Here is a 72,089-nt window from a genome sequence, read left to right on the forward strand (position 1 = left end):
AAATGTGTCTTTAACACCAATGTACATTTCTCTCTTAGAATAGAGAATATAGAATGTATATTTGAATATAATCTAATAGATTTGTATGGAGTTGTCAACACATAGATTAAACTCAGGGAACGTTTTAAGATAGCAAGATTGAATGAATACAGTTTCTTGGGACATTTTGTCTGAAGGAAGTGAACTGATATCCCACCATGCATGCAGATATCAAATGCAGGCGTCAAACCATTGGTGCTAGCGTGTCTGTGACTTGTTTAATTTGTTTATTATTTTCATAATAGGCAAACTGAAGCAAGAAATCGCGATTTTGCTATCTTTAAAGTGTGGAATGTGCAGTTTCTTATCAGTTTCTGCGTGGGTGTAGCAAACAGATACTGTGCATAAACGGTAACTTGACACGGCCTGTATTCACTTCCAGCATGGTTCTTGTTCGCTAAATTATTTTAATTGTGAAACAAAATAATATCCATGCACATTTATGTTTATTATTTTCATAATAGGCAAACTGAAGCAAGAACTCGCGATTTTGCTATCTTTAAAGTGTGGAATGTGCAGTTTCTTATCAGTTTCTGCGTGGGTGTAGCAAACAGATACTGTGCATAAACGGTAACTTGACACGGCCTGTATTCACTTCCAGCATGGTTCTTGTTCGCTAAATCATTTTAATTGTGAAACAAATAATATCCATGCACATTTAACCATATTGGTATTATTTTGAAATGGACAAACTCGAGTAGTTTTGTCAATATTAATGCGACTATTCTTGGGCTGTCAAAGCTTAAGGATGCGTGCGTCACCACGAAGATTGTCCTATCGCATTAAGGCTTCGACGAGTCTCTAATTTATATGCCAATTGTGTTGTTTTGTGACTATAAAGATGATGGCTGATTCAAAATTAAATGAAAAGTCTAACAGATTGTTAACAGTGATAATTCTCGTCATAACTTGAATTGCAAAAGGACAAGTGTACATGTTATGTTATGTTATGTTATGTTATGTTATGTTATGTTATGTAGACTTATTATAAACAACAAGGTATACAGTAAATAATGTTTTTCCTACGGTTAAAGGTCTCATGTAAAAAGTTTGCAGTGTCAATGGGAAATTTTGTCATTAAGTGTTGTGGTTCATTGTGTATGTTCATATGACTGAAGTCTGTCTAGTAAATTTTCCTTAGGTCCATGTATATATTACAATAAAACGAAAACTGTATTTTATCCTCTGGTGAATTTTGGTAAAAGTCACATTCCTGTCTTCGACTTCAAGGTCACAAAATCTACCTGTTTTTATTTTAACAAAAATGTGTGTATAACAAAAATAAACAGCGGAGGATAAATTATGCAAATTGGTCATGCTTCTCTATCAAACATTACATGTTGACCTTTTTTTCTCGTAGTCATGTTTTCAATTATATGGCCCGAATTTATTGTCAGCGCTTGTTACTATGCCAACAGTGAAGATTAAAATGGATGAAACGGATATTGTAATCCATACATCCGCTCAATTTAATACCTCGGGAATTTTATTTTATGGTGACATTTCCGCCGACGTGTCGTTATCATTGCTTCGAACGTTGTCGCATTAATACAGGTCATAGACGCCATAGAATGCGATAAACAGTTCGAAGAAGTCATTTGACAAAGCGCAATAAACATGGGTTTCTGTCTTTTAAAATCTAAATTCATTTAGTTATCAACACAGGGAGTTTCAAAAGGACATGAAAATACAATGCAGCTTAGATTATCCAGCCTGGAACTGGTCATGAGACATATTCTAAATCACAAGTTTATGACAAAATAAAATGGCTGAGTCACTAATTAATCAACAATCACTTTAAATACGATTCCCTCCACGAATCTGGTCAGTCGTTTTTGATAAAATCACACATTTAGACCGCCATAATTTGAATCTCAACGACCGAGTCAACATGTCATTACCAATTCTTCATCTACACATCCCTAGGGCTATTTCCACAGAATTTCAAACCAATTAGTTGTGTGGTTTAGTGTTTAACCAAAATGACATTCCTATCTTGTTTAACAATCCAGAATGCAGTCATGCATGCCTTCGACAGTTCCTAACCTACATGTGGTAAGTAACTTTCTTACAACATTTAAACTCATCTACCAAATCATCTGGCAAACATCCTAGGTACATCCCTACCTATTATCAAATCAATCTGCCAAGTACTTTTTAAATGTAAGTTTTTAACCAAAATCAGAGTTTTGGCCCATGTTGCACATCTCTGATGCAATTATTTTGATTTTTAAATTAAATGCCCTAAGTAACATCCCCATCATAGATTTTAAGTCATTCATGTTTGCATGTGTGCACACACACACACACACACACGCACACGCACACGCGCGCACGTACGCACACACACACACACACACACACCTACACCTACACACCTACCTTGATGAGCTAGTTGCATGAAGCAGACAGGTTATTATATTATGAGTTTATAACTTATCCAGTGCAGGTATCCATCTGAAAACATCCACACACAATCCAAAAAAGTGTTGATATACTGTAATTGTGTTTATTTTCTAGCAAGTCAAACACAGGTTGTACAAAAATAAATAATATTTTGAACTATTGTCACTACTGAGGCAGTGTAAAGCCTAAACAGGTATTCTTTATATACTGATTTCAGTTATTATTAAATCCTGGTACTGATTGTGAAATCATTTCTTCTCCAAAAACCAAATATTATACACATATTCCGTGGCCTGGTTATTCCTTTAAGCTCTGTGGTCGTGTGCATCTTTAGTGCGTATGTGATTTGTCATGGTTATAAACAAGATGTATCGACCAATAGAAATCTTCATAGCTCAGCTGCTACATACAATTTTCTTTTTCATGAAGACAACATGTTACTGAAAGCTGTTGAACAATGGCTAAGGTTCGACCCTCTCCCCCAATACACTGACAAGCCTAACAGAGCATGTTTGCAACACTTATCAAACTACTGTATGGGCCTGGAGTTACAATTATTTTTATTTTAATTCAATCCAGCCAAACTTATCCATGAAGATCTCTCTTCTCAACATCTAAACTATAAACACTTTTTAAATGTGTTCTGTATAATTTATAGAAAATGATATAACAGAACAATGATTAATTCTGATATGCAAATTCTGAAAGCTCTATCTTCATTTCTGGATAGAACAATGAAATAATCTTAGACTAGTAAAGTGTGTTATCTGGACAGGAATATCTATACAGTCATTATAGAGGGACAGTGTCACAACTCTGATGTTCACAAAAACTAAGGCACAATACGAAAATAAATAGTATATGAAAATGATTGTGGATTCATAGTATCAAATAAAATTTCTACTCACAGAGTCAACAAAGTTTAATATTGGAAGCAAATTACAAATTTTCACCGACACCTCATCCACTACATAAGGCCCAATCTAAAATGGGATGCCATCAAAATTGTCGGTTGTTGGACCTGCAAACAATGACATCGAATTCTAGCTTTATCACTCTAGCTCATATCAAGTGTTTCTTCTGAAACTAGTGATATTGTAGTAAACCCCTGATGATGCTGACAAGATGTCAATCAAAATTTGGGATTTGTTTCAAAGAAATTTGTTGATGCTTGTGAGTAGCAAGTTTCATTTGATAATAAATAGTATGTTTTTATCTGCTGTATACCCGTTGTCTTCAACATAATCATCTGATGCCAGCTGTTTCACTATGTTTCTCCTTCTTCCAAAAATTCTGTCAATGTTGCTGCGTCAATAGGAATGGTCAGGTACTGGACGCCATCAATGGCCTTTAAAAATGAAGGACAACATTTACGTAATTAGTTATACAGAGATAGAAACAGAATAAATAGACCTTTGGCCATTTCTAAGATACATCGCATGTCTCCCCATACAATGCCATGTAGTCTGTATGTGCATGGGAGTTTGCACAACTCCTCAGGGGGATGGTTTTCACCGGACTGTACCCTGGTTTATCAGTGAAATCCTTCTCTGTCACCGATGGCATGTAGTATGTATTCTATAAAATCACTCATATTTATAAAGAAATCAATATTTCTTTCCATCATTTCATGATGAAAATGTTATTTATATATAATTGTAAATTTTATTTTTTTATTTATTTATTTACTTTGAGAACATACTCATAAAAATAACATATAAAACACATACAAAAGACAAAGTGAAATACGACAAAAATACAAGAGACAGTCGTCAAGGTAACATGAACAAGTGAAAGGAAAGGTTATACTGAAAGAAGCCTAAAATGTAATAAAGACAAAACAAGTCTAAACATAACATAATGAAGTCGTCTCACGTAATAAATCTTAGAACTGGAAAATCGACCATTACAAGGTACCTTCAATTATCCTAGGCCTTGCCTAAGGCTCAATCAATTGTTTTCGATCTTGAATTTCCCCAATTCACTTTTCTGTTGATTAATCTACTACACTGGTGAAATGTGAATGTCAACGTTCAAAATTTGAAGTCTTAAACAACTATTTAGATATACGTGTGGTTATTCCGAAGGTATTTGGGCAGTCTTTCCATTTAAATTAGTAATACGGCCTTGTGTAGGAATTTTAAGCAAAACAGAATGTGTTTGTTTTTTCTAAATCTACCGACATACTTACCCACATACGGATGGCAAACAAAGGCTTTAACGGATGGTACCTAATGAAAGCTTATTCCAGGTCTTTTTGAAATAATAAAAGAAATTTATGTGTTCACCATCTTGTTTTCAATGCTTTCAACAATCAATATTTTCCAACAGAGTTTAACATAATGTTGACAGCCACTTTAGACTCTATAATGGGTTTATTCAAATATCGTTTCGATCTCAATGTAAAGAATTTCTTTGGTGACCCCTGATTTATTTCTAGAATTTTAGTAGATTAAGTTTTCATTAATAAAGTACCAGCAAAAGTTCAAGTTGATAAATTCTAAGGAACAGATTACAGTAATTCTCTTTAGGAATCGACATCTGGGTTGATATCCTCTGTCATAAAAAATGTATATTCTCTACATAAGAATACATTGTTAATGTTAACGTTTATTTTAAAAATTGACTAAATAAACAAGAACTCTATTATTAGATGGCCAATGTCTGGTGCGTGGATCTATTTTTCTTTTTAAAACATTTCTGCAGGAACTGCATGTGCATATAAACACAACTTGAGATTCTAACTAGTTTTGCACTAAAGCAAACTTTTGAATGGAAAGCTGCAGATTCACAAATAAGGCCTAATAAAAAAACTGTGTGTTCCGATTACGCTCAATTTAGAATAGTTGGGGTAGGTAGATTTTCCATTTCAATTTTTTTCTGTGTGAGTGTCTAGTTCAGGTTTTCCATTGTTTTCCAAATGGTCTCTGTGCTGTTTATTTCTTCCTCTCAGATGTACAGCCATTACAGATTGGGAAATGGGTTTTATTTTGTCTTTTTAAGTTGATGTCACTTTCTACATCCACTATTTCTCATGAGACTTCATAATTTTTGCGAATTTATTATTTTTTCTCAAATACGTAAAAAAAATGTATAGGGTCAGCAGTGAAAAGCTAGGTGGGGTCAGGTAACTGGAACCAAACAATTATATTTTTTAGGCCTAACATAAAATACATTCTGATTTCAGTATATTACGATTTTCTTTAGCTAGGTCTTGTAGGTCAGATAACCCAACTAATCTATTCATCTTCAAAGGTCCAATTAGCCTGTGTTTGCATCTCTAGAACTGTTTGAAATGTCACTACTTAGAGGATTAACGAAACTGATAACAGCTAACAACATATCAAACCTTCTTTTGCCTGATATGATTTAGACCTTTACAATAACCTTGCAATTGTTACAACGCTTTTGGTTATAGTGATTTTGATAAATATGATGTATACGACGATTTAAATAATAAATTTGTTCTTGAATAAAAAAGGAATTTGCCTTGAAGTGGAATAAACGTGTATTCAAATTGCTATAAATTTCAATGAGGCTTCATGAAGTACCCTGGAGAAACACACTGAGGCACACACAGTAGTAACACAGTGTAAACACTGCTGTAGTGAATCAGAATGAACAATTTTTCAATGGCACAAACAAAGGCAAAAATACAACACTTCAAAAAAAAGATAAGAACTAGTTGTCATAACTAATGAATACAAACAATATACCTCAAAATTAAATGTACTGGTTGGATGATATTATCTAGGAACAGTAAGGTGACTTTCAAGTGTAGGCTATGATGAAATGTTGTAATGTACATACATGTTTATGTGTCAGGAATATCCAAAAAAAGTGCTGGCAAGCTGAGTAGCTTTCTATTTTTTCACAATTGTTGATTTAGCAGTTTTTATAAGGCCCATTATCATAGTACATGTACTAGGAAAACACACACAAAAGCAAGTGATGAGAGCTTGAAACTGCACTTGCTGGCTAATAAAAGCATACCAGCATAATTAGCTTCCTTTTACACCTTCCATTATCGTATCGTGGGTGAAATTTGGGCTAGTTACTGTGATATTGAAGTTGCAGGTTGACCATGACCTCCAAATAAATTGAAATGTTACTTCCAGATACATTTGAAAGCTTTCAAGAGGCTTTTAAATGGGATGGTTAGATCTACAACTAATGTACTAAAACCTTTCCTTGTATCCATTAAAGTGCAATTTTCTTACTACATGTATTTGCAAACTCATTAATAAAATCATAAGAGCTTTTTAAAATGACATTTTCTTTTGTGAAGTGAATATGACAAAAACATAAGGGTCAAGGTTGTCTAAAATTAGTGGAAAAATTATGAGTAAACAGCATGTGGAACATGTAATATTTACAATGAAAAACAATTGAGCAGAATAGATATAAGTACATATGATATAGTAATTTTCATATTTTGTTTTGCATTCTAAATATCAAAGTTTCCATTTTCACACTAATTCTTTTGTAAATTATGATTAATTTCCTTTTCAAATTTCTGAATTTTAATGCTACAATTTTAATGCTTAATATTTCATTTTTGTATTGTAATAACTAACTTCAATGTTACAATTTAAATAGTTTACAATACATTCAGTTAATTATGTAACTACTGAAATGAAAATTATGATAAATTGAGTCCAGCTGAAGGCCTGTTGAAATAAATGAAAAAATGAACAAAAACAAACAAATGGGAAAACTAAGATGCAGATATTTCTCAAATATACATATACCACATTTCTGATTCTGATTTTTAGCATTACTTTTATGTTGTTGATCCAATAGCCAGTTATATACAGTTAAAAGTGGTGCAATAATACTTTGTCAATCTGTTGACAACGACTGAAGTATGCAGTTGAAAATTTCACGTAGCAATTTTCAAGTTTTGTATTTGGAGTAAAATTTTAATGTAATACATGATATGAGGTTACCAACACATATCAATTCTCATTTGACAATGTTACTTTACAGAGTACATAAATGTACATTTTTGTTATGAATCAAAAATATTAAAAACATTTTGTTTCCTTGTGAGTCATCACATAGTAAGTTTTACGGAACACACATTTTATGATGGTATGACCAAGAAATTGCTGTACCTGACAGAGGCATGGCAAATTAGCTTAAGGTTCACACTGGTACATATAGATTTTGTTCCTGGGTCAGGGTGACAAGGTGACATTCAAGGTCAGGGTGACAAAATGTACATATCTGAAATATGAGTTTCTAAGGATTCCACGTTCCTTAATGGCATAATTTTCCATCTTACATGATTTTTTTTTATGTGAATTTCTTCAAAAGGATCTAAAAGTACATTTGATTGACATTGGTTGAGAAAAAGTGGAAAAGAAAAGATTTTTTTTTTTTGAAAAGAATTTCATTTGGACCACGATCATGAATGCAAGCCGGCCGTAACTGGAACTGTCTTGTATTAGTTGAACAGATGAACTGCTCAGGTGGCTCTAAAAATAGTCATTAACTTCTTTTCAAAATATTGCACACCTTATCTTTGACGAGTTTTAATGCACAACGTTTCTTTACAATATTATCATCTATATATGAAGAATATTCATTACCACACACTTCATTGAAAACATATGCAACTGAACCAAATGTAGTGTTATTTCAAATCGAATGTAAAATGTCGTCGTTGTTGACGTGACAACCAGATAAAGACAGATTTGTAATCCCACTTAACTTCTTCGAAAACATACATTTTGTATCTGTCCAATTCCACATAATGGTAGTTTATTTTACAGAAATCACAGGTTTGTAGTGGTGTATACATAAACTTCAAATGCATTCATTATAGTTCAAGTATGCAGTACCTAAGTTTGATTGTATATATCTTTTCATATATGACAATAAGTAGACTTTATCTCGTACACACAAAGAAGGTAGTGCACCTGAGCTCTATCTATCATAATTATGCATTTGAAGTTTGGTCCTCTCTCTCCCAAGTTGCATGACTTTCCTTTCGTACGGGGAGAAAGAGGATTAAGTACCAGTACATAATGACATATTCAGTCATGTTTGTAGGTATTTACAATGTCTTAGCTTGGTTCTTTGGTTTAGCAACTAAAAGTGTTTTCAATAACCAGTCAAATGTGTTTGTCCAAAGTTCTACTCACACTTGTATTAAAGTATGATTAAAGTGTTATATAATATGACAGAAGCACATGATACGCAAGTGCAAGTGTAGTGTACTTGGGTATTTTCCATGAATGCTTACGGTGTCTTAAATTTGCATATAATATTTACACAAACATAAAGAGTGAAAGTGTAGCAGAAAATACTGTAAGTATGCATGGGTGCACATACCCACACTGGCACTGACTGTTATCATCACATACTATGCTTATCAATAACGACACATCTATTTCATAAAACCATATTAAGTATTAAAGTCCACATCATTGACAAAATAATCACGAACATGTGCATCACCATTTCTGAAAAGGTCACTAACTTTAAATGTGTAAGAACAAATTGATCTATTTCAACCCATTTCATTATACCTAATGATGTTAAACTTTGCATGAGTGACAAACACATGGATTTCTTATTTTTTGCTTTTTACCTCTCCTTGGTTTAGCCAAGCAGAAACAGATCTTAATCTGTCTCTAGCGTATGTATTTAATTTACTTCATTAGCGAATACAGCTGATAATGGAAGTATCCTATCTAATAATAGATGCTAGTCTTTTGTGAAGAGTACCTATTCACTGTTACATTTAAATATTTAAAAGTGAAGCAACTACAGCAATACAAGGAAAGGTCTATCATATAATCTAATTTCAAGAACATTCAGTTAATTTTTTATTGAATTTATATCTTTCCTTTGGGAACAACCCATGTCAATTAAAGTTGAACAAGTTCAGTTTATAAACTTTTTATTCAAGTGAAAATACTAATACATGAAACATAATTTGCTACATTATTGTAATATCGTTATATGGTTAAAGACACTGTCAGAGCCGTCTGAATACTTTAAAATGCACATTATTTTTTATTCACAATGCAATTCACATTATTTCAACAAACCATTTTATTTCCTTGCCCTAGCCAGCAGGTGCATAAACAAATTGTAATCACCCAATAAGTTTGTCAACAAACTACATTATGTACAAAATACTAGCTATGTCATGTTCTCAAACGATAAACATAATTATACATAATTGCTGTTATATTTCTCAGCTAAATCACAACATGTATGAGTACAGACTTTCAAGTCAAAGTATACATGTACATGCATAGTAATGATGTTGATGTTAATCTTTCTGGGAAAACGATTGGCAGAAGTTATATTTTGAATACAACTCTTTAATCATTAACAAGATTTACTGAAGGTAAATTTGTTGGTGTAAATGTACTTTTATTGGTTATTACTATAGGTATGTCCTAGTAAGTTAGGTAACCTGGTAAGACCTCAGATCTGCACTCACAAGGTTGCTGGACAAAGGCCAAGGATGACAGTATCTCTGGTGCGCAGCTCCAGGTGGCATGTGGTTGCTTTTTGAGTTAGTAGTATTGCTTGAGGGTCTAGCAACTAGACTAATTGTTGAGATGCAGCACTCTGACATGCAATACCCTAATCTACACTGCATGTTATCTGTGATTGATTGCAAACTAAATCTAAGGCAGTGTATCTCTATCAAGACAGGTAAATCAGCCATTTCCAAAGGTTAATAACTTTGAACTTGTGAGAACACGTCTGCGTAATGATGTTCAACTGTGCTTAATTGACAATCCGAATGGATTTCTTTGTGTTTTCAAATTGCATTCTTTGTGTTTATCGAAGCACTAACTGGCAGTAACTGATCTTCATTTCTTTCCGTTGAAAGTTATATCAACCATTTTCAAACAAACCAATAACTTTGAGTTAGTTAGAACACTGAATCTATTACCTTGTACCTAATGATGTTAAACTGTGCTTGATTGACAAACAAATGGATTTCTTTGTATTTTCAAATTTACAATCTTTGTGTTTATCCAAGCAGTATCTGATCTTAATTTGTTTCTATTGTAAAATACACCAACTGCTTCCAAAAAGATTAATAACTTTAAACTTGTGAGAACATTTTGATGTATTTCATCTCACCTATTACCTTGTACCTAATGATGTTATTTTTTCAACTGTGCCTGACAATTGGATTTCTTTGTATTTTCAAATTTACATTCTTTGTGTTTATCCAAGCAGTAGCTAAGTTTAATTTGTTTCTGTCCTACATTTTACAGGTCTGGATAACTACTACATCATTAGCGAATACACAGCTGATAATGGACATGTCCAATCAAATCTAATAACTCAATAAATCCCTGACTTTTTTATCTATCTAAGCCACATTGTACATATGACAATGAAGGAAAATACAGTACGGAAAGCTGTACCAAATGAACAGATATCCTGGACATATCACATTCTGATAATATCAAAGCGACTTTGAGTAACGTTGAAAAATTTAATCAAGATAAAAATCTGAAAATTAGTAGTTTCCTTCAGAGACCTGGTTGTAAATTTCCTTTTGAAGAAGAGAGGGATTAATATCTCAAAATGTTGTTGTCTATTCAGAACAATGTCTATTCAATACATACAACTAATTTCTGTATTGCCGATATTGGCTTGTCAAGGACAGGAAAAGGTATCTCAAGGAAGCTCGTCACAGCAAAGAATAGACTCTTTTATCATAAATTGTAAAGCAGAGCATTTTACAATTTAACTTGTCATCAATCTATAATAGGATTAAGTTATCAACTTATCTCAGACTACTAACTATGAAGAAGATTTGGTGACTTACTGTCTTAAATCGGATTAATTTGTGATCCCGGAATTCAGTCAATTGTGCTCGCAGAGTCAGGTCACTGTTGACAAGGAAAGCTTCCCGACATTTCTGATAAAGATCTTGGAATGACAATCCTGGAACATAAAAAGATATGTCAATCACATACTTTGGTCTTTAACCGGACAATCAGATGATACTTCCTCAATATAAAGCTTACTTGCTACCAAAGCTTTACATTCGAAATCAGATAGATTTTCTAACAAATCTTCTTTTGAGGTCTTTACAATTGGGGAGACAACCAAGATTAAAAAAATCAAAAGAATTTATTGTACAAGATAAGATCACTTGAGATTGAAATAGTCACTTGGTCATATAAACTTTGGATGAAAATGTCAATGAAAGGAATCTATAATTAGCAAATGTTACAACATTTTAGTTTTTCTAGGTAAACATGTTTTGCTGTGATGAACTACATTTGGTGTTTGTGGTATCCTGAATATAAGCTTATTCTTTTTGCCAAATATTATCAATCAATCAATCAATCATCCATGGTACTTTGTTTGGAGAAAATAATAAATGGAATTATCAGGGATCTTGGGACCTGTAACCCTGTTTGAGGGAAAACTGAATCATAACACCACCCCCCCCCCCCCCCCCCCCAACACATTTAAAAAACCAATACACTTACCCATATATGTTGAGTTGTCCTTTTGTTCTAACTGGTATTTAGCAAGTAGAAGGAATATACCTCTGAAGATTTTTTTGGGGAAAAGAGAAATCGTTAAGAATTCATTTTCATTTCAGCAGCCCCTAACAGTTACACAAATTACAGAAATTTCTTAAGGTGAACCAAATGCATGGACTTGGGATGATACACAATGTCATTTAATCAATGCACACAAACATACAAACACAATATCGTTCAACTGATGCACACTTATTTTATAACACCACTGCATACCCTGATGTTAGTTTTTGACATTCAAGGCTATAAGGTAAATTGATTTCAGTGGCATCTAAGTTGACATATTGAATTATATTCTGCCTTTAAATCAAGGGAATCAAATCTGTCATTTTTCAGCAAATGTTAGCACACCTGGATACAATCCTTTCATCAGAACTTAAAAATTGTCATGTTTCAGCTCAGAATCAGAGTGCCTCCTCGTTTGTTTTTTGATGGAAATGAAAGTAAACACCGTGCTCCTGGAGAACATGAAGTCAATTAATCAAACTACACCATTGAACAGGACTGTGATGAGTACTTAGTCTACTTACTATCTTTCAATTGACTGGTTAGATGCACTGACTGAGGAACAACTTTGAAACACAGTGAAAAGTAGATAAATAATGGAAAACTCATGTCATACATGTACTTCAATCAGTGCATCATTGGTACAGATTGTCATGTATAATGATCAAACTAAAAGATGGCGCTATACACATGTAACTGTAGATGAATCAAGTTTTAAATACTTATCAAACAATGTAAAACCAGTTGATGTCAGTCATACACTGAGTAAACTGAGAATTCACACAAGCAGTGAATGCTAACCTTGCATTTGATGGAGGACTTCTCATGATGTGTGTAAGTTAAGTAAACTGAGAATTCACACAAGCAGTGAACGCTAACCTTGCATTTGATGGTGAACTTCTCATGATGTGTGCAAGTGACCTGAGAACTAACATAAAGAGTGAACGCTAACCTTGCATTTGATGGTAGACTCCTCATAACATGTGTAAGTGAACTGAGGGCTAACACACCAGACTGCTGTACAAGTAGGGAGTTCTCATACGATGTCTCCTCTATATATGGTTCATAGCTTGTAACATCATACCATAACCAATTAAAGCGACTAGATTTAGTTTGGTCCCATACTGAAAATAACAACACAAAAAGAAAACATGCATATCATGACTTTATTTTTGTAAGAAATATCTTTCACAATGAAAACAAACTGACCGTAACAAATTACACCATAGCACACCCCTGACGAAGCTGATGAGATGTCGGCGAAAATTTGGTATTTGCCTCCAAGAATTTTTGTTTGACTTTGTGAGTGGAAATGAACCCAGAGTCCATGACCAATCATTCTTGTATATTATTTTATGTAACGAGGGTGAGCCATACAGGTTAATATTAAACATATTTTGGTACAAGTCTTCATATTATAAAATTCTGAATGACCTAAATAATCTTGATGTCTATGTGAACAAGTTACTGATGTATTCATTCCTATAAGAGACATACACATACATGTACAGTCACATACAAACAGTGCAATTACTGAAGTTTTGCAACAACCCACTGGCAAAAAGCTGTCGATCTGTGGCTGTACCAAGGATGACAGTACTCTATAATTCATGACTTGTGCATCCATTGTAGAGTTAATTCATTTTGCTGCTGGCTGTTGATACGGAAAACATGTCTAGACTTCTCCAGAACATCAACTTTCAAAACAAAAAAATGCACAGGCCTAGAAGTCTAGAGTACATGTACATGTTATTGACAGTTTCCTTGTAAGCCTGTGGTTGCTTTTAAAATTAGGAGCATTGCTCAAGGGTCTAGAAGCTACACTAAAATACACATTTGCTTATGCATTGTTTTCTCTTGTGTTCTTTCCATCCACATTTATGAATCCAAGTTTAGTGTTTTTAACTTTTTTCAGAAAGTTCTACTTCAAATAATCAAGAAAGTGTAGGTAGCAATGTTATGATCATGTGACATATCATACACCAATTAGGTCATCCAAAATCAAATAATGATCATGTGACCAGTGATAAACCAATCAAGTCATCCCAATCATATTATGATTATGTGACTTGTGATGAACCAATCAGGTCATCTCAAATCATATCATGACCATGTGACAGGTGATAAACCAATAAGGTCATTCTAAATCATATAATGATCATGTGATAGGTGATAACCCAATAGGGTCATTCTAAAATATAAGCCCATGACGACTTACCTAGTGGTGCATTGATGTGATCAATGGAAGCTATGAGATGAACTCTTGGAATCTGGGCCAACAAACTGAGAATACTTTGAGCTTTATCTCCTCTCAACATAGGACCATCAATATTATGAACTATTAGGAACAAATCATCTGTAATGTTGAATACAAGTCTCCATTTAAGATATAGTCCCAAACTAGTGTGTTACATGGCAAACTTATTGTGCAAATTTGAATGGTGTCTCTAGATACAAAACTTCATGACTTCTTGACCAATTTATTTGACATTGAATATGGAGGCCCTCCACACTTTGACCTCCATTGGAGGTTAAAGTCAAAGGTCAATTCAAAAAACTTACCTTTGCTTATAATGGGTATAGACATTTAAATGGAGCCCTTGTGTATTCAACTTCTTGAGTTAAAGTAGAAAGAATTTTTGGGTCATTTCACCATTAGCAAGCCTACCATTGATAATGTGGGAGTAGACACTTGAATGGTGTCCATAAATGTATAAAACCTTTTGGTGATAACAGGCACAGTGTGGTTTTTCTATCATAAATATGGCCCCATTTGCTAAATAGGTCAAGGTAACGAAATTGAGTGACATGCACATGCCTTGTGTCACCCAGTACAACCAAACACAAGAATAAAATCTCATCATCAATTGAAATGTTTGAAGAAGACATTCTATGCCAAAGGTCAAGGTATTACAAGTAAGCTCATATTTGATAATATAGATGTAGAGTAGACATGTGAATGGAGTCACTACATATTACCCCCAAAAGTTATGATGCAACTTGTGAAATTTTACCATTCAGCCATATTGATTCAGCTGCAAAACAAAGTGACATACATATGTCTCTCATATGTTACCTTTGTGCCAGGTTTGGATGAAGTCAGTTGGTGCATGCCAAAGACATGAGGGTGAATGCATGCAAGTATGCACAGATGCATGGACAGGCACATGGCCAGAATACAACATATAAGCCCCTCCAGGCAGAGCCTGTCGGGGGACTAAAACAATGTTATGAAATAACGATAATTATTTGACTAAATGATTGATTGATATTACTTCTGATAAACCCAAATCCTAATACAATAACAATAAAGTAAAAAAGTTGGATTTAATTATGGAAAAAAAGTTTCAGTTAAAGATAATTCATTTTGAGTTGTTAATGAATGGTTTCATCTGTTTACACTCCTACCAAAGTCTTGAGTGAATGAGTGCTAAACACTACTCCACTGTAAAATGTAATTCCCAATTCATCCATTGCACATGCTGTGGTGTCCACATGCTGTCTAAGAAAGAAGTGACGTGTATCTTTACCATGCAGAGATGAAATAAACGAACAATTTACGACACACACAAGAAATAAATGAAAAAATTTCAATATCAGAAATTACTATAATACATGTACACGAAATCATTCATAGCAGGTTGTCTGTATATTAGTAATCATAAACCAACTCACCTTGACCAACTTCAAGACGTTTTTTAATAAACTCACACTGCTCTATAGGGCTTCTAAAACTACCTCTATGTTCTAGGGCATCTTCTGTAATGCTGTTCAAAATCTGGTTATTGGAAAAAGGTGAAGTATTTTGTAAATATTCTGAGGTTATAAAAAGGTATAGTATTACAACAACACAGCTTATTTTTACTCACAGTCAAACAATTCCTTACAAGCAGATTCCAAATTCGCTTGATACAATGAAGAGTCCACAAACATTCATTCTCACAAAACTAATTTTACTCTATCTTCCTTTCTTTCTTTCGTTCTTTATTCTACAACATTCACTCGTTTGACCATGGTAAATCATTTCGTTCATGAAAATCCATTGATCAATAAATCTAGAGGTTCTCACATCAGAATTCTTATTACCTATAAATCTCTCTTTTGATCAGTATGGTACTAAGAAAGCAAGTGTTACGGAGGTTTTAACATGATGAAGATCGAGTCAACCCAGGTGTATGAGGACCTGGTTGGACGAGGGTTGCAAGGTGAAATGCTTTAATCTTATGGGCTCACAGAGGCTGAAATGGATTATATGCTCCCTAGAGGGTTGAGGAAAGTATATAGGGACATTGTGCCAATATAAGTCTGTGCCAGTGGTAATAATTATAGTGCTATGATCACGAAATTCATTGTGAGAGGCACTTGTACAAAGTGTACAAATATTATGATCTTTATTTAATGTCGTATCAGGTTCATCATCATTTAATGTGGGGAGCCCTCTATCACTGATTCACAGTCATTTCTCATCTCCCCACAACTAAACATTGATACTCAGTAACTTACATCTGTGCATGACAAATTCTTGAACTAAACACGATACCCTAACTATAGTATAAAACCCTAGTGAAATAACTAGTTCTAGAAATAAGTCAAGAAGCCAAGAGATGTAATACAGTATTTGCATATATTAACACTTTTCCAGACCGCATCTATTTTTATTTGTACAAGAATCTCTAAATCTCAAAATGTTGGTGATTTACTTCTTTTATAAGAGACTCTATTGTCATTTACTTACAATTAAAAATCATGAAACCTTGAAACAAAATGTCATCTGGCTCAACAAAAATCTTATTAACAGTGCTACATTTCTCTCTGCTTCAACAAATATCTTTCCAACAGAGACATTTTTCCAACAAGATGATAAAATGTCGCATTGTTGGTAAGATTTTTGTTAAGTCAGGCAAGAAAATGTAGCAATGTTAAGATTATAATATGTGTAAGATTTTTGTTGAGCCAGATGATGAAACGTGTGCAGCTTTAGTAACATTTTTGTTGAGCTAGACGACATTTCATTTCAGCTCCAGTGATTTTGATGGTATATTTCTAAAGACCAAGGTAATTTATGACTTACTTGTTTGATTGTAATGCTTGGAAAGAATCCATTGATGACAATATGAATGAAATCACTTATCACAGTTTGTCTTAATTCATCAATTAACACTCTTTTGGATCCAAGGCCAAATAGTAGCAGGTTGAACCCATTGCTGCAACAACCAAAATAATAAGAAAGCATGTATTTGTGTTGATATTTTGTTTGAACTTTTCTTTATTGTGTTCACGCACGCATACGCGAAGGGGTGTGTGCACGTGTGTGTGTCTCTGTCGATATGTATGTATGTATGTATGTGTGTATGTATGTATGTATGTATGTATGTATGTATGTATGTATGTATGTATGTATGTACGTACGTACGTACGTACGTACGTGCGTATGTATGTATGTATGTATGTATGTATGTATGTACATGTATGTATGTAATATGTATGTATGTATGTACATGTATGTATGCATGCATGCATGTGTGTGTGTGTGTGTGTGTGTGTGTGTATGTATGTATGTATGTATGTATGTATGCATGCATGCATGTGTGTGTACATTTTGTATGTCTGTGTGATATGTGTGACTGTGTTGATCTGACTGTGCCTGTGTGTGAGTGTCTGTATCTCAAGTCAAGTCAAGTCAAGAATCAATCACGATTCCCACAAGTTAATTGCCTATATATTGTGCAGAGTAGATAAAGGTATCTTTCCCTATGGCATTGTAATAACTCATTACCCAGCATTGACTTATTCTATGCCTTGGTGACATGAAAGCTCTTCAAGTCAATTGACTTATGATTGTCTTTCTACAGAGACAAAGACATGTCAGAATTTTGAGTCTTCTATATACAGGTCTGATCCATTCATTGACAAAACAACATGACTTTTGACAAAAGTATGGGTGAGATACAAAGTATCAAAGACTTGAGATGATAGCTGGATTTCCATAGTAGTACATGGATGTGTACAGTAGTTTTGACAGAGAGTATACTTACCATAGTTGAAACATCCATTTACTGAATAGGTCCCTATAGTCTTCATACAATGACTGGCACTGAGCTGGATGACTACTGGGGGCGCTCTTCAACACATCATTTAGTTGTTCCTGGTCCATCCTAGGTGTATTTAGCCTTGACAAAGTTCTATCTGATGTCACAGCAGCACCACTGTGTGCTTCAAAATATTCCTCTGCCAAGACTGGCTGTAAAATTTGAAAAGAACAAACTATTTATAACTTTGCATGATATAAAGTCAACTGAACAAGTGGTGCATACTAGTATGTGTGACCTTTCTAAGCTAAGCTAAAGATCAGCTATAGATTTGAAGATTACAAACATCTTTGAAATTTATCTTCAAATTGAAATTCATCTGTGTAGGTAAACCATTGTATGTATTAATGTAAACCTTTGTTTCAAACACAAACTTAAAAATTGTAACCTGAAATGTTTGATTGCACACTTCAGTCTTTGTCAACAGATTGCCCCATTATTCAGAATAACACACGCCACAATAACAAATATTTTACACATTTTTCAAAGTTTGCAATTTAATGAGTAATAAACAAGGACTTGATATATGTTCTTCCACATTGTATTTCCAAGTAGAAAAATATAGAAGGAGTTGTTTTATCAATTAAAATTCCAAGATAAATAAATAGTCACTTTAACTAACCATATCTAGATTTCCTTTTGTAGATTTTTTGCTGCTTGTCTTGGAAGGTGTTTTTGTTGTTGAAGATTTCTTGGTTGACGGTGTTTGTATCTCTTGAAATGTAACACTGGCAAGTTCAGCACTATCATCACTATCAGCATCATCACTGTCATCTGGTGAAGTGTCACTGTCATCCATGACTGGAATTCTTTCTGTAACAATATACATGGGGATAAAATTGTATATTACATTAATTTAGAATTGACCAAGGGCAATAATGTGTGTGGGTGTGTGTGGGAAGAAGGGGAAGAATGCACTGGGGGTGGGGGGGGGGTTAGTCATTTTTTCATGGAAACTGAGTCTTTTACTTTTGTAGTATTTGGCAGATGAATTGGCTCCAAAGATGAATTAATGGGGGGTTTTTATATAATTTTGATCTCTAATTTTAAACTTAGTAAATTGAACCCTGATTTTGTTTTATCTTAATTTGATTGAGAATGGGTTTGATTTCTTGAACAAAGTAACAGAATAAGTTCAACAATTTTTATTTCTGAGGCATATGCTATATTAAAGAAGCAAATTCCTCATTGAAGCCAAACAATTAAAAAAGTGTGTCTCCAGTGAAAAATCAAATTTACAAAAAATATGAATACTTTTATATGGGAATATATTTGAACTAAAAAAATGTGAGTTATGAGTTTCTCATAAATGGCGCCCTCCAGTGGTGCAATGTCAAAATATCATTGTCACGATGATGAGCTCCATTTTACGAAGCAATACTGGATAAGGGATATTATCACATACATATTTAATCATTTTAATATCCATATTGTCACAACTTATCTATTCAATCTCTGCGGAACTCAAGTTGCAAGATGGTAAAAAGTCAATCATTATTAAATATTTACGTCTCCGTGATCTCCGTAATCCATAAGGAGTGTTCTCTTTTTCAGTATTTCCATTTTTCAAAGTCTCTTCTTTTATCTTCACAGTCTTTTTATTTGGCCTCTTTTTCTGACTTGCTGGAGTAGATTTCACTGTGAGAAAAATATACATTGTAATTGTACAGCAAATTTCACAATACAGTTCAGTTTTTCTGTTCAATACCACCATACAGAAAACAGTAAAAAAACTGGATATGTTACACTTTAAGATAGCAAGATTGAATGAGTACAGTTTCTTGCTACATTTTGTCTAAAATGAAATGGACTACACATGCCAACATACAGACATCAAATGAACACCACAAAGGACATTTTGCTTGACCTTCATCTGGTGTTTGAAATTAAGGAAAACATTGGCGTCCCAATATCTGCATGGAGTTGCAATACATTTAAATGGTTTATTTCATTTAGCTAAAAATGCAATTTTGCTGTTGAAGTGTGGCATATATGCAGTTTCTTGTTGGTTTCGATGTGGTTGTATGAAACAGAAAAGCTGAATGGGATTTTGAATTTCACTGAAGAGGATGTGGTTTACAATGATGTAGAAGATATACTTTGACTAATGTTCTACTATAATAGCTTAATCAAGGTTTCTTGTAAGTATTTCCACTTTGAGAAAAATGTTAATGAACTCAGTCTTGTGTCACTTTAAGACTTTATTCACTAAACTATAAAATTTCTAATGAGATAACATTTATGCTTTTCATTTGAAATGACATTTAAATACTGACAATAACATTCATATACTTAAAAAAAGTCAATAAGGGAACTTATTTGTCACCTGTACAGTTGTTGTTTTTTCACTAATTTGCCAGTAAAGGATGGACAAAAACCTCTAGGTAAAGGTAACAGAATGTATACAGGTTATTATATACCCTTTATTGGCAATGATGATGGTATATCCCTATTCGAGGGACAGTTACATAACACAGAATTAGGGATGAAAGCTTACCTGTACTTGACTGTGTTTTTTTCTTGACACTGTATGGTGTTTTACTCTGAGCTGCTAACTCGGCCATCTTACCAGATTTCTTTGGCGTCTTGAATGAGAAGACATCACCACCAGAAACCTTTGTGTCTTCAAGAAGAGCTACAAAATATTGTTCAATAAAGTTTACCATCATCGATCCATGCTCATCATAATTTCTTGTGATTGAGAAAACAATTTGTTATTAAATAAATATCTTCATTTTTCTGTAAATTCATTACTGTAAAATGATCCCCAAACTAGCTTCCATGATTGGTTGAAGCAAATATTGATATTATATTGCGAGCCTTTAAACTGTATGATATGCATTTTACTGCGTATGTGTGTTTACAAAAAAGTATTGACACATGTGACATACATGTGTATTTCCCAACGGGGAGGGGGCTTTTTGAATTTATAATGCTCGCTGTAATTGGCGGCACATTCTACCCAGGTGATGTTATGTCTTTGCTGTAAGCATTTCTGTAATTCATTTTGACAAACACTCACTCACTTCAATAATTGTATTCAATGTTTGTAAACTTACTGTTCCGACTACTTGGCTCAACCTCCATATCACTGTCACTTTCATCATCATACTCGTCATCACCTCCGCCATTATTATGAGGTGCTTTGATGATCAAACTATGATCTTTTGGTTTCGTCTTTCTTTTCCTCAGGTGATCTGAAATAAATATAAACAATAATAGTTGTCAAAAACTTTCGAGGTGAAACTCATTGCACAGCGCCACCAGTCGACAAAATGAATTTCTGAATCTCTCGATGATCCTATGACAAGCAGCAATACAGAATATACATAGTGTTCTTTATCCTGATATGGCTTACAGTTCCCTGGACTTTGAATGTCTTGAATGTGTTCGACGACGTCCTCGTCGCCTACAAACTTCAGCCGCACGTGATTGTCACTAGACGTCGCCATTTTGACCTGATTATGACCTGTCATCAGTTGGTTCGTTATTTCTTTTGTCTACTAGTATCTGAATTCGCCGGTGAACTAGTAAAAGTGCTAAGAACATCAAACAAAACAGTTGTTTTAATATAATAAATATAAAGACTTATTAAATTATAAATATTATATTGTTATAACAAAAATGCTATAATATTTTGTAAGTTTTTTTTGAAGAAATGGATATGTTTTAAGAAGGAATCTCTCGTCCGTCTGTATTAAATCAATCATGCTTCAATGATAACTGCCATCTCATTTTTTCAACATAAAAAATATCTGTGTTATGCTGTTACTTTTAATCGCGATATCATTTAGATTAGTAGATCATTTTATTACAATCGTATAGAAAATTGACAACTGTATTTGGGTACATAAGTGTAATAAAGATATTAAAAAACATATAATATTAATGATATGGTATGTGGTTGGTATAGTATAATATTTCAAGGTTCAATTTACAAAATTATTATCGCTTCACCAGCTGCAACTGCGCCAAATTTTAAATTGTTTTGTTAGATCATAGACCCTACACACGACTGGCCTGAACAGTGCGGTATCAGATGTTCTTTTGTTCCCATATGTATGACTCGGCCTTCATGACCCTAGGTCAAAAGCTAATGCGCACGCGTATGATGCTTAGCAACAAATTTCTAAACAAAATGGCGACTGACGGTGGAACTGAAGGTGCCTACTACCTGGAACGTATCCTTTTTTTCGACTTTTCGTAAAATTGTCAAACATATTTGACGAATCCGTTTGATAGAATATGATACCCTTATCGTTTACCGTATTTTGCGTAAGATTTCATCCTTTATTGTTTTATTTTGCCGAACGATTTATCTTAGATATTTCAAAACATGCATTGAAAAACACGATAGCCAGCCTGTCAGCAATGTTTTTGTCTACAGTGTATAGCTTCAAGTTCAAATGTCCGACCTTCTCCTTAACTGTGACCTTCAGAGGCCACAATTGCTGATGATTCTGACGAAGAATTTCAGTATGAAGAGGTTCCAATTGATGATGATTTTGCATCAGGTAAGAATTTATTCAGTGTATCAATCATCTGGTAATGGAGGTACATGTAGTGTTTCTACCTCCGTGCCTGTTGTAAATGCCCCTTCGAATTACAATTTATTTTGAGTGTATGCAATAACTGACAGTCTCCTGAACTTCATGACATTCACATTCTCAAACTCTTTAGTGTTCTGCTTGCGTGCGGTGACAAAATCACATCACGCTTTCCAAAATGGAAACATAAACCGGGTAGTACTAGTAGTAAACATTCATAAAATTATTCATTTGTTTACTTATTTATTGTGATTCAGGCGATGAGGACCTGGATGCTGCAGTAAGAACTATACAAGAAGCTGCACAAGATCTGCAGGCATCGGTAAGTCAACTTCAACTTTGTTGTCAACCTGTGCATTGTACTGTACAAATTGAAATTGACAATTGTAAAACTGCTCAATACAAACAGTCATTCTTTGTAAAAACACTAGTAGACTGGAACCATCTGGACAATAGTACTGTGTGCGCTAAATCTTGTGACGCCTTTAAAATGGCAGTCACTGTCAAAAACCATTCTGACTAAATACTCTCCCCCGGTGTGCTATTCCTTACCCAGGACCTACACCGTAACTATACAGATACAGATACAGATACAGATACATTAGGGGAAGTAAGTGCTTGTACAACCAGTCCAAATCATGATGCTACCGACGGAGTACCGTGTAATTTACGTAAAGAATTTTTAACTGACCAAATCAAGAAGACAAATCAGTGTTGAGCACATTTCATGGAATGTGAAATAAAAGTTTGATGGTTTTTGTTTGTTTTAAGCACAGCAGACACCCATTTGGACATTTTATGCACGGTGATACACCACATGCATTCAAACTTGAGTAAAATTGCAATGAAGTAACTTTTCAAAAGTTTGAGTCCAGACACATGATGTACTAGCATTTGAAGTGATGTTTGAAAGGAAAAAACATAATTTGATTCTCAAAGTTTGTACTAATGGATGTTAGTATGAGATTAGTTGATGTGATGCTTATACATTTTGTAAACGACCTTTGATATGTCAATAAAATCATCATCAAAATTTCACCATCTTCCTAGGAATCTAGATTTAACAGATAAATGAATTTGCCAAACCTAATAAAAAATGACTGCAATATTTCAGTGTACAGACTGAGACATGTGTAGTCCAACGAGTAACACTGAAGCAAAGCACTCTCTGTAAGTACTACACTCATTATAGCATTCATATCAAGTGTAAAAAATATACTGTTTCAATTGGTTTATTTACAAGCCCAGCATGTGGCTTTTCTAATGTGGTCAATTAGCAAATGAAATAGTATACTTTTATATTTGATATGGATGCTATAAATGATTGTGGTACATACAGAAAATGCTTTACTTTGGTGTTATGTATCTCAATGGAGTGTGCATTTGGTTTTCATACATACCAATTTGTGTACTGACAATTATTGATTCATATTGTAAGCTGAGTGAGTGTTCCCGGGCTAAATTACATTAAATTTGGTGGATTTGTAGCATTCTTTTTGAGTGGAAACTCCAGAACATAACCTCATAAACCCAAAAGAAAATACAAAAACGTAACGGTACAATCATTAGAGCTAATACAATATACCTGTGTATCTTTTCCAATCGTCTTAAAACTTGCACACACAGGAAAAAGACGACAAGATACCAGGCCCTTCTGTAGTTCAGAGACCAGAAGTTGTTGATGATTTTGTTAGAAACTTTTTGGTCAAGATGGGAATGAACAAGACCTTAGATTGCTTTCAGACAGAATGGTAAGTCACTCAATATCAGATAAAACATAATTTGTTTTGCTATTTGTTAAACAAGACCACAATGTTTTAGTAGCATTATGCCCTCTAAGACAATTGATGCACACAATTTCTGTTGGCGCACCAAAATTTGGTGTTCCCCTACCTCTTACGATGTTGTGACTCACAAGAATTCCCAGTTTTTATCATTTTGACTCACAGCAACAAAATTTGGCTATCATTAGAGGGCACTGATAGTAGACATACCTTGCTTATGTACATGTACAATGTGTTCCTTACTATTCTAATTTCTATGTTAATATTTTAAAGGCTGACACCCGATTTTAGGTGCAATTACATAGACTTACTAAGTCCTTTCTCCCGATGACCTATGCATTGTTTACTGTATGTACAGTGTATACATGTATGATCACCTCTGACCTGTGTTAACCTTTGACCTCCCTAGGTATGAACTTCAACAGAGAGGTCTACTGAATGAGGAGGATGTGAAAACTGTTCCAGACATTTACAGTAGAAATCAACACCTTGACTACCAAGTCAAATCTCTCCGTAAAGACGTAGAGAAGTTCAAGAATGCTGCTTCAAAGGCCAAAGAAACGTATGTCAAACTTAGAAAGGAACGTGACTTCCACAAGATGCATCATAAAAGAGTGGTTCAAGAAAAGAACAAATTGATTACTGATATCAAAAGGTAGGTTTTATATAATAGGAGTGCCACATTCGGTAACTGGAATCATCATTCGTGCTTTCATCAGTGTGCACCATGTACTATCGTATATGCACACAAAATTTCATACTTGATAAGTACACATGTATGACATGTACAATGTAAGACTGGGATACACAGACTTGTCTGGTTTCTATCCCTTAATAAGCCCACCCCAGAGATGGCTGTATGGAGAGGTCTACCTACAACATGACATCTACAGTAAAATCACATGATGGCAACTCTTGCTAAGCCTCAGAGTATTTTCGGTTTATTTTTGAGCTTTGTATATAGTTGTAACTTTTAATACCGCAGCTATAATAGGGACGATCGCACAATGTCATACAAGCTCAATAAACTAACTGTATTCATTTAGGAAGGGAGGGGATCTGGTGTCAATGCGATTGCTGAACTTCAATTTTGTACTTCTAACCAAATTTCAAAAACTTTCATGCCTTCAGAATCAATGATAACAGGTTCTGTACTGACTCTGAGATGTTGATATAAAGTTGATTAAAATGTACTTCTAATGTGATATACAGTGCTGGGTTTCTGGTAGTATTTTGGTGTGTTTACCATCATATTTTTACATTGCATCACAGATAACTAAATGTGTTAGTTATCTGTGATTGCATCAGTCGTAGTGGTGTGACAGCTACAATGTTCATCATGGTTTACATCATATATCAACCTGTCGGTGTTGCACTTGTTGGGGGGGGGGGGGGTTGATCTTGCGTGACATTGTGTGATCCTTCCTTAGTACTCAGTGTTACAGTTTTTCTTACTAAATGTCAATAAACTGATAATAAAAGAAAGTTATAATAATAACTAATTCCTCATAAGAGTTTTGCCAGTTGCTAGAAATGGGTAATAAGTAATTTTTGGTAGTTCAATCAAAGTACTGATAAGTGTATGTAAACCATATTGCAATCTCAAAAAAACTTATTCCTCAAAATCATATACAATTTGTATCTGCAGACTATGCCACTTTCAAAACATTGCGTTTTGTTACTGTTATGCCCTTTATACAAAAGGTGCATCAATTTCAAATTTACTCTGAATGCATGTGTTTATCGTTTTGTTTTCCTCACATCAAAGGTTGAAGAAACACTATTCAGCATATGAACCAACTTTGAAACAGTTGAAACACAAATATGAAGTAGCTATGAAAGAAAAGATGCTGAGTAAATTGGAGAGAGACAGAGCTGTGGGACAGGTATGCAGATGACCAATATATATGTTGCATCATGTCTCTAACTGTACAAGTCCTTAAAACACTTTCCCTACATTTGAAATTCTCAGTACCTGCAATTATCATTTTACCAGATGCTGGGGGGTTGAAATAGTTGACTCACTCCTATGCACGCTTGCATGTACCTGTATAGTAATGCATGTGTAGCTTGTGGAGTGGAAGTTGTGGGGTCAACCAAGATATTGAGTTTGTGGTGTTTTATGATGTGCCAAGGTAGTAAAATTCTATTTCAATTAACAACTGTACTAGAACATTATAACAGCCATTAATTCATTGCTAGAGGAATGCATGAAGGTTTCACAACAAACACTATTTATGTGTATATACTGGATGTACATTTTGTACTGTCCACTTCTACATACACGTACATGTACAGTGTACATATAAATCTCAGAAGTGAAAGGAGCACTTCTTTGAGTATGCAAACATATAATATACATTGTATTGTTCTTGTGCTTTATGTTGAATTATAATCCATTTTAATTCATCTATGTCTTAGGTTGTTGGTTTACAGTCCACATTGAAGAACCTTGAGAGTGTTGGCAAGGATGTTAGAGTACCTGACATGAGAATCCAGAGAGAGTGTATGTTTCAAGAGCTGGGACCGACTCAGAGGGCAATAGTTGAAGCAAGACTTGAGACTGACGCCATGATGGACATGACAAACCAACCACAAGATATAAAAGAACGTCATCCAAATGTGAGTGATATCAAATGGATGATCAATTCTCGGTACCTGCAATAGCCTTAATACCTCATGCTAAAAGGTCAAAATAGAACAAGAAGGTTTAATCTCAGTACCTGCTATAGCATTTTCATCATGCTAGAAGGTCAAAATAGAACAAGAAGGTCGACTTATTCTCAAGCATGCCTATACATGTGAAATGTGTGGAGTGGAAGTTGTGGTGTCGACCAAGAAATCGAATGTATTTTTTCAATACGCCTAGGCAGTAATATTCTATTTCAGGTACTGAATATTAGATGTTGTATTTCCAAATAATATATTAAAATATTGCCTTTTGGACACATTTATATTTATGAGACAAATTAAAATTAATGATAATGGGCTACAACTTTGAGCTGAACACATTTACTTATCATTTCAAAGTGAGATCTATGACACAGCTATACTTGTAATGTTTTGAAATGATTAAATGTTTTTTTGAGTATCGGAAGATGAATACACTGAAGTAAACAAACTATTGATATTACAGGATTCTGAATTCCCAATGGATACTCGGGTTAATCCACAGTTATTGTTGGTGAAGGGACCATCTGGTCATCTTACAAGAACTGGTGGATTTAGACTAAGTAACTCTATACAAGCACATACCTTAGCTGTTAGCAAGTAAGTAAAATTGGTGGATTTCGGCTAAGTAACTTCATACAGACACACATCCTAGAAAGACCTTCAGGGACCTTCCTAATGACTATCCCCTATAGAGGTAAATTTAGACAATTCTAAAGTTTGTCATTCATATAGTGTTATGACAGTTTTAGTAAAGCACTATATATTATAGGCCATGTACATATATAAGCCATTTTTTTAAAGAACATTCACATTACCTCAGCTATGTTGTTTCTATGATTAGGAAAAACTACATGCCTTTGACATAATTTCAAACCTGCTTCAATGGAGGAAGCCAAGTGTAATAAGGTGTATAAGGAAAGAATATAGATTTGTTTATTGGATGATAATTCCTTGCTAAGAGGTGAATATATTTGGTGATTTTTTTTCAACATTTAGCATGTTTATTTAGCTCTTACAAATTGAAAGGTCTAAACATGATGAAATTTTTTGTGAACCCACAGTGTTGCACTGCATCCACGCAAACAGATTTTGGCCACTGTTAGTGATGATCACATGTGGAAAATGTGGGCTGTACCAAATGGTGACATCATCATGACAGGAGAGGGACACACTGATTGGATATCAGACTGTGATTTCCATCCTAGGTATGTTTATTTGTTTTTATGCATGAATGTAAATGTACATGTATGTATGTATGTATGTATGTATGTATGTATGTATGTATGTATGTACATGTGTGTGTATGTATGTATAAATGTATATGTATGTATGTATTTATGTATGTATGTATGTATGTATGTATACATGTGTGTGTATGTATGTATGTATAAATGTATATGTATGTATGTATGTATGTATGTATGTATGTATGTATGTATAAATGTATATGTATGTATGTATGTATGTATGTATGTATGTATTTATGTATGTATGTATGTAGGTATGTATATATGTATGTGTGTGTGTATGTGTGTATGTATGTATGTATGTATGTATGTATGTACATGTATGTATTTAGGAGTGCAAAAGTAATGTAGAACAGTCCTGGTAAATGCAGTAAAAGTGTGATAAAAGTGAACATTCATTGCAACTTTTTTTTCTCAAAGAAGGTCAGGCCAAGTGCTTGTCAGAGGCCAAGTGCTTGTCAGAGTAAGCTGTTGTATGTGTTTTTGTACATACGCATATTTGTAATATTATACCTTTTGTTTATTTTGATTACAGTGGTGCTCAGCTAGCGACATCAAGTGGTGATAGAACTGTGAAAATCTGGGACTTCTCCAAAGCTGAATGTGTTCATACATTTACTGGCCACACCCATGCAGGTTAGTGTGTCAATCTAAAGTCTGTCAATCTTACTAGCCAATATAAAATCAACGTTATAACATTTCTTTGAAATGACAAGATATCAACTATATAGAAATCTCCATCATCAGTTTGATAAATGGGAAAATACTCAAGCTCACATTTTTTTTTTTAAATGATCGACTTTAAAACATAACAGCTACGTAACCGTTTTTATGGTGATATGATAAGAAGCACCCACAATGACGAACATTTAAGTCTGGGGTATTGTATACTAGTACTAAGTTATAATTATGAATGAATCTTTATACTCTTTTTTTTTTTTAATGTTTGTTTTAATTTCAGTCTGGGGTTGTACATTCCATAGCTGTGGTGATTTCCTTGCATCTTGTTCTATGGACAACACCTCAAAAATATGGGATCTTAACAGGTATGAATGTAACTGTTAGCATTATGTTAAAGTGGCCATGTGGATGAGGATTGGTTAAGAAACAATTTTATCATGGCATCCTACATGAAAAATCAATGTGAAAAAATAATAGACCAAATGTGTGTTTGTTACTCAATACATTGCAAAAAGCTAAACAATATGTTAAAAAGTTTGTTGTTGTATGCACAATAACAAACATTTTACATGTTTTTAAAAATCTTTTGCAATTTATTGAGTTATAAACAAGCATACGTTGGCATACGTTGTTTCACATAAATTTTTCATCCATATGGCCACTTTCAGTTTGCCTTCTTCACCACTTAATCATGACAATTTGGTTTTCTTGCTGTTTTATACCATAAAATGATGGTCAAAAATAATCAGATTTCAACTTAAAACAGTTTGTCAATTATTAACATACATATTTATCTAGATTTTGAGCTTTTGACTCAGCAGAAGCATTCTGCATATCGGTTTCAGCTGCCAGTTGTAATTCTACTGTTCTTCTATTCCTGTTTCTATAGTTTGCGTTGTCGTTTCACTCTACGTGGCCATGCTGATTCAGTCAATAGTATCAAGTTTTTACCATACTCCAACACTATACTGACATCGTCTGCTGATAAAACGTTGTCACTGTGGGATGCTAGGACAGTAAGTATCAAAGTCCTTAATATTAATCATAGATTCATATATTCATTCATTTACATGTTTAAAAATAACGTAGTATTGAGTACTTTTATACAATAATTATCGGTATAAACGGTACATTTTTTACATCAGAAAAACTTCAACCTATGACTATGACGGTGGTTTCCCAGTCAATTACAGACAGTTAATGAGGTGGTGCAACGTCACTACGTTATTTTTAAACATGTAAATGAATGAATATATCATGCTAATTTAACGTAGTGACGTTGCACCACCTCATTAACATGACAAGTCGACCTGATTCTGAGGTATTTTCAAACTATGGGGGGTATTGTTTTGGAAACGCGATCGTAAATGCATTTTAGATCGATGTTGTTGCACATTAGTGATCAGGTTGGTCCAGTGATATGCAAGCATGGCATGGTTGGTTATGTTTTGGTTATATTTGGTGTTTTGGCAATCCTTTTGGATCGATGAAAAATGATGTCACCGTTTTAGTAATGGCTTGGTTTCCTAACTTGTGTTGTATTTATGACATCGCTACCTATTTTATAAGAATATCGCCAATCCCTATAATAACGTCATTGTTCTGTATTAGGATCGTCATAGACAAGAATAAAAATTTTTAGGAAAGGAATAACAGTTTACAAGCGACTGTGGTGTAGTGGCACTTTAATATACTAGATGCTGGAACTGAACTGGTGATGGAATGGTTTGAAGTGGTCTATAGATGGCGCTGTTTGGAGAGCACCTTCAACACTGGTTTCTTAGAAGCCTTTAATATTTTATGTTAGAGAAAAAGATATATAGAATTCCAAATGTCATCATCTTTTATTCATTTCTTTTATAATTGTCTTCTAGGGTTTATGTGGGCAAACATTCTATGGACATGTACACTCGGTTAATAATGCTACATTTAATCTCCGTGGTGATACTGTCGCATCATGTGATTCCTATGGCAACATCAAATTATGGGATGTCCGTACCGTTGCACCGATGGCAACAGTAGACGTCGGTCCACATCCTACAAACCGCGTGGCCTTTGACCCTGCTGGGTCAGTGCTTGCAATCGCCAGTAATGATGGGAGCATCAAGATGTATGAGATTGCCTCAGGACAGGTATGTTGCAATTGCACATCAATACATTGACTTGTCACCTCCTGTGTTGAATAATGGTATTTGCCGCAACAATAGCAACGGTAAACCATATCATGAGAATAGGATGGTAAAGAAGGAATGATTCCCTGTACTTTATTTGTTGTGTTTGTTATTTTGACATTGAAAACAGTGTACTATCAAAATTGTGGCAAAAGCATAAGCCTGTTTTAATATTATCTCCCAATATTATCAGTAAATATGTAATGCGTTCGTTGAATGATAAGGAAATAACAATAAAATATGGCATACATATACAGCATATACACACAAACACCTACATACATACATACATACATACATACATACATACACATACATATGTACGTATTGACGTACATACATGACATACATACATGTACATGCATATAAAAGTACATACATATGTACGTACGTACGTACGTACGTACGTACATATATAACACACATACAAATGAAAACATTCACACACACGCACACACACACAACATACTTACATTCATTCACACAGACACACACTGATATTGCTAGGCTGGATGTCATACATGTACATGTAGCACTGTTCAAGTCAAGCTTCTCGAATTTCCCACATGTTATAATTAGAACAAGAAATCCAATAGTTCATGGTCAAGTAATTCTCAGGGGATATGGACTTATACATCAGTTTGATGTCAGTTGATTGATGACATGGAATATATGGCTTAATTTTATAGTAGCTAGATTGTACTCTAGAAGGTTAATGGGTATAAATGGCTTTTACAAAGACTAGAAATTGTCAACAAATTGTGTAAAAAAAAACATGTCTAAAGGTGTACAGGTAATTTATATGGTGCAATACCCAATAAAAACATGTATCAGAGAGTAATTTTAACTTTAATACTTAAACCTTGACATTTTCAGTAAAAACTAATTATTTTCACTAATTTTGCTGGAAAGCAAAAATGAAAAAATAAGTAGTAGCTAAAATGCCCTCTCCTTGTACATGAACACAATGTACCACTCTGGTAATTGGTAAAATGTAGTCCTTGAGTACTACCGGTAATAGACTGTAATTGAAAAAAATTTCTTCTGGTTTAGCTAGGTTTACAGTATTTGTATGAGTATATGTCCTTGGATGTGTAGTTATAAATGAAAATTGCTACTCAAACACAGTATCATCAGAAAATAGCAGTTGTATTTGTACATAATTCTATAGCTAAGTACTATTTACCTTTGGCTCCTGGAGACAAAATTTTGCCTGTTATTGATATGGTGTGTGTGTACAAGGTCATTAGCCAGTGTGCCCGCTAGTGATAGCCAAATTTTTGTTGTTGTGAGTCAAAATGTTAAAAAACTGTGATTTCTTGTGAGTCCTCACATAGTAAGATATAGGGGAACACCAAATTTTGGTGCGTCACTAGAAATTGTGTGCGTCAGTGGCACGTCAAATTGGCTTAGAGGGCACACTGGTCATTACAAAAGATCGGTTGAACATAGTTATGCATGTGCTGAACTGTTTGCGCATGTGGAACATCATCGTTTTTGGCTGGTGTTTTCGTGTTTTCATGTACATGTAAAATGGTCAAGAACGTTTGATGGTTTGTAGTGTAGACAAATGAAAATGCATTAAAACGAAAACGATATAATGATAATAAGCATTCTTATTTGAAAGCATTGTCTTTTAAACACAGCCTTAGAAGTCAGCCAGTATATCCATGCAATTTACATCATGATGCCAAGAAAGTAACTGATTGGAATATATCCCTGGAGTGCACATGTATGTACTGAAAGCTTGGTGAATAACTGACCTAGAATAGGAAATTGACAATATAGAAAAATGATAAAATATAAGCATGTCTTTGACTATAAAAGTAATTGAATTGTGAAAATAAAGACAGACTTAAAAGCAAATGGAAAATTTAGTAGATTGAATGTTGAAAATAAGAACAGAATTAACCTGAATGATGTTAACTGAATGCCTTCCATAATATTGTTATTTTGTATATCCTTTTGTATCATCAACATATCAAATTATATGAAATTTGAAATATGCAGTTAAATTTGTTTTCTGGAAGATAAAACAATTTATGAATTTTGCCAACATATCTTGTCTGAACACACAACATACATGTATGTCAATGAACCATTAATATATCTTTCACTATAAAGACTTAGAGAGAACAGATCCAGTTTCTCATATAAATTCGCTTCTAGAATTTCCACTAATGAGTGATGTTGAAGAACGTGATCCTGAAATAAAATGATGAGTACTCTCTATAATTGTCTAATATAGTCTTTAAAAATGAAGAAGGGAAGAAAATTGTTTAAATAATTGGCTTATGCTGTTTGAAAATGAAGAACAAGAAAATCGTTTAATTATTGTCTTATACAGTCTGTTTAAATATAAAGGAGAGTGGAAAAAGGGGGTTAATTTTCAGTCTGTTTGAAAATGAAGGAAAGGGAAGAAAAATGTTTAATTTTCACACTGTCCATTGAAAACGAAGACGAAGGGAAGAAAAATGTTTAATTTTCACACTGTCCGTTGAAAACGAAGACGAAGGGAAGAAAAATGTTTAATTTTCACACTGTCCGTTGAAAACGAAGACGAAGGGAAGAAAAATGTTTAATTTTCACACTGTCCGTTGAAAACGAAGACGAAGGGAAGAAAAATGTTTAATTTTCACACTGTCCATTGAAAACGAAGACGAAGGGAAGAAAAATGTTTGATTTTCACACTGTTTGTTAAAAACAAAGACGAAGGGAAGAACAATTTTTCATTTTCATACTGCCTGTTAAAAATCAAATAAAGGAAAAGGGTAGAAAAATTGTTTTATGCAATCTGTTTGAAATATAAAGAAGGGCAGAAAATAGATTTAAACAATTATGTATCTAACCATATACCATCATAATTCATACATGATTTATACATGAATAGTTAGCAATTGCTAAATATTTTATTCATTCCCATGATTGTAAATCTTTTCCACATATACAAAGTCATTATGCTGTTATCCCTAGACACCGACAATAGTGTGAAATTGACAACCTTTACATTTTATCGTTTACTGCTATCATGATATATGTGTATAAAAATCCTGCCTTTATAATGTCAATTCCATGCTGAATTATCACGATGTATATTGTTTGCAATCTCCTGTCCACAGACTCTAGAGCACTTTGCCCCAAGGCACTCCCTTTATCTAAATTGTTAAATTATGCAATTATAGATCTAAGTATCCTGCTGTTTAGTTGCTTTTATAATTGAAATTTTACAGAACAGTCATCATGGCTCTCATATTTCATAGCAGAAGCCTGACATCTATTGCTAAAATGGGAGCAATAAGAATAAATATATGTATTTGTGCTTTGGAATAATGTATACATGTACCTGACATGATGACACCTGTGGTTATAATGGGGGCAGTAACAATATCTATCTTTGTTTAATGCATAGCTGAAATCTGATATATATAGTTAAAAGGGGGGGGGGGGGGGGCAATATCATGCTTTCTCTTGCTGCATAGATGAAACCTGAAAGCTATAGTTAAAAGGAGGGGAATAAAAATAGATGTTTATGTAAGGTTTAACTTACTGCAGAGCTGAAACCTGCCATTTATGGCTAAAATAGGAGCAATAAAAATAAATACATATTTTTGCTCTCATTTTGCGTAGCTGAACTTGGCATCTATGATTAAAATGGGACTCAGGAGCAATACAAATAAAGTGTGTATAATCTTTATGTTTTCACATAATTTGTATCTGAGACATCTATAGTTAAAATGGGGCAATAAAAATTAATAATACTTCATTTACTTTACACATGAAAAATGACGTTTATGGTTAAAATGGGGGCAATATACAAAATGTATTTGTACTTTTCACTGTTCATAGCTGAAACATCATTGACATCTACACCATTTACGATCTATGGTTAAAACTGGGGGCATTAAAAATAAATATGTCTGCAATTTTCCTGAGTTCATACCTGAAATTTGACATCTGTGGTTAAATTAGGATAATAAAATTATATGGAATTGGACGTGTGGTATTTGTAGTATGTACAATGCATGCTTAAAATAGGGCAATAAATATAAAGTTATATTTTTATTTTTACCTTGCATAGCTGAATCATAAATTATATCTATGGTTAGAATGGGGATACAAAAATACCTATTATATATCTTTATGGATTTCACAGTGCAAAGTGATCACAGAATAAGTTTATGGTAGAAGAGAAATACACCAGCTGTTATTTTGTAATTGAAATGTACATCACAAAAGTTTCACACATGTCAATTTCACAGCTATACACATACAGGGTATGTGTAAATTGGAGCAACAATAACAAGTAAGATTTTTTATGTTTTCACAGAGAGGTAAATACCTATGACACAAATACCTATGACAATAACATCATCTGTTTCAATCGAAAATACAGCATGTCTGTTTCACAGTAGTTGAAATATCTAAAGAGTGCAAATAAACAGATACCAATAAACCAATAACATACATACATGTACAAAGATGATTTATGCTGGATCCAATTGAAACAATTTATACTTATCTGTATACTTGTATATGTACATCTCATTCTGCAATAAATGAGTATCATAGAGTTGTTTTGGGGGCAGTTATTTATTACATCTACATGTACATTACGAGGAGAATAGAAGAAAGCAGAATTCTGGGGGAAATAAGTGACATATGTCATCCCTTGAACAGAATAAGTAAAATTTTCTTTTTCCATGAAAAGTAAATGCCATGAAAATTAAATGCCAAAGTTGCATAATGTACATATAATTACTAATTTAATAGGTAGTGGACTTGACAGTGCAATTCATTTGCATAGGTCACCATCCAGTATACCCATAAAACAGTGCCCCTCCACTGTCTATGATTTTCATCAGACTGAGGGTATCTCCGTATAGATATATAACATGTACATGTATAGCTGGAATTTGGATTCTGTGAAATTTGTAAATATGCCATGAAAATAATGACTGCGTGAGAGTGGCATCATTATTTGCTGCATACATGTATGTGCAAATTTCACCTTACGGATATATCTACAGTACAAATGTACATGACCAAGCAGTTGTTCCCAAGGAGGTCTTATCAAATGCCATTATCATAGGCTAAACTTTGAAAAATTAGACAAACAATGTGAAATCACAAACTACAACGTCGCAGGCAGGTCACTAAAATCTTTCAGACATGATGATGCAGCCATTGTTTAAACAAGACAACATAAAAAGTTGACGCTAGCACTCTTTAAATAGTAAATTACAATGGAATGCTGTAGAGTTTGGCACATTACATGGCCTTTTATGAGGGGCTACATTGCAAAATATAACGATACCAGTAACCTTGATAACCAAATCAAAATTTGCATTTCATGGTATGTTTATTAAATAATATACTTTCCAATCAAAACATCAAAAACCCAAAATATATATACTATAGGAAAGAAATTAAGATATAATGTTATCATTATTGTGATAATTTTTTTTTTAAATTGCTTATTTGAAGTGATGCACATTATGTAATTGGGTATACATGTGTAGTAGTAGAAGAAATGTGTGTATGAACAGTCAAGTCTGTCAACTAATCACAATATAACATTTACAAATTTACATGTAAATGGCTTTTAATGCCTACTTGCAAATGCCAAATGCAATGCCATTGATCACAACACATTGACTCTATATGCATTTGCCATTTATCAATGCAGACTGTGTCTAGCAAATACAATTACCTCCCAGAATTCATGCATTTTTTGCTTAAAATACATTCAGTGATCCTAATTAACATGCTCATGCAGACTATCAAGATTCTTTTACAGCATGTAAATTGCCATATTGATGATAACAAAGTGGTCATTTCAGTGCAATTACTGGGTAGAAATGTAAGAAATTCACTCAAATATTGAATACAATATGGTATGGCATGCTGAATATTACCTATAACGATCCATGTCAAGCTAATGACATCTTATTACACACAGATAAAATGAAAATACTGCATGCATGGAATTAAGATGGATACAACATTCATTGATGATTAAGTTGGGCAGTTGAATCCCTATAAGTTAAACAACAGGTCAGGGACTACATTTGTATATTGTCATGGTATGCATCATTACTTTGAAATATTTCAGCACTTTCTCAGATCCAACCTCTCCGGATGGAAATTATCATTCACATGTTGTATTTTTAATGTGAACTTCATCCAAACCTTTGAAGGAGTAGGTGATTTTTTTGGTTGATTGATGCATATACATAAAAATGAAAACTACTAAATACATTTTGGTATAATATTAAATAACAGACTGTAATTTTTTTTGGGCAAAACTGTACATGTACATGTAGAACTTTGGGCCCAATATTTAAATTGTGTATTTTATAAGTATTGTTTTCAACTCAAACAAGATGGAGACTTGTGACATTAGGGTTAGGGATGTTAGAGTACAAGCTACATGAGCTATGGTTATATACAATGTTAGAGGCTTTATCAAATGCCAAGTTGTTATCATATTTAAATCTGTGCCCCTAAGGGTTGCCTATGACATTGAATATTCAAGTCATGTATCATACAGTTAACCAGCAGTGCATTTAATCCAGCTATAAGGTCATCAATAAAAAAACAAGTGTGTTCACACTTGGATTGTCATCGGAGAGATTTTGATCAACGATCATTCACAATTAGTTCTGACAGTGATCGTCATATATTTATAGGTTTTAAATAGCACTGTGCTATCATGGGATCTTCGTGTCTTCACTCTGTGTTATCTGCTTGATCATTAATTAAAGACAATAGCCCCAGTATACATTTTAAACAGCTATAGATGATGTTTATCAGGAATTATTTCCAATTAATTCAGGGAATACTACATGTACGCTATATATAGATGCCTTTATACGTTCACAAATTGAACACATCGCTTTCTATCTTTTCCAATCATCTGTTGCTAGATAATGAATGGAACACTAGTCTGTGACAATCAACATAGTCATTGCACAGAAGTTTGTCTAAAATGACTCATGAGCATCACAGGGAAACACGGGTCAGAATCAATAATGTGTGAGAATTATTAGCAATCATGTTAGAGAGCATTGTCTAGAATCATTTGCAATTATTGGAGAAAACATTATTTAGAATCATTCGCAATCATGGTAGAGCATTACAATAAATGTATAAACAATGCAGATTCATTTACAATTATTGGAGAACACATTTAGAATCATTCACAATCAATTCAAAGGAGAGAACATAATCTAAATTAAATCACATTCTTTGGCGAGACATTAGCCCTTAATATCTATATATTCACTCATGAACATACATGTACATGACAGAGAACACAGTCATTTGCGGTCATTGGAGAGAATATTGTCTAAAATTCCTTAACAATCCTTGTCTTATGAGATCTTAAGAGTACATTGTCTAGAGTGATCACTGACAATTGGTTCTGACAGCAAGTGTGAATATGCATACATGTATGTACAATGTATGCAGTAATGGTACAGCCATCTTGTACTTTCTGTAAATTGTCTGTGAGCTCATCAATTAAACATAAGTACCTAAATAGTTTAATGGTCATTGGAGAGTATTCTGTCAAGACACATTCCCAATTTAGTCTGACACTGCTATATAGGCAGTAATTTTATCCAATTAAAGACTTCCTACGCAAATACTTGTTGTCATGTCGTCTGTCAGAATTATCTATTTGTTCATCAATTAAACACAAGTCTCATTAATACCCATCACAGCATTAGTCAAGAATTATTCAGGACACAATGCTGACTATACTACTAGATGATAGTCCATTTTAACATTTATTACTTATGTCTTGGGCACTAGTATAGACATCTATTACCCAGACGGTTGGTGAAAACTGAGGAAAATAGTTCATACATACATGTAGGCGGTGATATAATGTCTACTAGTGCCCAAATACGGCCAGATAATAAGTATTTTAAAACACATCACATTCTCATATACATAGTCTTTCCATTAAAACAAATCACCATCAAGACTTCCGTGCTATATTGTGAATAGATTAAACATGGCTGTCCCAAGGACTAATATAGTCTAGTTCCTGTACAGTATCATTACCATTTACACCTCCACTCACAGTATAGTCAAAGTCGTTACTCTAGAAGTCCTGAGATGCATGAGATGCAATTTAAAATTCATCCACAGCCACCCACACAGTCATTAACATCACGTCTTTGTTAATCAATCACAAAATTCTAACCAATAACACAGTCCCTCATAAAGTTAATGTTTGGTGCTCAAGGGAAAATAGATAATGAACAGTGCCCTCTGTACATATATGATGTATGTAAATTTGTCGTCAGTATAGGTCACTATTCTATACTACCGTATGTGACACTGTTTAAGCCATGACCAATCACTGAAGGCTGTATGAAAAGAATGGTTTACAAATATTTACACTGACCTGTAGGAATGTATAAAAGTCATCATGGAGATGATGCCCTTCTACCTCTGTATAAATTAATACACCTATAACATGGTAGTGTTAAATCATTAAAAGTATGACCTTCCACCAGAGTTACAGTGTATATTCTGAAACACTAGCTATTGGAGAAAAATTTCTGAATGAGTTGACAAATTAATTTTTTTTTATTAGCGTAATCTATTATATACTCATACGTTTGAATGTACAAATTACATGGTGGATTCACACTCGAACGATCTGTTTGTCCTTTAGATCGTCACCTAAAAATATGTACTTAAGTTATATTGTGATTGATCATTAGGGAGAATGCAAATGATTCAGTATTGATTCTGACCAAGCTAGCCCATCATTAATTTGACACAAGTATCTTTTAACGCACAATTTGAAAGAGCTTTGTCAGGAATGAGTCATTGTAACTGACAGACTACTAGTAGTAGTAGTACGTATATTTTACAGGCCTAATTGGGAGTGCAATTATGTCATCATTTCACCAGCTTTATGGTAGTGACAGTAGAAACCAAGTTTCAGATAACTAAGTTAGACACAAACTGTTAAGCAATTGTTTTTGAAAGCCGATACTGAGATAGAGACATAGACTAATATTATTGTTACGACATTGATTATACAATGTAAGCTATTGAATGAACTTTTGTTTAGACTGACGTTTCTGATGATTTTCATGATCTTGCTGTGTGCATTTTAGGTTAGGTGTTTACACTGTTTTGATTACAAGGTAATCTGTACAACAAAGGTACCACTATTGCCCATTTGTGTAAATCTACCACATTGAACAACAATAATTGTAGTTTGTGTCCATCTTCTGGTTTCCACAGTAATATCTGGTAAGAACATACCCCTCTTAAATTGAATATCAAGCAAAATGGAAAAAAAGGGAGGGGGGGGGGGGCATTTAGTCATTTAGGGTGAACTGCCTATTGACCAATTACATGTACTATACAAATATACTTGCACACATGCCTTTTACCAAAATACCAACTTGATGAATTATTGGATAATGTAGATATATAATTCAAAGTGTACTTACCTTGTAATTTTCTTTCATGTGAAATCCTTCAAATAGTGAATTTGTACAGTTTGTTGGCACATGTAAGAATGTTTGAAAGAATTGCATTCACTTGTTCAAATTGTTGTACATAGAAAATTATAACAAACATCACTAAAATTAAAGTGAAGGTGAAAAAAAAAAGCTGTTGGCCTAGATAGTCTGTTAACACTCTTTACAGTACATTGCCCATGCCAAGGGTCACTAGCCTAATAATCACATCAATGCCTAATTTGTCGTACGTGCAATTTCCAAGCAGTATACAAATTTATATGACGGCCTGTACTGCCAGTAATGGTGGTAGACTTTGGCTGATTTGTATGTAGGTAACGGGGGCCCATATTATTCCAGTCTACGTATTTCATAACCAACCCTTTATTTCTTGAAATTGAATCTGATTAAAAATTAAAAAACGACTAAACATCATGCAAGAATGATGAATGTTCATGTGACTCTAGGTTTATACTTATGGTGTAGTAATGAAAATTTCTTCTCATAGTCAAAAACAAAAAATTTCTTGGAAGCGTACATGTATCCCAAATTTTCATCAGCATTGTCAGGGGTGTATTATACTTATCATGTCTGGCAAAATGAGAAGCACAACTTCACTGATGTAAAGATGTACTGTAAAGCTGCAGGTCGAAAATTATGTTCATCTCTGACATTCAGGGTCTTACTAATAGATAAATCAATGAATCATCGTATTCGTCATTTCTAGGGCATCCAGACATTTGGAAGTATGATTATGGATTGAACGTATCACCAACATGTACATGTACACACACTGGCATGTACTTTGTTTTCCCTTTCCTGTATTTTAACCAACTGACTGATATATAATTTCTAAGGGGTTTGATGAGAAACAAAATTAAAATGAATATCCCTAATACCTTTGGTCAATGTGAAAGTAGGATAATAATGTTTAATTATCCAAAAACATTACCAATTAATGTTAAGAGATTATTTCAATGGTAGTTTCTAACATGCTGAAAACAAATAACACATTTTGAGTTTATGAACAGAAATCAAAGAGCATAAACAATTAATGTGATCCCTGATCCGCATAAAATGCCTTGATTTTTCTAAACTGAAAACACCAGCATCAAATAAATGGGAGCTGTCATTACAGAGTTCAATCACTGATTAGTAGTTGCTGGTTTGATGTATACAGTAAATTCAATGTATAAATAGACATGTTTTTGTTTGTCAGGAAACATATTACTTATTATCTTTCAACACAGAAATTGAATTTACAAATTGAAAATAAATCAGCCAACAGAATTCTCTCATATGTGCTGCATATAAAGAAAGTGATGAATGAAACAGATAGTTCTTTTATTCTGCCGTTTTCTATCAGGTAAACAGAGAAAAGAATGGCACAGCTGGTGATAGGGTGTTGTATACAGTTCAGAGTAAGGTCTCTGTTTGTGTCTACAGACATTACACACCTGTGTTTTACTTGATAAAAAAAATAAAGTGATTCATGATTGCATTTTCAAATGAAATGTGCATTATGTCAGGACGTACATTGAATTACTGCATCACAAAGTGGATGTTAGCAAGTCATTTATCATGCAATTGCGTTAAGGAAATCATATTCACAAACCTCTTACAGTCTTAGTCTCAGTTGAAAATAATATTGAAATCTGAACAAATGATGTATAGACAAAACAGTGTGTACAGTCAAACATACTCAATTAACACAATGTATATCATATTAATACTGTAATAATAATAAAGTGAATTTATATTTATAATGCACCTGTTCTCTGAGTCTGAAGAGCTCCAGTCTAAGACACAGAAATACATGTACTAACAAAATGAGTGGATACAGAGAAACAATTTGAAAACATGGAAGGATGTACATGTAGAGAGAACTTCACTTGAGAGAAGTGTGTAAGTGAATGAGTGAGAGTTAAGATTGAAATACGTAACTTTTAAGGGCAGAGTGGAAGGAAGACTTAGAGTGAGAGTGATGGAGACTGTAGAGAAGATTTCCGAATTAAAGGAGTTATATAAGAAAACTCACTGAGCTTCTTAGTGACAAATGGTGTCTTTAGGATGTGTGTGTTGGAAGAAGATATATATGATTCTGTACATTGTCAAGCTATATACTGTATGTATAAAAATACAAACTGAAAATTCTGAGCTTATATCTGTTTTCGGCATACATTATCATGTCTGTTAGTGTACATGTACATGTATATATATACAATGTTTTCTATGTTTCAGAAACTACCATGTACATACATGTACATGATTGTATATTTAGACTTTATTCCCCAATACTTTTTTTTTGTTAAGCCAAGGAAAATACAAGTGACCTAAGGGCCATGTCACTACGAGTCAAAAGATGAATAGTGACAAAGTCTAAAGTCCTGCATAATTTCAGGCTGAACTGAATGAAGAAACAATTGCCATGGTGAATAACATAATTAGACATGTACAAAATGTACCTGCACAAGTATATTGTCTAAAAGTGGAGAACATAATGCTGAATTTGAAAATTTCCACTCATAAGGTTGAGCTCAGCCACACCGAAGACATAAATTCTTGTTATGATGTAGAATGACAAGGGTATAAATTACATGTACATATTCTATATGTTTTTCTAAAGTATGAAATAGTTTAAAAGGATTTCTTAAAAGTACAGATGTTTCAGTGATTGAATTCACCGGATTTTATGTTTGTCTGTCATATGATACATACAATGTATTTACATGTACATGTAGACCACTGCAACTTTGCTATCTCATGTACATATGCACATATCCAGTTGTTCAAGTTTGTACTGCCTGCAATAGCTTTTAAATTTGTTTTCTTTTAGACCAAGAAAATCTAGGATGTAAATTTCAATATATGAATTTTGATTTCAATATACAAATATTTGCCAAAAACATTATTGTCCTTTATTAGCAAAATACAAAATAATGTTTCTCTGAATTTACAGCAAAAACATCGAGGGATCGCCAAACGACTGTGCCTATCATACACAATGTATGTTCCCTAAGAACAATTTAGATAGATAAGAAACAGGCTTCCCACAGACCACTCAATACAAATATAAACAACATCATCCAACCCCTACTGATACACAGACAAACACACACACACACATCATCCTTGGAACAAACAAGCTATTGAAAGTCATCACATTGCATGCTCAGATTTTGACACATACATGTGTATTGATTCAAAGTGACAAGTGATATGTGTGTGCTCATACAGTGCCTGCCTGTCAACAGGAATGTTGTGTTGTGTTTATATTTGTAATGAGTGGTCTGTGGCAAGCCTGTTCCTTATCTATCTAAATCGTTCTTAGTAAACATAAAATGTGTATGATACACACAGTCGTTCAGCGATCCCTCGATGTTTTAGCTGTATTGTAGAAGGTTCTAATTGATCTAAAACTTAAGTATTGTGCATACTATGAATCAGAGTACATACATATATTCACAAAACAACCCACAGAGAAAATTGCAAAGTAGACTTTTGCCATAGACACTAAAACAAACCAGTTTTTAGCGTAAGTTGAATAATGCGTATTCTAAACAGTGACTGTAATGCTTGCATACATGTACATCTGGATCAAGATTTTAAAAAAAGGACTAACATTTGTTTTACATTACATGTATCCTGCACTGTCAGTACATTTTTTGTACTGTAATTCCAAATACCATCACATAATAAAATGTAGAAAACCGATATCTGATGATATTGCTGAGTTTGATTTACATGTGCTGAAGGTTATGTGTCATCTGTCTACTTGGCATATTATTATTGACTTCATTGTACACACACATCACATCAAAGTACGGCTAATCCATACTCTGACTGATTGCCTGCTAACAGACATTGAAGTCAAATTTTTTAGTCTGCATGTTCTTAATTTGAACTAGATTATTTCTAAAAGCTAGTGATTAGATTGTTGGATGCACCTTTGAAATCTCAAATCAGGAAATTTCTGTATGGCATGAAGTCTCATTTCACACATGTCTCCTGCCCAGATGACAAAGAGATCTATGTATTTAGGGAGTGATGGACAGATTGAGGGTGAGTTTTTATCTGTCCTCATCATGACAACCTTTCATAACTGTAGATTTGTACAAAGCAGACTTCTATTATACATTTGTCAAACTCAATCAATATAGTAACGTGGAGGAGTAGAATCAGGGCCAGGACGTGTCAATAAGTTATATCTAAAGCACAGAGTACAAACTACAAACAAATTCACATAAAAAAACAAATAGTTTAAGAATGTGTATGTAAGGCTAGTCATACACTAAAGGAATATTTGCTGACAGTCTTTGCTGCCTTGATAACAGGCTACTGTGTTCTCCCCACTATAGAGAAAGCACGATGCAAACACCCTCTTTGCCATCTAGGCTGCCATGCTTGGCAGGTTTCTACCATGCTTCAAAAGTGTTCTTCCATCTTTTAACTTTTAGTAATTTTTGAATGACAAAATCATCATAATACTTTCACATGAAGAGAAGTGGCCGATCCCAATGTCCAAGTGTGCATGTGTTACATATAAACATGTCAGAGTATGTTCCAGTAGTGAAGGCATTGATATTATATATGCTGGTCATTATGCAAACCAATATGCAAATTACCATGTTATTTATATGTAAATTGATATGCAAATTAGCCACCATCCTTGCATAATGGCTAGACCTGATTAGGTTTTGAGCCAGATCTGTTAATGTTTAATTAGAGAAATTTGCATATTAATGAATTCAACTTATTAAGCAATATCTTAAGACTGCATACTTCAATTTCAATATAATTTAGTATATTTGTTAAACATAACAACATACATCCTATAAAATTTGTTGATGTACCTTACAGTGTTAATGAATAATTTGCATAATTAATGATTTTAGGTAACTAGGTTATATATTAAAAATGCAAGCTTCAAATTTCGTATAATATAGTTCATATATCAACCATAATAATACGCACCTGTCCTATGAAGTTTGTTCCTACTTTTACCTTTAATGAGTATTTTGAATAATGAACGATATTCAGTAATTAAGCAGGATCATGCACTCTTCAAATTCTGTATAATTTGGCACATACATTAACCTAAGAAAGCACGCTCGTCCAAAAACAAAGCCTGTTACCATAGTTTTTTTAGTTTAATGAGTTATTTGCATAATTAGTTATTCCCTTACGGGAGGCATTCAGTTTAAATCTGGTATTAGAAGGTCTGAATTATTTATATTTTCTCAAGTTAAAAATATGGAATAGAATATAGGCACAAAATGATCTATTTGTTTAATATAGCTTTGCTTGGCTTTAAGTGGAGTGGACAGGAGACAAGGACAGATATAAGAAGAAAAAAATTGTACTTGCTTAAATATATAATGTAATTGTACATGTACATGTGTGTAGCATTTCAAGAGGTGAATCACGTACATCTAGCCTTTCAGTACAGCTACATTATGACTGTGCTTTTAAGCCAAAAATAGTACCCATTGTCAGCGAGATATATGGAGCATACTGTTCTTTTATGACAAATTCATCTCAAAACTGCTCAGTAAGAATACAAATCTAATTATCATCAGACCATTATCATTACCTATGAGTTGATATCATTTCTTACACAAGTGACACTAAATACTGAAACTAATTGTCGATGTCACAGCAAGGGGTTAGAGATAATGAATTTAAAAACCGTATATACATACGAAATTACATTTGTCGATGTTTTCAATGAGTTCAGATAGCTCATATTACAGGAAGCACAAAGCAATCACTGTATATAGAGGAAATAGTAGGCAAACTAATTGCATAATAGAAGATAATGATTAATTCAGTGTCTGGGAGACATGTTGCCAGATGAGAGAGCAAAGTGTGCTCAAGAAAGGTTAATAAATGCATCTAGCTAATTTATCAAAGAGACATGTAAGTGAACTATTTCTTCAACATTTTTTTTCTATAATATCAGAAGAGTTGCTTTTTATCCTGTGTCATGATGGTCTGATCCCCAAGCTTTGGATTTTCATGCAGTGTATATATCAGGTTTCTATATGAAAATTGAAAACAAATATTCAACACATGTTGGAAAAGTTCTTAATATTGCATTGCCTACATTTGTACTTATTTAATATCAAATTTCAGAACTCATTAAAATGGTATTTACACTCAAGGTCCATGCACTATTCTCTCACTATATTGCATGTTATGTTAGGTTTCATGATTAAATCATCATGCAGCCAAATATATTATAATATATAAAGTTTTATATAAAAATATAATAGATCTGAAGGACAACCTTCTTTTTTCTATCCTACTGTTGTGAATATTAATACTCACTTTGGATTGCACAAGGTAACATTCTGGAGTTAAAATATAACGATAATTATGGTTGTTGTCCATCCATTATGTTTTGTTCATTTTCACTCTAATGAGAGTAAAGTGTGCTTTCCAAAGTTCTTATTGTAGAGCATTGGCAGGGCAGTGATATATATTTTCTGTAATGATGTTGTATGAGTTGATGACATACTGTGTGTATTCTAGAAGGCAGTTGAATTGTAAGGTCAATACTCCAAATATATATACCCTGGTACATTTGTTGTACAAAGATAGCATATGACTCACTATTGAGTAATTCAACCTATTATGTATCTGTGTTTTGACGTCACTTGCAATACATCTTTTGATATCTGACATTGGTCAAAACATCATACAATGTACTACAACAGTACTTGCATACCTTGTGTAATAGTATTCTAATGTACATGATAGAACCTATGCATAACACTTAATATCACTTCCAAATGATGTTTTATATCTGGAGTCATAGCACTGACTTTTTTTCAGAACACCATAGAACAAATAAATATACTACACACCATATGTAATAATACTAATATTCTGATCTCAGAGATAGTACCTATCGGTAGTATCTCATGTCATCCATGTAGATTGATCCAAAGCACTGACTTCAGTCAAAACACCATGCAACAATGTACATGTATATACACACTTATGAGCTAGAAACTTTTGACTGTAGCTAATAATATAATCAGTAGTAATTCATGTTTTTCATAAATATTAAGTAGATCTGGAAATACTGACATTGGTAACAGCACTGTACAACATTGTAACTACATATAAAATACACATCACATGTAATGTACACTCTTTCCTAAGTGTGGGTATCTAGCTTTAATACACTCTTTGTCATAAAAGCTTAGCATTTGGGTGTTTGAGACGCACACAATCCTTTTTTGAGACAGGCACAATCCTTGTTTGAGACACACTGAATCCTGGTCATAAGAGCTTAGCATTTGGCATTTTGTGTTACAATTTACTCTAAACAGAACACATCAAAAGATGTGTTTAGTCGGAGGCAACTTCTTCAAAGCATCCTGCTTTACACACTGTTACAATTTTGTGTGGTGTCGTAACGCACACAAACTTCTGGTCTGTTAAACAGGGTAAATTGTTGACATTAACTTCCAAATGCTAAGCATTTATGAACATCATAAGATGCCACTTTCAACGTGGAAGAGAGCGCTCGAGCAGTCAGTTGACGTCTATGCGACAGTGTTTTCGGTGACCATCCTGCTTTCCACTGATATTTCTGTGGTTAAATGGTTTGGTTCTGGTTACCCAACCTTGCCTAGTATTTCATGCCAACCCTAAACTTTTTTTTACATACATGTATTGGGGGGTGGGGGTGGGGGGGTGGATGATAACATCGCGAAAATTGTGAAGTCTCGCAAGAAACTTAAAGGCCTGGGGAGGAAGGTCCCGTAATCCAGGACCGTGTGCAGTGTATGGATTAGGTGTCCTTGCAGGTAAAACTTTCCTGATTTCAGAAAGAAGGGGGCTTTTGCTGTGATTTTCTCCCAGGGGGAGGGGGGGGGGGGGGGTTGTTTCCCTTTCATTGAAATAATCCTGGATTAGGGGTACATATAAAATTGAAATTTCACTAAGAAGCATGGGCACCCACCCATCCATAAACGGCTGCCGGGGAGTCAGAATTGTATGGGGTGGTGGTCACCGAAAACACTCGTCATGATGACTGCCTGTACTATGCTGTAAATCTATGTTGACGGCCGTTTGATGTGTCCTGTTTAAGAGTAAATTGTTGCAGAAAATCCCCAAATGCTAAGCTCTTACAACCAGGATTCAGTGTGTTTCGAACACCTCAATTCTGGTCATAAGAGCTTAGCATTTGGGTGTTTATTGCAACAATTTACTCTAAAATAGAAGACATCAAGGGTTGCGTCAACCACAGTCGATACAGGCAGACGTAAGCTGGTGTGGTTTCGCCTGGACTGTTTGTTTTGTCGCCTCTAACTGACACATCTTTTGATGTGTCCTGTTTTCGAGTAAATTGCAGCACAAAACTGCAAATGCTAAGCTCTTATGACAAGGATTGTGGGTGTCTCAAACAAGGATTGCGCATGTCTCAAACACCCAAATGCTAAGCTTTTATGACAAAGAGTGTATTTGTAACATCACCTCCATATCACATGACTTATGTTTGTAATTTAATTGCTCTGACCACTTTGTGTTCACCTTGCGGCTGTTTTTCTTACATGTATATAATCATTAATATTGTTAGAAATAAACCATGTTTATAATCACTAAGCTTCATAATCCATGGTTTTAAGTTATATGTACAATCGGTAACAAGACATGTTGTTTAGAATTGCAGTATTGGATATAGGCAAACAGTGGTTTTGAATACAAATATAGTCATGTGTACTCTTCTCTTCAATAATACATTACATACTAGCGTTAATGTTCATGGACTCTGAATTCATGGTATCAAGTAAAAAATTTTACTCACAGAATCACAACATTTCAAGGAAGTGAATCCACATTTTTTGCTGCGTCTTATATGCATCATCAGGAGTGTACATGTACTTCAATAGGCTGTTATCTCGGCGGCGATGCACAAACCGAGCTAGCGAGTGATACAGCTGTGATTTTGATGATGCCATTCCATTTTAGATTAAATAAATCACTTGTCTCTGTGACACATCTCTGAGCCAAAAATCAATTTACTGACATTTAAATACATGTATTCATGTAAAGCATCAGAAATATTTTGAACAGATTAAAATGTGCAATCATTATTGCTTTAAATTTATCCCTTTACTGACTCCTAACCTTTTCAATGTTTCATTAATTGTTTTAAACTGAGATAATTATACTTTCAAATCATTCTCAAAATATTGCCACTCAGAAAGTCAGAAAACTGTACGTAACAGTATATACCTGTGATAGTTTAATTATCTTGAATGACTGTGCGTAGCAATATTTAAAATGAACTAGAGTCCAAAATTATTTCTTCACGGCCACAATTTGAAATCTATTCAACATAGATATTATAGAGCCTAGTTCGGAACAGAGGTTCGGAAGAGCCAGTCACTGGTCCACTTGTACATACCCACTTGCTACCCTTTGTTCAGTGGAGCTATAAAGCAGAAACAACAAGAGATCTTTCAGGTGATTGAGAGCCTGCAATACATCATTTCTTTTTCAGATAAGCGTTGACAGTTGTGTATATGCGATACATTGTGATGTCAGATAAATTTCACCAAACCGTAAAAATGACAACACTTTTTTACAAACTGGATATACTAATTTTAACTGTAGTAACCTTGTAACAACATGAAATGTAACCTCTATTAAATATTGACACAGACACACATATAGTAATTTAGTATGACATTGTGACCTCAATGAATCAGGAGGACACAGGATTGTTAAATGTTACACGTTTCTATTATGTGCTTTTGCACAGCTAATGGATGTGTTTTACACCATAGCATGTACATGTATAATGTTATCCACATCTGGACATCATTTCACCTTCAGCAATGTGTCAACTCTGAAACTACTTTACAGGAGGTAATTACGTATCCCAGCATGCGAGGAGACTCATTCTTAGCATAGAGTCTAACAACTGTCCCAGCATGTAAGGAGATTCATTCTTAGTGTAGAGTTCAACTGTCTCAGCATGTAAGGAGATTCGTTGTTAGCTTAGAGTCTAACAACTGTTCTTGCATGTAAGGAGATTCGGTGTTAGCTTAGGGTCTAACAGCTGTTCTTGCGTGTGCTGTAAGCATGAGACTTATTCTTAAGCTTATGCTCTAACAACTACTCCAGCACATGATGTATGGAGACTCATTCTTATCTTAGCTCAGAGTCTAACAACTCCAAGGTACCATTGGTTGTGTAAATGTATTACATACAGTCATTCCCCTCTTTACTACTGCCGATTTTGATTTTAACACCTTCTCCGACATCTTCTTTTAGTGTATTTCAAGTTGAATTATCGTAATACATTATATGCATATTTCATATATGTAATAAAGTAGGGCTGCAAAAGTTGTTGATAATGGTTGCTTAAGAGGAGGGAAATCAAAGATGTGTCATGGTAATACTTAAAAAAAATATAAATAAGTGTGTGCCATTTCCGCATCATCAATGACACTTGTGGAAATCGCACTTATGGCGACCCAAGAGAACAAAGAGGTGATATTGGGTACTAAACTTGTATTTTTATGATGTGCTTGTATAAAATATTTTTTATTATTGCAAGTACTTTTGTTTATTTATTTATTTATTTATTTATTTATTTATTGTCTTCATTAAATTTGAGATACAGTGTTTGCCAAGGTGGTCAATCATCCAAGTACAATGTACAAATATGATGGCACCACAAAAACCAAACAACAACAACAACAACAACAACAACAACAACAACAACAACAAAATACACAACAAGTAGAAACAAAGTGTATAGAAACAATCTAGTAAAGTACCAAAACTCGCAAGCTTACAAACTGGCATGTTTAAAGTGCATTATGTATTAAGCTCTTTTAGAAGCTGGAAGGTTTGGGCTTTCAAATACATGTACATTGTTCACTGATACAGTTGCTGGAAGTTTATGCCACAGAATTGCATCCTGCTATAAAAAAAGGGAAAAAAACATTCTTTCTTAACGCTATCTGCAATTTTTGTATGCTTTTCTTTGGAAGCTCTTGTTCTCATACTGTCAAAATTACTAAATGATTTAAAATGTTGAAGGAAGACAAGTCACGAATTATAAGCTTTCAGCAAGCTTTCAAGGATACGTCTTTTGTGATGATTGATGTTGTATGTTAAGTTACATGCATGTAGAATCTGAAGTGTGCATTCTTAAGATATAGCCAAATTACCGAAAATCATTAATTATGGAAGTAATGTATTAATATTCATAGGATTCATTTGTTCATGGCGTTGCTTTTGGGAAATCTAGTTCATAGATGGACAGACAGACTCAGACAAAATCTTAACATAATTTTGCCTTTACAGAAGGTAAAAATGACCGTATTAATAATAATACTGATAATGATAATAATCAAGGTTCATGTTGATAAAAATAATAATAGATATAATAATAACAATATGATATCATGTTGTTTGAACCAATTTATACTGATAACTTGACCCTCTTGTTCTTGACCCCAGGTAATGTCATTTCCTTTATCCTGACTGCATATTTTCTAGAATTCCCTTCTGCTTTTAATTTGACATGTTTCAATATGCTGGTGATGTGTTTTTCACTTCTATGGTTGCTTCTTTCCCTATGCCTTATTTTGAATTGCTTCATTCTGTTATTGAAGTAACAGGAGTTTTTGACATCTCTTTTGAGTAATGCTCTTTGTAGTTTTCCCGAATTTGAAAGGATTCCGCTACACATCGATGAATTCTAAATTCCAATGAACCCATTTTACATAGTTATATTTCAAGAATGAGGTCATCCTGATATGCTATTTCTGACTGTGGATAAGTCTAGATTTTCCAATTCTCCATGCCTAACTTTATCAATTTATTAACTCAAGAAGTCATGCTGGTAAATTCAGTCTATAAATGTAAATGTAATGAGACAAATTTGGAAACAGATATGTTAATGCCCTGTGATACATCTTTGACACGATATAGAGGGTTAACAGATTTTATGTGGACAGGATGTCATTCCAAATTTTTGCACTTGAAAAAGAAATAGAAAATTGACCTGGGTTTGATCTGGTATGATATGGACATAGATTTTGATATAAGCAGAATCGAATATCATAGTCATGAATAGTAACTCTAAAATAATCATACAAAGAATGCAGTGATTGTTGGTGGATCAAACCATAAATAAAAGGACATGGTATTTTATAAATATATGTACAGTCACATAATTAGAGAGATCATCCATGGTACTATATACTTATCCATGTATGAAAGTAATTGCATCAATGACTTTAATGATGTATATCAATGGCTTTACTTTTTCAACCCTATACTGTAAATGTCTTTTATTATTCCCTCTATATCATTTAGCTGTATATGCCCAACAGTGTTTCCAATGGAACTAATTCCATCATGATATGTTATCTTTTTTCTAATTTTTCTGCCATAACAGCACCAATTAATTAAATATTAATTGTCTGCCAGTGACGGTGCACTGAACAAAGACAACATGGTGACGTCATCCCCATACATTTATATCACTAGTTTCTATAAGAATTTGTACAACTAAAGACTACATGTAGTATGTGTATGCGCCAGTGCAAGTAATCTCTGGTACATATGTAATAATACATGTGTTCAACATGAACAACTCAATTTCATATATTGATTAAATGTCTCCAAAGGCAGCATAGTAGCGATATTATTTACTTACTTGATGTAATAGATCAGAAGAACACATCCCCTGTACCATATACTGTATCAAAGTGTGGAAAGATTGATGTAAGAAATACCATGTATATGAGTGTGAATTGTTTCTTCTGTGGCTAGTGAGATTTACACAGAGGAATTAAAAACCGACTCAAGTCAATATTGTATATCGTATATGCCAATGAACACTGACAGTACATGTACATGTACAAAAAATTCACCCAAGGGTAGTGTAAGAGATCAAACAAGATACTAGTTGCTTTCTTTGACATGAAATTAGGCCTGAACCTAGCCCAGTGAATCATTAACATTATTTGTACCATCAATTTGATGGGGAGAGAAGAAAAGAAAATTTGCAGTAAAAAGCTTTCTATTTTTAGCCATCATACAATGTTATAAAGTGATGATGACAATCATATCGTTGCTACATTCAAAAGGTTACTCAAAGTAAGAATCGGATCATATGCATGTACATGTACTTCCACACCTACATATATGTACATTATCAGACATTTATCTGTTTCTTGTCATCCAAGACATATGTCAGCATATCATGTCTCACATCTTTTTAAGAAGTTGTTGACATTCGAGTTGTTCCTAGACTAGCTCACAACTGAAATATGTCATTCAATGTATGTTTTAGTTGTATGTGGATGGATACATACAGGGATACATACATACATACATACATACATACATACAAAATTAATGTACATACATACAAATGCACATACATACATTGTCATACATACATACATACATACATACATACATACATACATACAAACGTATGTACGTACGTACGTACGTACGTATACATATATTACATACATACATACATACATACATACATACATACATACATACATATATTACATACATACATATAGACAGACAGACAGACAGACATGCATACGCACATACATACATAAATACATACTTGTACATACATGCACACACACACTCACACACATACATGTAATAGTATGCTTTGCTATCTTCATTACCTAGTTACACAAAATCTATGCACTCCGGTAGTAAGTGCTTCATTCACATATTTGGATAATCTTCTTATTTTTTTATTTTCTCAGATTACCAGCCTGGTTGGACATGAAGATGCAGTTCAGACACTGATATTTGATAAGACAGGAGAATTCCTAGTCTCAGGTGGCTCAGATGCATATGTCAGGATTTGGTCTTAATTCAAACCATACAAAAATGTTGGATCTGTCAAGATACATGTTAATCTCTTTATACATTTTAATGCTAACTTTACCAATGTCATTCATGGAAAGCTTCTAAGTATGAAAAATGACTTGGTACCTCTACAGATGTCTAATTCTCCTGTCCACATATATTACTTGTATTTTTTAATCTATAAAATTTATATATAATTTTGATCTTAGTAAATGAATAATTTTTGTGGTACTAGTATTCTGATAAGCCAATGTTGTTATCCATGTTTTTTACCACAAGATATTTTCCTTAGTTTACAATTCTGGGGTATTTAAATAGAAAGAGTTAGAGATCCAAAATTCTTTCTTTTGGTCAAAGAATTCATTATAATGATTATAAAATATTCATATACATATGTGATAATATACATCTATATACCGTCCTTCCACCAATAGAAACATGTATATACCACACTGTTGTGAATTAATTACCAAATATGGTAACTCTTTAATAATTTTGCATATAATTATCCAGTATGATCTAAAGTTCAGTGGAAATATTTGTACATTGCCCAACCTTTCTTCTATGTATTTTGTGTGAATTTGGAAGTTTTGTAAGACATTATCACTGTAAATAAAATGTTCCAAGAAATGGTTACAATATACATTTCTCATGAATTTGTGTTTTTCTTTTCATTGAGATATTTATACCTGGAGTTCAGGGCTTCAAATCACTTTATTAGAGTTATCTATTTTCATGTTCATCAAGATTGAGAACACATTTGCTGATAGCGATGAACGCTTTTGGTCAATAATGTTGGCTGTTTTAATTAATGTGTTGCATGGTATAGTCTGCACGCAGTGTACAATCATGGTGCCTGTTTTTGTTTTGTCTGTCAAACTGATTGCAGGGACACACACTGTCTTTAATGTAGTTCTTGTTTAGTAAATCACCATCTGCAAGAGACAGACACACAGGCAACAATTGTATCTGTTCCTTTGCTCCTCCTTCCCCCCCCTCTCTCTCTCTCTCTCTCTCTCTCTCTCTCTCTCTCTCTCTCTCACGCACTAAATAAACAGAATCATAGGAGTAATGAAGATAAATGGTAATCAATATAGCCATCCATGTACATGCTCTCATAAGGATACATTGGAGTTGAAAATTCCACAAACGCTGTCAGTAACTATAGACCGATATGTTGTAATGCTGTTCTTTTCATTAGAGAGTGCCACATAATTGGAATATCAAATCAGAAGTGAATTAGTCAATATGTAATAAAACCTGCAATCAAACATCAATACTTCTATCTGCAGGTGTATCAAATACAACAATTTAATCAATTATGGCTTTTTAATAAACATGTTTCAAATGAAAAAAAAAACCTGTAGTTATTAAAAATATGTCTTTAACAATAATATTCGATTCATTGCCTAGGGACATGGTATACATGATTTCACTGACAGATAATGGTATCTCAGATAAGTTGTGTATTTGAGATAGAATGCCAATTTTATATGATTGACATATTGAGTTAGCAACATTAACATTTCACATCATATTACGATGTTTGGTTATGACGCACAAGACAAGGAAAATACATTAAGAATGGGTTATTGATGGACATTGCAAAATCTCAAATTTCATAATATTCAAATATTGAGATACATCAAAAGTGACTTCTTTTATTTTCCCTTTAGGGATTTTTCTTTTATTAAAGTAGGGAAGTATAAAAAAAAATCAATAAAAAACATGTTTTTCTTCACTACAATGTTCTTTCCTCCCTTACATGGGAAGGTGTGACTCGTGTGTGTGTGGGGGGGGGGGCACATATGCATGTGTATATATGTATGTGTGTGTGTGTGTGTGTGTGCACGCGCGCGAGCGTGTTGTGAGATCACACGTACGTACACAACTGAAATTGGTATATGAACATTTTAATTCATGTAATGTGTGTTTTAAAAAAACGTGATTCTTTAAAAACATCACGTTTTTTTACCTTCAAACTTCCATGAGGGACCCTTCAGTATTACAAGGGGGAGGAGCAGGGAAAATAAAGCGCGTCCTGTCGTGTAACATGCGAACCTTCCCCTAAGAAGAAGCTCTCCCTCAATTTCTTCTTTTCTAAAAATTAACACCCCCCCCCCCCCCCCCCCCATGTTAAAAAAAAAACGGGTTAAGATGCTAGGGACCTATATGTGAGAAGGGACCAAGTGTGAGATCTGAGACTCGATGGTAAGAAGTCAATCCCACCGTACCGATGCCACCACTTTGATAATTTCCATGCCACTGTTTCCTACATTGATCATTTTAATGTCATTCAATTCAACCGCTACAGTAAATTTGAGTGAATGCTGCATATATTAACCCCTATGCTTGGATCTAATTGGCAGCCCTCCCAAAGGCTAAATGAGTAAACTACCGACATTGCATGGATATCAACGTCAACATATTTGCTCTGGGATATCATCCTCTGCAATGTCTTAATTACCACATTCACGTTGATCAGATAATTATATTTTGTTAACTTTGTAACTTGTACACAGGTAACTTTGCGATTCCTGTTTGTCTACCCTTGTAGCCAAAGGCTTATTAATAACGCGTCTGCACCCTTTACTTGTAACTTTGTTACTTGCAGTCTGCATGTTAATAGTTTCGATATCGTAGTTATATTAATTTGTACCACACAAGGAAACTTAAGCTTAACAAGATCAAAGTTATTAAAGACATCTATATGGCGGCAAATTGTAACACACAGCGAGAACAGAAACTAAAGAAAAACACCTTATATTTCGTACATTGTCAAACAATATATTTGCCCCTGAAGTATATATATAGCCTGGTCGCCGACCGTTCTTCCTAATCGGAGAATCGTGTTCTGTAGAGGACATACTAAATAAAAAATTTGTGTCTGTTATTTGAAACCGTTGCTAGGAAACGATAGGAGACAATGCCCTGCAGATACACTTTTATCGCTTCACCCATGAAACGCAAGTGAAGCGTGTTCGACACTTAGATTTCATGACTTTTCTCAAAAAGCTAGATAATGTTCATGCCGATATGCAACATTCGTTTATGGATAGACGGAAGCAGAAAAAACATCCTTAAATTTGAAAGGGTGTAATACAGCAGCACAGCATGTATATGATATTTGCACATTGTTTGAAACCGGATAGCTATTTTTTTCTAAATATGAAAGAAACAATTTTTGATTTCTCGTGCAAAATTTATGAATGACGTCAACAGCCTTTGGACTATTATGGGATAGCGTAAATTTGAGTTTTGCAATAGTATAATGTAAGCATTACCCAAAATATCTATTGTTTTTTCCGTTTGGCATTTTCAGGGTGTGAATCCTATCAATACAAAATGCGAAAAGTAAAAGGCCTGTGTGTCATTACTATTACTCGTATAGCAACTTACAGGTAATTTAGCTTACAGATTTAGACGGGAAAGGCCTTCACCAGAACATTATAAGGCTTATGTTGTATTTTGCTGATGAATAATTCATGACTTAAAAGCAAGAATTATTTTCACCGTTTCTTTGCTTGCTATTCCATAGTAGGGAAATAACAACATGTATTGTATGTATGATAGTCAAATTTAGATATTTAGATATCATTCCCCAATATTTGTCTTCGTTCAGTCAAGAAAAATACTAGTGACCTAAGGGGCCTTATCACTCCGAGTTGCTAGACAAGTAGAAGACAAACCCTTAGGTCATGAGCATTTTCTGGCTAAATGAAGAAAAAAATTGGAGAATAGTATTCATAAGCCTATACCTCCCAAATCATAATTTATATCATAAAATAAATAAAAATAAACAATGAATCTGTTAGTTTATCTTATATGACTCATATTTCGAGCATCGTAGAACCAGTGACGTAGAACAAGCAGGGTATATGTATATAACCCATATTTTCTTTTCAAAGGCAATAATTGGGTTCATGCATGATATAATTCTCTGCAAAGTAGCCCACCTTTGGCGTATCACAATGCCTTCTCATATGATATTGCTTTAGTTGCTATGGATACCCATTTAATGAGACGGTGAGGATTTAACTTTAGCATTTTGATAGCAGTACAGACTTTAACGATTTTAGAGAAAAGCGTACAAGGCTAGTAGTAGTGAAGGTTCTACTAACAAATATTGTAACATATCGAACATTGATATCAGATTTTATGTACATACAATGTATGTAGACAATTTGGTAAGATATACGCGAATCACGACGCGAAGTCGGGTTCTTTTCAGAGAATCTGATCGAACCCGCGATAAACAGGTATTGCGTTGGCAGTGTTCATGGACAGCTTGAAAAACGGATGTGCTAGTTATTACATCGAGACGTTGCTCTGTTGGATTTGGAAGTAAAGCGACTTGGAACTTTTCAACCCGTTCAAGGTTTCATTAATTAATTAATTAATTAATTAGTTAATTAATTAATGTATGTATGTATGTATGTATGTATGTATGGATGGATGGATGGATGGATGGATGGATGGATGGATGCACATCATCGATACACCAATTCATGACACAAACTACGCGAACGAGTTAAATTTTGTTGTCATGGTGACACTGAAAGTACAGGATATGGATAATAGGCACCCTACGTAGTTTGAAAGATGTCTCACAATTAGTCTGATCTATAGGTGTTAGCTATAGCCACAGTCTATTGATTATTGGATTACCTTAATTTACCATGCCAGTATGCCTGTCCTATTTAGATATCAAAGAAGGGTAAGAAGAGATAATTAATACTTTGATGGTTGAACGTGTCAAATGATTGGTCACCGGAAACAATTGGCTGAATAGACGTATATCTATTAGTACTGAGAAGAGAAGAAAGGAAATCCTAGTCCGTGTTCCATGTAAATACGTGTGTTACAGGACATATCGCCTTGGCTTGCAAATTCTATTAAACTATGTATCACGATCAGTGAGGCCGGTCACAAGGTTTCATGTTGCGATAGACACAATAACGATAACTCAAATATCCCTTACACAGTGTCTGCTCTGTAGACACAATAAAGATAACACACAAACACCCCTTACACAGTGTCTGCTCTATAGACACAATAAAGATAACTCAAACATCCCTTACACAGTGTCTGCTCTGTAGACACAATAACGATAACTCAAATATCCCTTACACATTGTCTGCTCTGTAAACACAATAACGATAACTCAAACATCCCTTACACAGTGTCTGCTCTATAGACACAATAAAGATAACTCAAACATCCCTTACACAGTGTCTGCTCTGTAGACACAATAAAGATAACTCAAACATCCCTTACACAGTGTCTGCTCTGTAGACACAATAAAGATAACTCAAACACCCCTTACACAGTGTCTGCTCTGTAGACACAATAAAGATAACTCAAACACCCCTTACACAGTGTCTACTCTGTATTTGTTTGAATAATAACAAAAACAAATACAAAATGTAACAGGATACAGAGCAGACACTGTGTACAGGATATACATCTTTATAGTGTCTATTTCAACTTGAAACCTTGTGACCCGTCCCACTGACCTTGATACATCATTTAATAGCATTTGCAAGCTAAGACAAAATCTCCTGTAATGTTTATGCTACCAATAAGCTAATGTCCTACATTTTGTATATACAGGACAAACTTGAAATGTGAAGAATATCAAAAACCCTGCTGGGCAGGCTGATCATGATAAGAAAGTCATGCTGGCCAATCAATTGGTTCGATGTGGTTCAGCAGAGTAGTGAAAACAGCATACACAGATGAAAGGGATGAAATTAAATGATAAAAGGTTAGAAGGGTTAAAAATGTAAGTTAAATATGTGGTAGCTAAGGCACTGTCAGTTAAATCCTATCAAGAGAATGTGGTTGGATATGGTTCACCTGCACTTGTCTGTTAGTAGAGAATGTTTTATAATTGATTTCTTGTTCGCAATTTCCAAATCTTCTCGTATATCAGTAGGTATTTGGTGGTGTACATTTTAATACCGTTTGGAAAAGCAGTGAAATATACATTTTCGTCATCAGAAGGCTGTGGTCACAATTTACGGCAAGAGTGCCTGTGAATAAATTGGAGGGGGAGTGGCATAAAAAAATGAGGGGGCAAGGGGAGGGGGGCATGAACATTCTGATGGTCTGAAAGGCAGTGGGGCTGAAATGTAATTGAACCCAATTTAACCTCAGGAGCAGTTGTTTACCGAGTAAATTTAAAGATGGTAATAAGGTGGGTGGCAGTCATTCGAATGTATTTGTGTATGCCTTCTTCTGTATATATCTGTCTGTCTGTCTGTCTGTCTGTCTGTATGTCTCTCTTTCTGCCTCTGTCTGTCTGTCTGTCTGTCTGTCTGTCTGTCTGTCTGTCTGTCTATCTATCTCTCTATGTGTCTCTCTGTCTCTGTGTCAGTCTGTATCTGTCACTCTGTCTCTCTCTGACTGACTGACTGTCTGTCTGTCTCTGTCTGGCTATGTCTTTGTCTCTCTGTATATGTCTCTCTGTCTCTATATGTCTGTCTGTCTCGCTGTATGTCTCTCTCTCTCTCTCTCTCTCTCTCTCTCTCTCTCTCTCTCTCTCTCTCTCTCTCTCTCTCTCTCTCTCTCTCTCTGGGACATTCAAACCTCAGGAGCAGTCGTTTACCTTGTACGTTTGCAAACATTTTCACTGCAGTTACCTTTGAGTTTAGCATTTAATTATGAGACAGTAAATAGCCAAGCGAGTGTAGGTGTCTGCCAAAACATTTCTGTATAAGTTGAGGTGTAGGTAATATAAGGTTGCTAATGTATTAAGAGTAAAATTGGGGTATTAAAGACGTTTTCAAGCACTTTATGGCTTTCAATAATGTGTATGGTTTGAAATTTCATGCCATTAAATAGTCTCCATGTCCTTATTTTTTTAAGTGCTTACCGTGGGAGGGGGACACCTCTCCCACCCCTCCCCACTTGCTAACATGGTAGGATGCTGTTTCTGCCCAAAGTACGGGTTACTATACCCTGTTGTACATCTCTGAAGTCGGAGGGGGGGGGGGGTACTGTATAATTACACATGTATAACCGCGTTGAGGGGGGGGGGGCCTATGGAAATTCTTCGGTTCATTTCGGGGGGGGGGGGGCATGACATTTTTGAGAGCGCAAGGAGGTGGGAGCTGCGAAAAAAAATTATCAAAATATGTTCTCCCCCCCACCCCGCCGTAAATACTGACCCCAGCCTTACTCTGCCCATGCAGCACACATGTCTGGGTAGGTATTGGTGGGGGGGGGGGGGGCAAATGATTTAAATAAACCTTATAGTTATTTATTGACATTCTTGAGATAGCATAGCACAACTGAAATGATTTGCAATTGAAGTGTTTGAACTCGTACCTGGTAACCTCAGAAATAATATGAGTTTGGTTTATGAACGTGTCGTGTTGACTGACAATACATACTCATTATCGTGGACGATATGGGTTACCAATCGCCTGATGAATAATCACCATGCTGTCTCGGTTTCTGACGTATAGCTGTACAGATTGGGTAACATAACTCCTGTGTAGATGTGTTGTGAGAAATCGTTTATCCAACGGTGTTTTACTAGTAATTGGATGTTTCTTCGAACGAAGACATGGTCACTATCGTGTTCCTGTTGTAATCAAAACATGACCCACTACTTTGGGTTCTCCGTGATCTGTACTACTAATATATATATATATATATATATATATATATATATATATATATATATATATATATATATATATATATATATATATGTCAAACCTTGGTAGGTTTGTAGTCTGTGTATTTTTTATTAGAATATAATTAAATGATCCTAAAAATGTGATGGATGCGGATCCGGGTATGGGACCTGTGTATATGCATTACAAACTAGCACTGTACTGGTACGCCTGACCTTCACAATTTGTCATCATTGGTTGCTGTTAATGTGAAGCTTGGTACACATACTCGTTGACTCTCTCATAACCCTCACTGGCCATGGTTTCGCTATATTGTCGTATGGTACATTGATAGAACAGCCAGTCAAATCTCCTTGTAAAGTGCTACCTCGCGGTGCACACGTTTTAATGGGGGTTAGTGGAGGAGGGGGAATTGCGAAACCGGTGCATCATTATTAATTTGTGTAACACAAGAGCACATAAATACTGGACTTTTGTGGATTGGATTAGAGTCACGTAGTTGCTCGATCCAGCAGGTACTAAAGGGGAACGCCTACACTCCAGGAAATAACACGTATTTAGATAATCTTTGGGTTTGGAGAGTATTTCATGAATGTCACATCACTAATTTTTGATAAATTTTGCCCGATTATCAAGAAACACCAACGGCAATGAATCACAATACCAAAACTCGAGCGCTCAGATCTCTTATAGTCTGCACAATATGTCGTCGACTGTGTAGTGCTACAATGTCAGCCGCCACTTCAAGTGGTGGCCGATAGTATAGGGCGTCACGACACAGTTAGCCTTTGAGACTACCTGTTATTTTCATCTTCTAATTTTCGTTTCATATGATTCGCTTGAAAAAGATTCAATATTAGTGCATTACTATTACTTTTAAAAGGGGAACACCACTCCAGGAAATAGAGACAACGTTTTGAGTTTTGGAATCATCACTTACATTACACGGAATTACCAAGAAAACCAAAGTTACATTTATGATGATGCATGATTTAAACATCACATAAAATTCTCATTATTACCAGAAAACATCCAATTGAATTTTGTTTCACATTCACTTTTCTGTGACTACCTCAGCACTGCTACAGTGTTGCATAATTGGAGTCAGTCGACATGTATACGGTATTATAATTAGCTGAATGAATATTCATGATTCAAATCAAATATATTTTATGTATTCTCTATAGTTACTTGTTTACAGAGGTCAAAGTTCGCAGCCACATAATCCAATAATCATGTAATTGTATTTGTAGTGCGGATTATATTGTTTTGTCGACAGGCACCCTACAATCTACAATATCCAAATCATCTAGAACCCATGCAGTTCCGTGATCATGTAATTAGTTGTCAACCGGATCAGCCCTATGTAATTGGTTCATGTCTCAGTGCATACATACACCTAGAGGACCAGTAGACCAGAAGTAGATCCCATATACCACAGTACACCTACATTCTGTATCAGTATTACCAGAGGACCGACAACGACTTAGTGTAATACACATACTCCTTAAAGGTCAATATTTCACTCAGTTTCTAGCATTAATGTTATATTATAGGTAACACCATTGGGATCACATAGGATCACTCTTTTGCACTGAACCAACTTTGTTAAAACTCTACTAGACAACCATTTTTCACAGTTAATCTTCATCCGAACTGAGCCTTTGGACCAGTTGGCTCATGCGACTGAGATATGGTAATCGTCCAACTAGTGTATATATATATATATATATATATATATATATATATATATATATATATATATATATATATATATATATATATATATATATATATATATATATATATATATATATATATGTGTATCAATCTGCTAAGACAGTGCTCTATACCGCAGTGGCAGTGGCAGAGCGCAATAGTTTTGTATCACTGAGTAGGACTATATATATATATATATATATATATAGTTTTTTATTACGCTCTGCCACTGCGGTATAGAGCACTGTCTTAGCAGATTGATATTCACCGAGTTATATAAATATATATGTATTAGTATATATATATATATATATATATATATATATATATATATATATATATATATATATATATACTAAAAAACTATATATATATATATATATATATATACATATACTAAAAAACTATATATATATATATATATATATATATATATATATATATATATATATATATATATATATATCCATTTAATAACCACATTGTATTGAGATCATATTACAAAGTGGGTGCTTGGAATCTACTGAAAGTAGGCCCGACATATTTTACATCAATTTGACAGAACTCTTCGGCTGAGACAAACAATCACACTGTGAAAGAAACTGTAATTAAAGGAATTTTTAGAATAACCCTCTAGTGTTTTACACAGCGAGGCATAATTGATTGGTATTAATAATATGGTCTGAAATGCCACATACTTGCATACACACGATGAATGAATCCAGGTCATCCGAATAAACAACTCTCGGGGGCAAGGTTGAATGATTGACCTTTTATTATGTATTTATGGTGCCTTCACCCCGAGATAAAGTATGCATTCCAGTATACGACTGTTATGGTATTTAACAAATGAAGACTCGATATGCGCCATTTAATTGTCGTAATGTAAACCCCAAGCCCTTTTACGGCACCGTCTCAGTCGCATTATCCGCGTAAATTCCAGACTCTTTTACGGCACGGTCCCAGACGTTTTTTTCGATGTGTCATGGAAGGAAAATTAAGGTCTGGTTTGCGGGAATGACATGAGTGAACTTGAACAAGCGTATATTGGATCGTGAATTTATTTACTGATGTCGAACCATGCAAATACAACCGTACATATACATATGATTAGTAAGTGTTTGAATGAATTTGGAAATTCCTGATAAAAAATGTCACCACTTCATTTATACCAAGAAACCATTCAAACTGTTATTCTAGGATAACATTCAGTATAAATATGGTCCATGAAGTGAATGTGGGAGTCCATACAAAGACAATTACATTACCATGACAACGACACGCATGCTTTTACACAGAATGTCTTGCCATCAAAACTTCTAGTATTACGTTAACATAACAGACATGTTACCTACACAACGGCTATTGGTGCATTCACACATATATTAGTCACACAATTTGTTTACTGTATCTGGTAAATATCACTGAAAAACCAACACGATTTAGGGGCAATCGCACAATGTCGCACAAGCTCAACAAACGAACATCGTTCGTTTAGATCAAAACCCCCTCCCCCTTACCCCCTAAACGAACGTTCACAATTCAAGTTCGATATCAAACGTTTATATATGATGTGAAGTATGATGAAAACTGTAGCAGTCACACCACTATGATCGATGTAATGTAAAAAACATGATTGTAAACTACCAGAAACCCAGCATCATATCTCAAATTAGAAGTAATTTTTTTTATCAACTTATCAACATCTCAGTAGTAAATTCAAAGCTGTTATCACTGAAGGAGTGAAATTTAATTTTCGGTCGAAAACTGATTAGAAGTGCGAAAATGAATTCGAAGTTCAGCGATCGCTATGACGCCAGACCCCGGGCCTCCCCGCTAAACGAACAAAGTTCGCTTGTTGAGCATGTGTGACATTGTGCTACCGTCCCTTAGAACGAACTCATGCACATTTACATAATATAACCATACATTAAGTTCATTTCGACAAATTTAAACAGGCGCACATCATCGACTCATGTAGATTTTTGACTCTTGATTTTTTAAACTCTTTTTGACTTCTATCTTTTCTTTGAAAATAAACAAACTGAAAAGATCTTTGAATTTTGTCATAATAGCCGGGAATAGTGACGTCATTCGATTAGCTTGATTGTAACTTTTCAACTATATCTAGTATTCTGAACGAAATTCCCTGTTGCTTCACATAGGGATTTCTATACCTTCACATCGTTCCTTCATTTGTTCACTCATTCACTCACTCACTCACTCACTCACTCACTCACACACTCACTCACTCACTCACTCACTCACTCACTCACTCACTCACTCGTTCGTTCGTTCGTTCGTTCACTCACCCATGCATGCATGCATGCATGCATGCATGCATACATACATACATACATACATACATACATACATACATACATGCATACATACATACATACATGTACATACATACATACATACATACATACATACATACATACATACATACATAACATGCAATGTACATACATCAGCCAGGGGAATAATAGTTCGTGATGACTTCACGAAATGTGCAGAGTTACATATCCAGCCATCAGCTAGTGATGCTCATTGTTTGACATTAACGGAAAACAGTAGCAAAAACGTTAGTATGAACACTAACCCGGAAGAAATCATCACGCCAACAGTACACACAACGCGCCACAACATTCATTATTATGATTACATGGCCGCACATTAATTACATCTGCGCATCATCTACGCGCAGTATGAAAATAATGAGTTGCCACAGACTGGGATAGACGAGTATAGTATAGTAAGTCGGGATTCAGAAGCCAGCGGATGTCACTGAATATACAGTATTCATGTGGTCATTTCATGTTCACGACTACACATTTGGGCTTCTTGGATTGTTCACTGACGTGATATGTACAGCGTGTAGCGTTGTCAAAGGCCGTCCGACGATCGGGTACGTCGGCGATCAGAATGACCTTATACCTCGTCGGATAAACAAGGAATTGCATTGACTGTGAGCTGTATACGTGAACCGCGCACTAAGCGTATGAGACGACGCGACCAGCGTTGGTAATATTCTGTTGATGAAGAGTCGACCATCTCAGGGTATACGTTTTAAAAGGTAAGCGCTTGTTAATTTAGTGTTGTAAATGTGCCAACGGATGGATGTTTCGCCTGACAAAAGGCACACAACGTGATATTTCCCCGGGGATATTTCGCTGAAATATTCCCCGGGCAATATTCACAATTGTATTGGTGGCTGTCGTTTACGTCTGCTACCGTCAGTAATCGCGTATAGACCACTGCTTACATGCATCTCATCTTCATGTAATGCATGGCAATATACAGGCTGTACGTTATACGAAAATATCCGTTCGTTAATAGACATAGTAAGGTATCGTTCGCACCAGGCATACATGTACATGATTTTAATGATTGGTGGGAAATTCCTCGCGTACCTTACAAATCAAACGAACGACATTTAGTAACATTGCCAGCACATTGTGAATTGACCCGTTCAAATTACACTAACGAATTTGAATATCAGTATTTCGATATAGGCGTTCAGTTTATCCGGTATCCATGTTTCAGGTTGGGAATTATATGCGGGCTGTCAATCAACGTACATGTAGTTTGTTTCTACTCTTCCGTAAACCTTCAACGAGTTGATTTTAATACAATGAAATATTGTTAGGTGATAAACATATCTGAGCGCACTCTCCAGTTATAGAGACACCAACCCAGAATGTATTGTCAACGCTTACCACATATACTAGTATAGTACATGTACATACTATTATCTCGGTTCACGTACTCTACTCTGCGACAGTGACGTACATGTACACTATGGCATGTGGTGTGATTACATACGCAAATGCCAAGGTCGTCCGTCCAAAATAACCCAAATCAACGTGGGTTTTGCAGTTTCATGTAATAAAATGCATTACGGATGAACCACTGGGATTCGGAGAGTGATTTTTTGTGTCACTCTTGTATGTATTTAAAGATGTTAAAACGGAGATTTTAGCGCCTGACCTTATTTGCCCGATATGTGTCATTTGAGTCAGGTAGATAGTGGATAGTTAATGTGTAATAGTAATGGATATTATACGGGAGAACAGTATACACTGTTTAGCTAGTAGCCCCATGTCCGACCACAGCTTGAAATTCCCGGACACAAACCGTGGTCGACGGATTTCATGCTTACGAATAGTGTCGATCGTTTTAAAACCTGCCACACACTTATAGAAAAGTATTATTCAAATATTCGGTAATTATCAGAGTCAGTGAAAAAATATTTGCATAAAATCACATGCAAATTTACTCGACTCAAAGATAGTGGATTGATAAAGTGTGTCAATGCCGTAACCTGATTTGCCCGAAATATTGTGTGTAACGATATTACAGTGAACTGAGGGTGATCGGGAGATCGATAAACATCTGCAGCGTATAATATGGATAAGCAAAGTCGGGGAGGCGCGCCATGATTACAGTAGGGACTTCTTTCTGTCCTCGAGACGCCAATTCTAAGATATATCTGTCTAGAATCGATTGTGGCTTTTAAAAAACTAGAACTTATTAGGCCCATAAACTTTTTTTACGTATTCGAGAAAAAATAATAAAATCGCAGACAATTGTGAAGTCTCACGAGAAACAGTGGATGCGGAAACTGACATCAACTTAATACCTGTAAAAAGACAAAATGAAACTGTTCTTCGAATCTGTAATGGCTGTACATCTGATAGGAAGAAATACTATATATAAATATATAGTAAACACCACAGAGACCATTTGGGAAAACAATGGAAAACATGAACTAGACACTCGCACAGAAAAAAAGGTAAAATAAAAAATCTACCCTACCCCACCTATTCTAAAATTGAGCGTAATCAGAACCATACGATTGTTTTTATTAGCCTTAGCCCCCCCCCCCCCAAAAAAAAAAAATGTGTCTGGTCAGGGCACTCTGTCTAAACTGGTGCGACTACGAGATTTTTTTTAAATTCTCAACAAACGTGCCACTCAATGAACTATCTATGGCAGTACTGTTCGTTTTATTTAGTGCAAGACTTAGTGTGTATGTGGGGCAGATGTTTGTGCATGATTGGCTCTGTAGTTGTCTTCACTGAAGTAGGGAGGGTTATTTTTGTGTTTTCTCACGGATCTGCAGACTGTATGGGCTGGACAAACACACACACACACACACACACACACACACACATACACACACAAAGACCGACGCGGGGGTATTTAAGTGATGCGCGCTTTAACCAGTAATAATTTCTTTTGGTTGAATACACATTTCTAAACAAATGTATCAATATTGGTGTATTGTGTGTCATCTTGAAATTTTCATCGTAATATTCGAATCATGACCGGCATAGATGCATAATGTGATTTATGGTACATTGACGATGATTCCTGAAACATAGTTATAAGGTTTCTTTCTGCGAGATTGTCTGTATTTCTGGGGGATCATTTGTCAGAAAACATTGAAAAAATTGTGTGGTTCCGATTACATTCAATTTTAAAATAGGCGGGGTAGGTGATTTTTTATTACGTGTATATATATTTTTCTGTGTGAGAGTCTAGTTCAGGTTTCCATTGTTTTTCCAAATGGTCTCTGTGTTGTTTATTTCTTCCTATCAGATGTACAGCCATTACCGATTGAAAGAACAGTTTTATTTTATCTCTTTAAAAAGTTGATGTCAGTTTCTGCATCCACTATTTCTTGTGAGACTTCAATTTTTGCGATTTTATTTTTTTCTGGAATACTTTAAAAAAAAAAAGTTTAGGGTCGGCAGTGAAAAGCTAGGTGGGGTCGGGTAACCGGAACCAAACAATTATTTTTTTTAGGCCTTTTGTGATTTATCTTATAGTCCTGAAACGTAGTTATAATGATTCTTTCTGTGAGATTGTCTGTATTTCTGAGGTATCTTTTGTCAAAAAACACTCTATGAAAGACATCATTATTAAAGTAATATGAAAGGTAGATTAAATAGAAATTGTATTCAACGAAGCATAAATTATACCTTTATCACAAGGAATAAACAATTTCATGTAAATTAAATTTGCTCGCAGAGGAGCCCAACAATCATAACGTTCAGTCATTAACATTGTAATATTGAAGCATTGTAAACGGTCATATCACTGGCTTTTCATCTGTGGAGAGGCTAGTTGAAGTATCTAATAATTAATTGCATTCTTTTTCACTTTACACAGCTTTCAATGCCATTTGTTTTTTTAAATCTTCATCTTTTGTAAGCATTCTCAAATCCCCCGATTAAGTATTCATTTATCACTATCTTTTCTTTTGTCATTTTCTGTGTATCATCTTCTCCTTTGTATTGTTCACATTTTTATCAAATTAAATTTATCAAAAAAAAAGACATGAACAAAAACTGATGAAATGACTTATGCCAAGAGACCGTACATTTGTACAACGTGGCGGTTAAAAAAACCCATCAGTATTTAATAGAACATTCACTATATAGCTAGCGATATGACATTCCGACTGCAATAGATCAACCATGTTTATTTGTATAACTCGTTTTCACAAACATACAGGGTATGTCAGGTTTAAATTTAAATTGATGGCAGCACTTTATCAAAGGGGCACAAGCTGAGTGTATATGTTTTGGGGGTATTATGTATTTTTGGTGCATATTTAAAAGATATCCACAGTATTCTACTTACTGACGCATACTTAACCACCACTTGCAAATGGCTGAACTCAAACCTGGTATTCAGTATTCATTGACTTTCAAACGAGCCGATGACGTAATTAATTATACGCACGAAAAATGTTGGGGAAATCCTTACTATGCAATCAACTGTTTTAACAATCCTAGAAGAGAATTGTAATGTCATATAGAAGGCATACACCGACTTGACATTATACTATTATATAGTTCAATCGAGATTTAGTATTTTAACTCAAGTGAAAAGAAGACAAGCTCAGTCAGTTCCACTTAAAGGTACTTGTAGATGAATAGATGATGTTATTACTGGTGTTCAATCATCAGTATAAAAAATACCACTGCAAATTACATTGACATATACGACATACTTTACACATAGCAGAGTAATCACATGCAGCGGCTCTAGCTGTAGAACGTTTTTTAGCACAACTGAACTGAGGTTCAGTAGTGCTATAGGGATCGCCCGGCGTCTCTGTGTGTGTGTGTGTGTGTGTGTGTGTGTGTGTGTAAACAAGTCAAAAAACGCTGAACCGATTGCTATGATATTTGGTGGGGCCATTACCTTGGGTGTCTAGTTGGAAAATTGTTCAAATCAAAATGATCGCATCACAGGTGTGTGATTTGGGTCAAAAAGTGTGATTTTTGGTCAAAAAACTTAAACTCAGAAACTACTGGGCAGATTGGTGCGAAATTTGGTGGGAACATTGTTAAGGGGGTGTAAAGTAAGATTTGTTCATGACATGATGATTCCATCAGTGATATGCAAATTAGGGCTAAAATGTGTCTTTTTGGTTAAAAATCTATAATTCCAAAACTACTGAGCAGATTGGGCTGAAATTTAATGGGAATGTATCTAGGGATGTATGCAAAGATTTTTGAAACCCGTCTTACCCTTGGGATAAACCACACACACGCTCGCACACACACACACACACACATGCATAACTTATATATATATATATATATATATATATATATATATATATATATGTATATATATATATATATATATATATATATATATATATATATATATATATATATTAGAATTTCTCAGTCATATGTTATCGGCAATTATCATGTCATGCACGTTGTGACATTTTATATATCATGCATATTACTGGTAATATACATTATAGAGAGAAATGGCAACAAAAAAACAAACAAGAAACAAAGAAGCAAGCATAACCAGTAGCATGAGTTAGTACAGAAATCGAATGGCTTACTGTGTTGTGATTTGATGACGTTTGCCAAGAGATCCTTGTAAGTATCATAGAAATTTAAAGTGACTCATAAACACACACATGCAAACATATAAGCTTATGTGAACAAATTGATATCAATCACGTGATAATTTACCACCCCGTGTGCGTGTGTGTTTTGTGTACACACACACACACACACACACACACACACACATATATATATATATATATATATATATATATATATATATATATATATATATATGTGTGTGTGTGTGTGTGTGTGTGTGT

At 34.4% G+C, this 72,089-nt stretch overlaps 2 protein-coding genes across 2 annotated transcripts; one reads left to right on the forward strand and one right to left on the reverse strand.

Moving 5' to 3' along the window:
- Nucleotides 1-3,419: 3,419 nt before the first annotated feature.
- Nucleotides 3,420-21,537, reverse strand: LOC144447617 (origin recognition complex subunit 2-like). Its single transcript, XM_078137692.1, has 14 exons — nt 21,444-21,537; nt 21,145-21,282; nt 20,589-20,720; nt 19,771-19,782; nt 19,595-19,723; nt 18,708-18,898; nt 18,032-18,237; nt 17,068-17,200; nt 15,672-15,774; nt 14,215-14,352; nt 12,949-13,120; nt 11,934-11,995; nt 11,261-11,379; nt 3,420-3,793 (listed from the first exon to the last, which is right to left on the reverse strand). Exons 1-14 carry the CDS (start codon nt 21,535-21,537, stop codon nt 3,713-3,715), a joined length of 1,710 nt encoding a protein of 569 aa, XP_077993818.1. The 3' UTR covers nt 3,420-3,712.
- A 659-nt stretch (nt 21,538-22,196) lies between these two features.
- LOC144447077 (sperm-associated antigen 16 protein-like) lies at nt 22,197-55,175 on the forward strand. The gene is made up of 14 exons (XM_078136981.1): nt 22,197-22,266; nt 22,525-22,599; nt 22,890-22,954; nt 24,259-24,383; nt 24,826-25,071; nt 26,185-26,302; nt 26,838-27,038; nt 27,553-27,686; nt 28,151-28,294; nt 28,872-28,972; nt 29,298-29,382; nt 29,907-30,033; nt 30,892-31,149; nt 54,464-55,175. Exons 1-14 carry the CDS (start codon nt 22,197-22,199, stop codon nt 54,572-54,574), a joined length of 1,860 nt encoding a protein of 619 aa, XP_077993107.1. The 3' UTR covers nt 54,575-55,175.
- The last annotated feature ends 16,914 nt before the right edge of the window (nt 55,176-72,089 follow it).

The sequence above is a fragment of the Glandiceps talaboti genome, chromosome 16 (assembly GCF_964340395.1).
Source record: "Glandiceps talaboti chromosome 16, keGlaTala1.1, whole genome shotgun sequence".
NCBI classification, from domain to species: Eukaryota; Metazoa; Hemichordata; class Enteropneusta; family Spengelidae; genus Glandiceps; species Glandiceps talaboti.

Excerpts from the sequence above, each read along its gene's own strand:
- LOC144447077 (XM_078136981.1), top strand. The coding sequence starts at position 22,197 with ATGCTTAGCAACAAATTTCTAAACAAAATGGCGACTGACGGTGGAACT. Across the intron at positions 25,072-26,184 it reads TTGATTACTGATATCAAAAG|GTTGAAGAAACACTATTCAG; the intron begins GTAGGTTTTATA and ends CTCACATCAAAG. Across the intron at positions 28,973-29,297 it reads TACTGGCCACACCCATGCAG|TCTGGGGTTGTACATTCCAT; the intron begins GTTAGTGTGTCA and ends TTTTAATTTCAG.
- LOC144447617 (XM_078137692.1), bottom strand. The coding sequence starts at position 21,537 with ATGGCGACGTCTAGTGACAATCACGTGCGGCTGAAGTTTGTAGGCGAC. Across the intron at positions 18,899-19,594 it reads ATTACGGAGATCACGGAGAC|AAAGAATTCCAGTCATGGAT; the intron begins GTAAATATTTAA and ends ATATTGTTACAG. Across the intron at positions 17,201-18,031 it reads AAATGGATGTTTCAACTATG|CAATGGGTTCAACCTGCTAC; the intron begins GTAAGTATACTC and ends TGGTTGTTGCAG.